Genomic DNA, 72,089 nt, shown 5'->3' with positions numbered 1-72,089 from the left:
GTTCCAACCTAGACGATTCTGTGATTCTGTGAGATGAGGCTGGCTTTTGGACTGGAGTAATATAATTTACCGCTGTATATTTGACAGCATGCTGACTGGCTCGTTGCTTTGCTCATGGTACTGCCCCTGCAGTGTGTTCACCTGCTGACCCTCGTGAGCAGAGGCTAAAGTTGGCACAAAACCTACCTACCTTTCTATAGGCCTCACTCCCAAGTTCAGTGACAGACAAGGGACGGACCAGGTCTGGTGAGCACTTGGCACTGAAGTTTGCTTGACCCTCTGTGTCTCCAAGGGCTGCACATATGTATTAGGAGGTCTTCTTCTTGGGACTTGCCTTACTGAAAGTTGGGTGAAAGGAACAATTCTTTGGGTCCTTCCTGCTGCAAAAACTGGCTTTTCTGGTCACTGCTGTCAGATGTAATCCCCACTCAGGATGCTCTGAAGGATGCTTTGGAGCAACCAAGCATGTTTGAAGCACTGAAGAGGATTTTCGCTTCCTGTTCTGGCATGAAGGTGCTGGAGATGTGAATTTCAAAGCCTTTTGGGCAATTTGAAAATCTCTGTCCTGAGATTTAGAGTGAAGATAGAATGAAAAGGTAACACGCAGGACATACAAGGAAGTCACCACTTCCTCCCAGGCAGCAGTTTCCCACAGACAAACAGGACATGTCTGCCATGCAGAAAAATGACAACAGTAAACTGCCCATGCCCGTTGGCCAGCGCTGTGTTTTGAAGAGGCAGGAAAACCGGTCACGCTGGTGCAGCTGCCCGATGAGAGCAGGTGATTACAGCACAACAGGCAGCCCTGCAAAACCACCAGGCTGATGCCAAAATCTTACAGTTGCTGTGGACCATATCTGAGTCATGTGCAGGGTCCAGAGACTTCCCTTGTGGTACATAAAATGAGCAAGGCTTTCCTCTGAGTGCTTCATTCTTCCTGGTGCAAATTGCTGTTGTGACCTCCAGGTGCAGGCACATCAATTATAAAACCACACAAATTAATGTCTGACCCTTCTAAAAAAGTACCAGCAGAGGGAACACACAGGAAACATCTTGAGCCATGAAAGAAACTCAAAGTGACTCAATCAATCAAAACCCAGGCACAGTAGGTAGACCTAACAGCGTACACTGGAGATGGCAACTGCACTGCACCATGCCCAAGGCGAGCATGTCCAAAACTGTGTACAGTTCCTAGGACATCTGCAGGGCTTGCACACACTCCCTTTGAAGATTGTGTATCTCTCTGCTGCTACTCAAGCAGTTGCTAATGAGCTTTGGGCATGCTCTGTTCCTGAAAAGGCCTAGTGGGACATCCCAACTACAACATGTGCTGCTTAGGCCAGAGGCAAAGGGATAAAGCTCAGAACCAGAACTTGAGATGCAAGTGCAGCACCGAATACACCAACAGACTTGCCAGTCTGCAGCATTGGTGACATCCAGCCACATAAGTATGACATAGCTCAGTGCAAAGTTGCTTTCCTCTCTGATGACATGAAACTAATGTCTATTCCAGAATTTTATGGGAGTGACTCCTGGTCTTGCCTAAAGAAAAATTAGAGTTAGTTTTGTTCTGAAAGATGTACATAGGAATAAGCTGCACTCAGGACTCATCTCTGGAGATTTTTATCCCACCCATAACAACACCACTTTGAGGACATTGGGCAACATGGCTTTGTCGAAAGGCAGCAGGACAAGGGTCTCACTGCAGATGGGACCATTCCCCTGCAGGAATGTCCCACTGCAGATGGGACATTCGTGTACCAAAGAAAAAATGCTATGATATGTAGAGGGAATCCTCAAAAACTGTGTATATCCCAAACCCAACCCAAGGGTTTGGTTTTCCCTGAGAAGTATTTGCACCAGCTTATGTCAGTCTTACAGCTTTCAGGATCTCAGGGTGAAACCATGCTGATCCACCTTCTTGCAGAGCATAGACACAGGAAGCAGAGATCCCTGTGCTTGACCAGACGCTGCCTTCAAGCGACAGGAGATCTTCACTGTGAGGATGGAGGAGACCTGAGTACATTTCTCAGGGGATCTGCATGCCACTTTGCTTGCTGCTGCCATACATGTTAGGCAGCCGGTTGCTGCTTGCTGATACAAGGCACCCACATCACCTCGGTCACTGACTCAGGCCTGCTGCAAGTGATAAACGAGGAGGATGGTGTGTCTTTCCAACCTCGTGTGATTCCTTCTGGCAGCCAATACAACAGAGGGATGGCTCACAGTGGCAGATATTTACTCCCCAGGTGTGGCTCTCTGAACGCCACCTCTGCCAAGGAAGGCAGATCACGGGACAGCGCAGGGTGTCCAGACAGAGTCCATAGGGCACGGGTGCACAGATGCAGGGCTCCTCGCACGTTCTTAATGGTGTCAAGGGCATGCTGGGGAAAGGTGGGGGGTATGCTGGTCTGCTTGGTTGCTGGTGACATGCCAGAGGGGGCCACGGTCCCTCAGTGGTGGTGGCTCTTGTGGGGTGCCGTGGACATTTTTTATCCCCTAACACCTGGGGATATTCTTGACAATGAAGTCATAGGACCATGTGTGATCTCGACAAACACAGTCATTCTGGGGCCAGGCTGTGCAAGCATTCAGTGCAGAAGGCATTTTGTCTTGGGAGATCTGTCATCGCTTGACAAGTGAGACGTATTTGAGTTTCTGGTGAACTTATGTTCACATAAAAGAATAAAAAAGACCTATTGGATCGTACACAGCACATAAGAACATAGTGATGACCTCACTGGCTTGGACCTAAATGTTCACCTAGGGCTAGGTGTGAGGAACCAGGTGGTCAGGCAGGATGAGTTAGAGGGGGATGAGGTGTGGGAAAGGGTGAGGTAGAGGCACCAGGGGAGATGTGCCCTGGATGCCGAGCATGAGCACACCTGAGCTGCTCAGCCTGAGGGTGCTGTGCGCTGGTGGAGCATAGGTGAGGAGCCTGCATGTGACCAGGGGTCTTCTTCAGTTTGTAGCCTCTGTGAACATTCGCTTGTTTCAAAGCACAGCCCAGCCACAGGCACAGGTATGAAAGAGTAATAGCTGCCAGGAGGCTGGGGGACCTGGGGTAACTCAGGAGCACACACGTTTTCGTTATTGCAGGGTTGGCTTGGCACAGGGAAGAAATTTATAACTGACAAAAGGTTTGCCAGAGCAGTTAAACAGAGCGGTGTAACAATAGGAATAAGCATTTCAAATATTTGATTTTGACTTGTAATTCCTTGCAGGCTGCTCCCAATTAACAAGGGGAATTTTGTCAAGCCTAAAGTAACTTTGATATGGTAGATAAACTCTCAGCTCTTGATGTTTAAATGTTCTCCCCCCTGCCTCCCTCAGCAAAAGACCATTTTTTTTTAAAGTGGCATGTGTGGACAGTAGAAAGCTTGATCAAGGGAGTGGTTCTTGTCTCTTCTGAAAGTTGCTAGATCATGAAAAGTTAACAAGGGTAGAAGTTCCTCGTGTTTTTAAAGCTACAATTTTATAAAAGCAATTTATCAATGGTAAAATCAGTCCCAACATGATGCTTCTGATATCTTAACCAGACACTTATCAAGGACAGTGCCGATATCCTGATCTCACAAATCCATCTTGGTCGAAGCTGACTGCAGTCTTATTTGCCCTGCCACTATGCTTATTGCTGTTGGCTACATGGCCTGCAGAGTTGCCACTCCAGTAGGGTATTTTGATAGACTGCACCTGTCAGCCTGATTTACAAAGGTGCTTTTGAGCACATTCATGTGTTGTGGTTGTTTGCCATAACAAGAGGACTGGATGCAAAAGGGTCTTTCCACTGCTCTGTTCTGTTCTCTGATATCCAGACTTCCAGATGAATTTGTCATTGCTGATTTAATGCCCACCAAGGATGTTGGTATCCCAGCTCATCTGGGTTTGTTTCACCTTGTAGTGCAAACTTCTGGGAAGGTCTTTTTCTTCATGTGGATAGATACCTTTACAGCAATGCCTGGGGCCTTTCTCTGTAGGGCTCAGAAGTCTCTAATCCCTAGCTACAAAAAGACAGCTGTTATAGCATCTTCTACAGGCGTAGAGCCTAAATGGGAATTCAGACATGCTTTCAGTCCTGCAGAAGTTCAGTCCTCCCTGGGCCACATGGCTGAGATGGTGAAAGGCAAAAGGCTGCTTTTCTCACTGTTGCTGGAAAATTATGGTCTTATTCTGCTCTCACTGTTGTCATTTATACACCAATGTGACTCTCCTAACTTCAGTGACACCCTGGATAGGAACAGCGTTCTTGTTAGCAAGGTGAAAACCATTTAGCTTGTGAAAACACCAGTGGGAATGTGTTGTGGTTTTACCAGCAAAATAGTCTGGAATGGTTTCCCCATGTTATGGATGGTCTCCAGACACTGTGTGATTACGGTGGCCCCAGGCCTGTTTGTTGAGTGGAAGGATGTCCCCACCCCTCCTTTATTCCCATTCTCTGTGGGATTTTCCCAGCTCATCTTCCATGATTGGGACTCTGCCCTTGCTTTTATTGAGTTGCACAAAAGCACAACAGATCACCCACACCGGTGACTCAAGGAGGGAGCGGAACAAAGAAGTCTTCACAGATGCTGTGATGCCAGTTGGGGCTCCTCAGACTGCAACGTAGCGAACACCAGTGCAATGTCTGAAGTGTGAGATGCCACAGTCCACCTTGGAACCAGCCTGTCATCCTGGATGGACGGATGGGAAATAGCAGGATGTGCTCAGCTCTCGGCAGTGCTGTTGACAGGCTGGAATAAGCTTCGGGGAGAAACTCTAGATCTCTACCAGTAACTGAGAATTTGGATCAGCACAGCAGAAGGGGCAAACAGAGACATGGATTGCTGGTATAAGGGCTTTAATATGTGTCAGGAACAACAAGTCAACACATCAAAACCTATCTTGGACCTGTTAGTGAATATTTCTAAAGAAAGGTCTCACAGAGAGGCAGACGGTCTAGAAAAGGTTCCCCCAGGCAATGCACTGCCTGAGTGCCCATGGAAGCCTGTTTTAAGGGACACTTACAGTACTAATACAGCACTGTACTCTATCAGCTGTCAGGTGACAGTGGGATAAGACATAGGAGGGGAGGGGGTCATAGGTGGGAGATTCAGAGTCACAGGCTTGCCACAAGCATTGGTGAACAGTGTCACTTTTCCAGGATTTCTAGGTTTAGTATTTGCTTTTGTGAGGGGTACACACAACTGAAGATGTATGGCATGACAGGCATGTGAATGTCTCCCTGCCAGTTATTCTCGATACCAGGTTGTGCTATATACTGCTACTGCTTTTGTCTCTTCATTCTGTGCTACAGGTTTCCATGGAAGGATTTCAAAACCTGAGAGAGAAGAGGCTGCCCTGGTTAGTCTTCCATCAAGGACATATTACGAAACACCTCTCAGGAGGATGACGGTCATGACTTTTTATCAACAGCAACAGCACTGGGCACCACTAATTCGAGGGTCCCAGCAAATTCCGTTTCCTTTGCCACTCCAAAAAACATCCTCACTTAACTCAAGCCCTGCTTTCCAGCTCTGCTGGGTTTTATTCTGCTGCTTCCAATAACACCTGCCTCCTGGAAGTCAAGACAGCTGAAGGAGTTAAAGCAAAGAGCTGGCCAGGAGAATTCAGACATGCAAGAGCTGCCTAAACACACATAGAGACGTGGTTGGCTGGCACGTGACCCACTGAACAGATCAAACAATACTGCTAGGAGCCAAAACCAATTTCTAGTACCTGCTGAAGTGTCCATATCTTCCCTGGGTCGTGTCATCCCCCCACCCCCCTTCCTTTTATAGCCAAGTCAGAGTAATATCCTCCAACGTTACTGAAGTGACACACACCTGGTTCTGAGCACATGTGCCTCACAAGGTGACAGCTGTTCATGATTAGGCAATGTTTATGCTGCTTATGTCCACGACGGCATTTAGGTCCACAGATCACTTGGTGTGAGCTCATGTGCATCCACTGAAAGCAAAGTGCCAGAGCCACAGGGGTGAAAAACAGTGCTTCATCTTGCATTGGTTATAGCTTCCCTTCCCTTCCCTTCCCTTCCCTTCCCTTCCCTTCCCTTCCCTTCCCTTCCCTTCCCTTCCCTTCCCTTCCCTTCCCTTCCCTTCCCTTCCCTTCCCTTCCCTTCCCTTCCCTTCCCTTCCCTTCCCTTCCCTTCCCTTCCCTTCCCTTCCCTTCCCTTCCCTTCCCTTCCCTTCCCTTCCCTTCCCTTCCCTTCCCTTCCCTTCCCTTCCCTTCCCTTCCCTTCCCTTCCCTTCCCTTCCCTTCCCTTCCCTTCCCTTCCCTTCCCTTCCCTTCCCTTCCCTTCCCTTCCCTTCCCTTCCCTTCCCTTCCCTTCCTCCCAATCGAAGATATGACTCACACTAAACATCGACAAAGCAGACAAACACTTAGGGCAGCTGGTTTGCAGAGGCAGCAAAATTGCCATAAGCTATTTCCTACCTTGCCAATGCCACAGCGCAAAAAACCCCACGATGTTCATTGTTGCTGAGGGTAGATTTGGGATGCTGGGATGGGCAGATATTGAGAAGTGTTGGAGAACATGTTCTTCCCCCAGACCAGATGCAGAAAGAGCAGCAAGGTGGACTCCTCTCACCCATTTGTCCCAGCAGTTTGTTCTAGGGAAACAAAATTAATTTTTCCCTACCATGCTGAGAAGCTTTGAGTTAGTTCTGTGCAGGGATCCTTACAACTCCTCATCACCCAGTTTCTGAACATCTGAGCAGCATGAGGACATATATTGTTGTAAGGGGAAAGGTGGAATGCCTTGCTGTGCTGAAGTTTGGGGTGTGTGTGTGTTATTTTTCCTTTCAGTTTTGGTTTGTATTTTTGAACGATGAAAAAGGTCCCTTGAAGAAATACCCTTACACTTGGAGTAGAAAGACATGTGGTGTCTTCTTGTAGAAGCTCATTCCATGCATGAGCCTGCATCTGTTCCAGCCAGCTGGAGGAAGATTCATCTTGCAGTTGAGATTTCCGAAATGCTGCAGAAGTCGAGCTGTCAGCCACGACGTTCATCTCAAGTGGTAGCTGGTCCTTCAGTTATCCTGGCCTTTGCAGTGTGACACCTTGAAGTTAATGCTCTGACCTTGGACTTAGCTGACTATAGTGTGGGAAGCCAGGCAAGAAAGGCAGAGATCTCAGCTGTTCTGGGAACAGCCTGTCCTGTGATGGCTCTGCACTGCAAGGAGTTCTTAACGCTTTGAAGATTTTATGTGCTGCCACATTGCATAGGTTTGATCACTACATAATCAAATCACAGCAAAAAAGAAGACAGACCAAACTCTTGCAGTCCACCCTGTTGTGAGAGCTGGCTCTGCTTCCTGCAATGCATTTGCCACTCTACATCAGTCCAATGTCACTGCACCTTTGTTCTCCAAAGGTAGTGGAAATCTTTTCAGTGGTTTTGGATAAAGCTCAGAGATAACTGAAACCTTATAGCTACCCTTTGTAGTAATTAGGAGTTGCTCCCTTTCCTTACACAGAGACAAGGTATGGTGACATTGAGAAGGAAATTCTGCTGGGGCTGAAGACCATTCTGAAAGGTGATGGGCTGCAGGGGCTAAATTCTGCCCTTAGCTGCCTGCTTTACTTGTCACTGCACATGGAAAATGGGAAAACCGCAAATTGGCCATTTGTGCATTGCTATGCCTGGCTTGCCCCTTTGGGTCTGGTTCTGGCAGTGTGATGGGTGAAACTTGGAGAAGCAGGATCAGGTTGCAGGAGGTATTTTGACAGGGGCTAGAGCTGGCTGCTGGGAGACACGGAGCAGCTCCATTTGTCTTGGCATTACTGGAGTCAACGGGATTTTGGCCATAGTCTTCAACAAGGCTAGGATTTCACTGAGCATGCCTAAGAAAGAACTGTATCATACAGTTGTGTTGTCTGCCATGACATTTACTGCTAGTGAAACCACTGTGCCCCCTGTTCCACTTGTCACCTTGTCTGTCTTCATAGTTCTTCACCTGTGGTTTTACCCCTAACCTACTGTCTTCTCCCTCTCTCTGTCTCAATCTTTTCTTCTGTTTCTTTCTGACTGCTGCTTGCTGCTCTCCTTCGCTGTCTTCTCAGCTCACTCTCTCACGTACTCTGCAAGGAATGTGCCCACAAGAGGTATTTTTACTTGGCAGTCTGAGTAAGCTTTCTGTTTTGGCCGCAGGTACTGAGATAAGCAGCCAATGGAGCTGAGATCTCCTGTGTCACGTTTTAGCTCTTTCCATCTGATAGAGAAGATGACCTCACTGGCTGACTGTGTCGGGGAGGTCTGGTTGCAAGGGCAAAGAAGTTAGAGTTAACCTTGAAAGAAGCAGCACACAATGCCTCACATATGTTTTTAGGCTGATTTGCTGTAATATAGGGGTGTCACAGGGGATTCAGGCATTACTTCAACACAGAAGGTGTGGAAAGACAAAGAGGAATCCAGATACTGGGACAGCAAAAGATTTTCCCCTAGGACTTTAGCAATAGGAAGAGGCTTCCAAAGGGGCTTCATCTGCTCCTGGGGAATATCCTCCTTGGAGCAAGTTGTTCTCTGACCAACCTTGAGGTGATATAAGGTGCTATATGGCTTTGCTCTCTTCTGTTAAAGAAAGTGGAACTGTCATGTGTCAGGGGTAGAGGTGACATGCTGTTTTGTGGCATTGTATCAACCCACAGTGGGCCCAGTATAAATCAGGATAACTCAGTCTGAGATTGCCATGGAGGGGCTGAGCCCTCAGCACAGTGGGCCATGAACAAGACACATTTGTCATCCTTCTGTACAGAAATGTAGGGAAACACTCCAGGTGCAGATGTTAAAGCCTCTTCCCTGCACTGAGATTTGAAAGGGCAACACTGGCAACCTGAGAGAACATTTTCAAGACTTTTTAAGTCTTTCAAGACTTATTTATTGCTGCAAAATCAGTGAAGAACTGAGAGGAAGTTGTGGTCTGAGCTGTCATGAAACCAGGATTCAGGCAGACCTGGGGAAAGGACTGGTCTGTATTGCTTCAGTAGATGAAGTCTCTGAAAGTCTACCCTCTTATCACACAGCACCAGATAGTATCAAAACTCTGGCTGCAAGTGTGAAAAACCACCCGGTATTCTGGAGACTTTGTTTTGCATATTATCCTACCACCCTTCGCCATCTGATGCTGGGAAGGATCTGCCCTCCTCTTCTGAGTAGAACTGTGGTGGCCAATCTATTATAGTGGCACAACAGGGGAGTGATTTGTGTGTATTGGGTAATGAAAGTCCACCTCGCTTTTTGTTAACTCGTCCGTCATGCCTTGTGCACACCCATCTGGAGACATTAGCTCACTTTCCCCTCTCGGTGTGACATGAAGGAAACCATGACGCTTTTCCAATAAGATGTGTGCGTGTGCATACACAAACCAGGCTAATTCTGATCTATGCGGGTGCTAGCTCAAGTTGTGCATCCTTGCACGTAGTAGCAATGGGGCGGATGGGGGTGTGTGCTGAGACAGCCAAACTGCTACGCTCTGACAGCTCCATTGCATGTGTTAAAATAACATCACACTGGCTTGTTGTCTCTCTTCTTCCACTCTCTCCCCTCACTCAATGAAGTCTAAAGGGAACAAGCTCCAGGTATTAAAATAGCTCCCGTCTAGCTTGTTCAGTCTATTTCAGGAGGCTGGTTCCATCTTGACACAGATAGAATACAGAGACATTGTGGAAACCACAGCCACAAGAGGCCATCGGCCAAAACTGAACGACTTCCCAGTGTATGCCAAGCAGTTCATTCCCCTCACCCCCTCCCTCCATCCCCTCTTCTGGCTTAAAATAACAGCAGGAAGCTGTTTGCCTTTGTTTTATTGGATTCTTCTGCTTGCTGTGCTAGGTCTGGTGGTGTTGAGAGGGAAAGCTGGAGCAGTTTTGCAGCATCAGGGACTCATTGATTTCTGGGCTTTTAGGTGAGACCTCCAGAAACACCAGGGAAATGAGAGCCCCACAGATATTTCTGGGATGAGTTTTCAAGGAGCAAACAATCAACTGGTGCTATTGCAGTGTTAATGCATGGATTTGCCATCTTAGACCATGGATTCGATCTCCTAGCTTGCCTTAGATTGACTAGAAAGGCAGTGGATATCTAGAAAGAGGTTAGGGCAAATGTGGTTTAGGGGTAGCTGAACTCTGATTAAGCGATCCATGGGGAAGGACTCATTCTTTGGTTTCTGTGACCCTTCTGTTGCTAAATCAGGGCTTGTGACATGAAGATGCACTGCTTAACACCAGCTGAAGTTTTGGCCCAAAATATCCCTCAGCTGATGATCTGGATAATAAGGCTGATACGAAAACACTGTGAACAAGACATAAATGCTAGCTTCCTGCCTCATCTACCTCCAATCTTCCACCCGTCTGCTTGGAGGATCAGTGCTTTCTGCATATTCTCACCCTCAGGTCTGTAGGTCTCCCTCCAGCTCCTGCTTCTCCCTGAGGTTATCCGTTTCTCCCTAGAGGACAAAAAATATCACCAGGCTTATTCCACACATGGCTCAAAAATTAATGGGTTAATTAAACCACCATCTTTCAGTCTAAACTGTACCAGAGTTGGTGAATATTTCCAAATACCTCTTTTGGATTTGGAGGTGCTCTTAACCCTTAAGGAAAAGAGTCAGATGTAAAAATATGAACTCTTAAATCTTTACAAAAATACTAGCCCTGTTTCCCCAAGATATGTCAAATGGTGGGTGTGCAAATTACAGTGGGAAACTGCAAGCATGAACTGAGCCTCGGGACCAGATGGCTCAGCACCAGAAGGGTTTGCAGGTGGCTCGGCCTTGAGGATGAACCTTGCTGTTTGGCAAGTGAGCTCCCAGGGCTTGCCCTCAACAGTAGTAAACTCCAAAGTTTAATATCATTCTGTCATGCCACAAATCTTATGACCTAAGGTCTTCTGTGTCTCATCCCAGGTATTTCACTCATTGTAAAGAGAAAATTTGTATTAGCAGTGTTCAGTGGGGACTTCTGCCTTTGTAAGCAGAAATAGTGCACAGATGCAACGTTCAACCTCAAGCAGCAAAAGTTTCTAATAACTGGTTTAAAGGCAATCAGCACTGTGTAAGTATATAAGTTATGAGGGCTCCATGTCAGAGATATAATTTATTTTACATAATAGCAAAACTGCTCTATAACTTGAGCTGGGAAAATACTACCTTTTTTCTTTTGGTGTTTGCTGCTATGCAGCAGGAAAGCAGAATAAAAATCAGGATTTCTATCTAATGAAATTGATGCTTCAGCATCTGTTTTATGACAAACATGGAATGTACATTTGAAATACAGAGGTTTTTTGAATGTAAAATTCTAAAATGTTTACATCTGTAAATTGCTTTTATTGACATTTCTGAGGGGAATGGACTATTTGTCTTTTCCAGGTGGCAATGTTCTGAGTCAGTTCATTCAGTTTACCAGAATGCTTCCTTTTGAGTCCGTTCAGTATTACAAAGAATATTTGTATGGAGGCATATGACCCACGTTGAATGGTAACCCAATTTCCTCATGTGAACCAGAAGACTGTTGTACTATGGGAAAGAAATGCAAATGTTTAGGAGAAAGTGCATTACGGTATGCAAATGCAGTTGAGAGTATTTTGGGACAGGTCAACAACATAACATATAGTCAGTCACACTGAATTATCTGATTTAAAATATACAGTTTTGATTTTCGTAGTGGAAAACTTTAAGAAAAAAAAAACCCTTGTGAAACAAAACCTGCTGGTGTTTGTAGAAAGTCTGTTACCCTCAGAAAGAGATTACAGCAAAAATTTCCTGACTAGTTATATTTTAAAGTATATAGAGTTTATCTATCTATCTATCTATCTATCTATCTGTTTTTCCACCTTTCCATCTTTCCGTCTTTCTGTATCTTGGGGTTTAATCAAGGTTTAATAATTCTGCATGTAAGAGCAGTGTGTCCTTAGACTTTGGATCAAGTCTGAAGTCACCTGCATGTGTCAAACTATAAAGTATTTGTCATGTCCCTCTCTATGCGCTAATCCACAGACGTAACACAGCAGACTATTGTCAGTAGTTGAGTAATTACCTTAATTTGAGCAAAAAGGTCAATGGGACCAAATGTTGCTGTAGCCCTGTGGTTGGGGTATTACACACCAACCCACCCACGCATGTTATTATTTGCTCAGTGCTCTTTTTTTTTTCCCTCTTTTTTTTCTGCTAGGCTTTTTTTTTTTTTTTTTTTCCCACAAACCATAAAAATAAAGATGCTGTCTCTGGCTAGAAATGTGAATGGAATAAATTGTAAGTTCCTGAAATGCTGCATGTCAAATTAGCCTGTGTAAAAATGCTTTCCACTTACATAGCTTCTAAACACTGCTAGGACAGCCTGCTCTCATCGAGCCAGACATGCAGATCCCTATTTCAGGAAACACGGCACAGGAGGCGTAACCCAGCCAGGGCAAGTCAAAGTCAATGAGGCCACCTCGATTTTCTCTAGTGGACGATCTGCTCCAACGATTTCTCCCCAGGTCCTCCCTTCCTGTCCCCACTCCACCCTATACCCAGCAGAAGCCCTCACTCCCCCATGTGTGCTCAAGGTTTTGCAAATGTGTTGCTCTTTGCTGTGCAGCAATGAGGAAAGGGGTGCCTGGATGTTGGAGGGGGAGTGCTCAGGGGTGGAGGGTGCTCAGCTGAAGGCAGGAGTCATCTTCACAATTTATAACTTGCAGTTTGGCAGCTGAGTGGGTGTTTAACCAGACCCACAGCAGAAAAATAGGTGTCTCAGGGACACCATTGCTTGGTGTTCTCAATGAGAGAGGCATTCTTTGAGGAGTCTCAGAGAAACAGGAGCTTCATAGTGAACTGCTGTGTAGGTATATGGAACAAATCTTTCTGGAGTGCTCTTTACCTAGAGTACTGGGAGGCACAACCCAGCATTTTGAGCCTAGCAGGGGAGAGAAGTCTAGGGTTGGCAGCCTGTTCACATTCACGATCAGAAGTGACAAAGAGGATGAGAGAGTCCCACCTGCGTCAGATAACACCTCTGTCTGCCAGGGTAACAACCACAACAAGATCCCTCCTAATTGCCAAGAGAGAAGATGCAGGCACCAGCCCACCCATCGCTTCCCTGCTGTACCCACCGCTTTCCTCTGGCCAGCCCCATGAGCACTGAGCACAGCACAGGCTCTGATTGCATGGACTTGAGTCTTCTCCAACACAGCCTGCTTTCTCATTAGACACTGGCTGCCACTGTGTGCTAGGATATCCCTCTCCTGAGGGTTTGATTAGCTGGTCCCCACAATGAGAGCACCTGGGCAAGCACCTGAATGCCAGTGAGACAGGAGACAAGTGGAACAGTGAACACCAGATGATCTCATTTCCAGAGGGGGAATTGGAGCACAGGCAGCTGAAATTGTTTCCTATGTGTCACAGAGGAAATGTGTGTCTCAGTGTCATACAGGGCCTCTGCAATGGGAATTACGCACCTATCTTCCCACTACCAGTCTGCTGACTTCTCCGTAAAACACTCCTCCAGCCCCTGCCTGGGACATGACACATCTCTCCTGCTTTTCTGCCTTTCTTCCCTCATCGCTTGATGTGGTGATGTTCTGTGTCTTCAGCTGTGGAAGACAAAAAAGCAGAGTCCTAGTAGTATTAGATTCCTCTTCTAAAGAAGTCTCTTTAGAAAGCCTTTTATGTGACACCAAACAGGGCTAAGGACACCTGGCAGACTGCAGCACAAGTGGGTATAGCACGCTGTCCGAGCGCGCTTGTTTTCTCAGTGGCTTGGGTGACAGCAGCAACAGCAAAGACACAGCCTTGAGGCAGCAAATGCTCGATGGAGGCCAGGTTCCTACAGTAGAAGACAGTCTCTGCTGGGGTCCTCGCCAGCATGCAAACACTGCTTTGCATACCCCAATTGGCTGGCCAAAAGCTGGCCACAGGCTGCTGCTCTCAGACCTCCTACTGTAGTGTAGGTGCAACCTAAGCCTCTGCTTTCTATACCACCCCTAGGTCTGGCTGTACTGCCCCAGCTCAGGTAGGAGATGTTTACCAAGAGTTGATCTCCACTGAAGTAATTGCTCAAATACCTGGGCAGATGTCAGATCTGGATGAGACACTCCCTGAATCTACGTGGGCAATGGGTGAGAAGTTCTTCTTGCATGGCCTTGCTTGTTACCATCTTATTATTGACAGTGGAACTGTGAATCCTTTGTTATCTTTTAAAGTAAATACTCCTCTTGGATTTAAGGCTGTGTCTTTCCTAGTATGAGGAGGCATCTGACAGCTTCCCATATGTTGTGAAACTGGCTTTTTTCCTATGTCTGCTTCCATGGTTTGAAAGGGCTAAATCTCCTCCTCCATTGCTCAGTCACGGTTGGCTGTGTCTGGCACTGGACATTTATTTACACTTGCATGAAATGAAAGGTCTTTTCCCCTATGTAGAAATGAGGGTGCAAAGCAGGATGGGAAATAGGACTCTACTTCAGAAATAAATCTGTTTACATTGACAGTTTTAACTCTTAGTGGTCACTTCTGTGTTCACCTGAGTCTGCCTGAGGTAGGGTTGTACAGAGTACAGACGGGAAAACACTGGGAAAACTGAAGAGCTCAGAAGGTGCCCACTGTGCCCACCTTAGTCCAGGGAAGAAAACCCCACAGTATCACCCTTTGCTGTTTAGTTACACTTTATAAAGATTTCGGCCACAGACTTTCTCCTTGTATGGCCCAGACAGCATTTTCTAAGCCAGGCTTGTTTTAGTGTGTGGCTTCAGTTCAATTCCTTCCCTGCACATGATTATACTTGCAATCACTTGGTATAAAGGTATGGCCATGGACAAAGGGAAAGCAGAGAGACATTCCCTGTGGACAGTCTCAGAGACTGCTTGTGGATGAGTGTTAGGTTCTGCAAAATCACAATGTGGCAACAGCAAACAGAGCAGTCACTATTTTGCAATATACTGACGTGACAGTGATCAGTAACTGGCATTCTCTTGGGCTCTCCACACTGCATTATTGTGCGAGATGTTGTTATCTCAGTGACATTCATCTGACTACACACACCCTACATGTTCACAAGCTGGCTCCAAAGAAGGAAGGGTTGGTTTATTTTAATATGTCATAGTGAATATTTCATCTCTTGTCCTAGGGGAACCTGGATGCCCTCACATGGCTTCTGCTGCCTGACAGATCACATGGATCACACAGGAGATAGCAGGGACAATATTTGATGTTGCAGTGGTTAATGCCCACAAAGTTTATGAGACTGAGATCTCTGTTTCACACTGCAAGGCAAAGGTGCACTGTCTAGATAATGCTGGTGGAGAAGTAATCCCATGCAGGGGAATCCTTCTGTGGTGACAGTGACATAAATGCCCATTGCATCATCTGTATTCAGCAGCCTAAGCAGGAATGTGGTGGGCTTTGGCTCTGGGAGTGGAGCTGGTGTAAGAGTAACTGTTTGTTGTGAGCCTGCTGTGCTGGAGGAACATGAGATGCTGCAGCACAGGACCTTGATGCTCTAGGTTGCAGAGTGTACTTTTGGTTATAGAGAGGCTTTAGACCTCATTTCGAGGCTTACTGAGCCCCTAAAACAGTCAGGAGAACATCTTCACCTCTGCAGGGCCTATTGCTCCATCCTTCCTAGGGGATGTGAACTGAGACCCCCTCAGCCTTCAGGCAGCATTGACCCCAGATCTCATTTGCGCTCTAAGCAATGGTTGGTGGAGGCAGCACCTTCATGAGCAGCCATACTTGGAAAGAAAAGCAGCAAGGGGTTGTGAAAGAGCCCCTGTAAACATTTCTTCCCAGGAAGCTGCTGCAGTCCTTGAGTAGCCCATCCAAGTCCTGGGCTCATTTCTGGAGGGAAGTGCTGCTCAGCAGGAATTAGGTGATGAGATGTTGCTACATAATAAAATGTTTTCATGGGCACACCTCAGTTGTGAGCTAAACTAGAGGCAGGATGTGGCTGGGCTGTGGACTGGGACCTAGGAGCGGAGTCTTGCTGTTGTGATCTGCATCTCCTGTGCAGCCTGAAAGGCTGGAGTACATGTTACAGTAAGCCTCAGCTCTCTTTAAAGGGAGACAGGCACTTCCAGAGGGTGTCTGATTCAGATTCAAGTTCCCTGTGGTGACATCTGTCTCACTGCACATCTGGGTGACTGACATGTTAAGTACTTTTGTTAAGTGCCTAGTATCAGATGGGTGTAATGCCTCACTGAGCAGTGATGTGGCTTGGGCTCCTAAGTCACTTGCACACTTCTGAAAATATTTTCCTTTATTGAAAAGGGATAACACTCAGAGATCAAGAGTGAGTATGCCAAACTGACAAGGTGTCAAGCGCAGGAGGGAGTGGTGTATCGTCATTAACTGTACACAGCGCACAGCACTTGATCAAAGTGATGCTGGTTTCCTTTTGTGCCTTAGAAGTGTGAAATCTATCTGGGGAAGGTGCCACTCACACTCCCTATTTCTATGTCTGTTCTGTTGGGAGTCTGCAGCAGAAGGAGTCTTGAAGAAAGAAAAAAATACTGTGCAGCGTGGTGAGAAAGTTGTTGGAACTTGCTGTTCGCTCTGTGTTATGTCCTGAACCCCCCTCTTGTGCCATCTTACCATAGTATGGGCTGCTGTGGGTAGAGGAGAACGGCTGTGAGATTAGTAGAAGGGATGGGAATCCTGCCAACTGCTGGGCTACCTAATATAGGCCCATGCTTTCAGGTTTGTGGTTCAGTTACCACTATTGGGCTTGTCTTCTGTGACTTCTTATGAAAAGCTCTCCTCTTCATCCCCCCCCACATGGTCTGTTCTTTCCCATGGCACGCTTCTCTGAGTCTTCCTCATGACAACGACCCTGTGGTCTAGGTTTTGCTGCAAAGGTGCAAGTGTACTTTAGATTGCTTGCCTTTAAGATGTAAAAATGGGTAGGGAAATGAATAAAAGCCAATTCCGTATAAGCAGGACACAACTGTTCTCTCTGGTAGAAACCATCTGAAATAGATAGCACTTTCTCAGTCACTAGCACTTGGGAGAGGCAGCAAATCTAATGGCAGTCACTAATGCCAAATGTCTGTTCCTCTTGGATGGGTGATCTGCACATGTCCGCTCAGGAGCCTGGTACATCTCCTGCCGATGGGCTGGTGGATGTGGTGCTATCTTTCCCTGTTTCTGCTGACTGAACAGTTGGGTTGCTAGACATGACTCTGCAATGGTGTATCCCAGAAGTGCTGATTTGCTAATGCAAAGACTTTTACCCCCTTTCTGGGGACAAATCTATACAGGGATATAACAATCTGGGGCTACTGATTTGACATTTCCTTCCTCAATTCAGAGGGATGGTCTCTTTACACCCATCTAAGTTTTACTGGCGTATTCCTCCTCAAGCATCTTTTTATGGCAATTTTGCCATCTGCCTGTAAAGGAGAGGATGTTGGCAGTTTTGCAGTGAGGTCCCGCCTCTCTGGTTTGTAATACAGAGTTGTACTTTGCTGTTTAGATTTACACAAAAATCATCTTCTTGACATGAAGGATGTTCAGTCTGAGAACAGGCATACGTTGAATGTACCATGGAGCATTACAGTGCACATCGATTATGCTCACAGACCAACAGATCATCAACTGTTACTATTTTTTTTATTTTCCACACATGTGACTGACCCTTGGATAGATAGGCCTGTGACTAATCTGTGCCAGGAACATCTTGATGGACTTCCTGATCTCGTGTGCTCTGTAAACTACCTGGGCTTCCTGACTGACGAGGAAGTACAGCCCTCATAAGATACAACACTCAGTGCTATTGCACTTTCTTATTTGCACCATGATTTTACCAGGCAACACCGCAAGTCCTTGCTCAATATTTTTCTTAGCCTTTATGCAGGCAAAAATCCCACTAAGTTGGTACTAGCATGACCATGTTGATAAATTTGACAGGAGGGGTATTGCTGTTGTGAGAATGCCATCTGTATATTAGGGGCAGTGACGGGTAAATTTTGCCAGCATTTTGTATTATTCTGCTTTTTTTTTTTTTTTTTTTTTTCCTTGTAGTTGCTCATAACTTTGCCAGTCACTATTTTGCTTAAAATTTTCCATGCTAGGTCTCTTGCTTCAGCATGATTAATTAACTAATAAATTAATTTTAAAAAAAAGTTTTGGCTAAAATGATTCATTGGTTTCTGGGAATAAGTTTAGGAAAATGACATTGCTTTGCCCTGTAATAATCTTTCCTTTTTTACAGTATTTTCACTGAGTACTTTGGAGGAGGGCCTTGACATTTTTCCAGGAAGGGGTCAATGTGTTACTGGTTGCTACTGTTGTTAAGAAACAATCCAGAGCTAACCAGGCTTTAAGCTCCAAAAAGCTGTGGTGTGCACCCGCTTGGCAAAGGTTTGTAAGAATTTGGCTGCTAAATTCTCCCAGGGCTCTGCCTCCATCGCCTCTGCTCCAGCCCCTCTCAGGGCTTTCACCAGCCCTGGTGTGAAGGACAGCCTGTGCTGCTGTCTCAGGTATCCCTCCTCGCTGAGCAAGGCTTTCTTTGTAGTTGCACCACTGGAGCTGAGTCTGAAGCATGTGGGAACTTGTGCTAAGTCTCTTTTTCAGGTCTTCATGGTTAGATGTGACTTCAGACGATGTAGGGAGGAGCATCCTGAGCGTTAATGTAGAAAGATAGGAGGTAGGAGGAAAGAAGAATTAGGGGGCTGGTTGGTGAAGGCTGCAGGGAGGACACTAAGAAGGGCTGGAGGAAAGAAGTCAGAAACTGATGAAAAGAGACGTGGGAAGAAAGGGAAGATCACAGACAGACTGGGAATGACAAGCAGGAGAGGACAGTGAAAATGAGGAGCTGGTGGAGGTGAGGGAGTCACAAGCAGAAAAGCAGAAAAGGTGACTGGAACAGAGCAATTAATAGTCCTAGAGCAAGAGGCTGTTCCCCAGCCTCAAGAACAGTGGGGGATGCCCGAGCTCTTCTGTCCCAGTTAGCTGGGAAAGCCAGTGGCAAAGCAGGTGCCTTGCTGGTGTCCTGGAAGGATCCTCCTGGTTACCCCTTGTCCCAGGACAGGGTCAGTGCTGCCTAAACCAGTTGTGACCAACATGCATTTCACAACCTCCTGCAGCATCTCCATGCACTGTAGACCACAGCTTCCTGAAGAGGAAGTCTACCCCCAACTGTCTAACACCAACTCACTACAGCCTCATGACATTTCTCTTGTCCTGTCCAAGTGGTCAGTGGGAGCAATTTATTCCCTTCTTCTCTGTGACAGACTTTTGCACATGCAAGGAGCAAAACTTGTCTCACATGAGTTGTGTCTCACCTGAATTCTGTCTCCCAAAGGCTAGACAACTCATCTTTTCTGGATGTGTATCTTCTAATCTTCCTTTCCCCTCTTGTTTCCCCTCATTTTCTGACATGTAGCCCTGTCTTCCCCATTGACCAGATACCATTTCAGGCTGTCCAGGAGCTGAGGAGAGAAGAGAGAGCACCTGGAGTCATCCTGCTTCTCCATCACACAAAATTTTCACTTTCAGGGAATAGTAGGACATTGTTGGCTTGCAATTAGACATGCATTACCACAGTTAGCAAGTGAACAAGCAGCATCTGAGTCACCTTAGCTCTGTGTGAGGTAATAGGAGCAGGTTAAAGTCTCTCACTCACTGGCAGGAAGGGATTGCCCTAGCAGAGACGGTGCCTCTGCTTGTTGCTGTGCTGCTTTCCAACCCCCCACTGCGGGGACACTTCATCCTCCTGCACCAGGCTGGAGGCTGACGGTGCTACCTGAGCTGCTGAGCAATGCCTGCTCAGAAAGGGAAACCACTGAGAGGTGGCAGGAAACCACCAATGGATGGCAATGGATGGCCATCCCAAAATAGGCTCAAAAAGGAGACTCTACCTGCAGCCAAAAAAGTGATTGGAGTCACCCCCTGAGGGGTTTCTAACTCTGCCCACTAACTATAGAGGTGCTATCAGGCAATCACTTTCCCAGCGTAGGGACTCCAGGTAACACGGGGTGAATCCAGATTGAGCAGAAGCCCAAACTGGTGGATGATCCAAAAGTTTGATAATCTCATCATGTTAACCTTAATCTCATTAATGTTTGTGAAGGAGCAGGTACAGTGGGAAAAGTGCCACAGTATGAAATGAGTAATTGTATGTTCAGGACAGAGCTTGGATAGACAGTGGAAAAGAAATATGGGTAAAGCAGGAGGGAATGATGAACATGTCCAGATTGCATATTATACTCTGTTCTGTATGGATGGGAAACCTCTGTGGTAAAAGTAGACTGCCTTTTTCATGTAAAGTCTGTATCATAGTGTTTGTACCTGGGAGGAGGAAAAGTAGGGTTATACAGAGAAGTCTAACTTACGCTCTTCCTAACCTAGTGGTCCTTGACTTAGCAAATTTACCTGTCTCTGAGCAGAGCTTTTTGTGCAAAAAAAAATGGGCTGAGGGAGTGCTCTCTTGTAGTGGGCTGGGACTCCCTCACACATAAGAAGTCAAAGTAGTTAGTAGCATCCTTGAGCAGGGGACCACCTGGCAGCAGAGACATGGGGTCTGCTTAGGGAGACATTGACTGTGTTTCTTTCTTCCCTCAGACCATGGAAAGAACTGCATTGGAGAGTTTTGTGGGGTGAGACCATGTGGGGAAGCAGGAGGCACAGTAGGATGCCATCTTTAATGCTGCCTTGGGGTGTGTCTGTGCTCCCTTCCAAGTCCCAGTGGTTTGGCCTCATGCAATGAAAGTCACCCTTGTGCAGTGGGCCCACAGGAGGCCTGAGTCCTGCTGATATCTAAAACTAATGCAGCCAGACTGACAGATCGGACATGTGCCTGGGACATGGGTGTGTGGGAAGGCACCAGCAGGCAGTTTCACAGCACTGATCATTAATAGAATTACTGCAGTGATACTCTTTATGGAAAATACTACTTTGAGGGGTGAGTCTACAGGGGATATGTTAGATGAAGATGCATGTGTCAGCCCAATGAGACAACTTCAGGGTCAACAGGTTCTCAGGCTATATGTCCCCAGGTGCCCAAGTCCTTATGAGGAGCCACTATATCTGGGTTCTCTCTATAAGCAAACTGGAAGGAAGCCAAGGAAATTAGTGTAGTGAATCGCTTACCAGGAAGCTGAAGATAAATATTCATGTCTGGATTCGTTTCCCATTGACTTTTTTAATTACATAAGGAAGAGATGATGTCTGCAAAAGAATTCCCCTTTTCCTCCCACAGGATATATAGAGCTTTGATGCATGTCCTTTTCAGCAACAGGAATCCTCCTGAAGTGAGTTCCTAGAAAGTCCCTGAGGAAGAGATCTTCATATTTTCTATCGCTCAGCTGCCAGCTCTGAAGAATGGGATGGCTGAGATTCCCTCTGTGCAGTGATGGAACCGAAGGCCTGTTCATCATCTGCGTGACACGTAGTCCTCTGCTCTGAACTGGCACAGGGGAGCAGAGGGTCCAGCTCTGCCATGAGGTGGCATTCACCTTTTTATTACTGTATGTGTAATTACCCCGGCACTTCTTGTATGGTTTGCAAAAAACTCTCTCTTTGTCCCTGTGTGTACAAGAATATTTTAAGTAGGAGTTTACATCAGTATTTCTGGAGACAAAACTGCCTTGCTGTCTCATGCATGGGTGGTTGTCTCCCTTCCCTACCTACTCTCAGGCATCCCACTCCTCATTCACTATTTTCACTATTTTGCTTGGGAGAGAACTGACTGTCATTTGGCATCGCATCCTTCAGATTGCAGCCCTGTTTTGTGACAAGCCCAGGTCTGCACAGACAGCTATGGGTTGCTTGTGCTTTGATGGAACGTCCAGTATTTTCAGGCTTCTGCAGACAGAAATGTGTCTGAGTGTAATATAACAGCAGCTCCCGGGTCTGAGGTCTGCAGGGTCTGTCAGGTAAAATGAAACAGAGGAACTCAAGATATCCAAAAAAGTCCTGTGGAGAGCTAGGCTGCAAGTTTGCCATGGGCAGCCACATCCTGGATGTGGTGGCCAACAGAGCATGGACCTGGCTAAGAGGAGATTCTTTGGTACATTTAGGTTTCGCTGACATATCACATGCAAATAGAACCATAGAAGTGGTCCTCAAACCCAGCTAGAGACAACCTGTCCATGTTGGGAGCAATCCTCTTCCTAGAAGGATGCTTTGCTATGTTGCACCACATCTGCTGCCTGGGTGGTGAGGAGCCTTAGCTTCTGCACCATGCTGACGCCTCCCTTACTCTCCTGCCAGCTCCATGAAAAAACTGAAATGTCAAAAACTTTTATTTCTATTAGGCATCAAATTATATAAGCACTGCCCAGTAATGCCACTTCCATTCTTCTTGTTCTCCCTCTCTTTTTCTCTTCAGCCACCTGTTCCCACTTCTCCCCTCCCTGATGTTCATGCCCTGCTATAGTCTGGCAGAGTCTTAAACAGGAAAAAGGAGATACTGTTCCTTGTTTGATCAATGCCCTCATTTTCAGTTGATATTTAGCTGCTGCAAGGTAAATTGCCTGAATCAAATTGACAGAGATATTTTCAGCTTTGGCAAAACATTCCTGCTTATTTTAATTGCTTCTAATGAGAACACTGACTGCAAAAATACTTTGCAGTGCAATTTGTGCTTGTGTGCAGGCAAATACAGGAGAGTTTCTGGTAGACATATTTGTTTGTTTTTGTCATGCACACTGTGAAGCAATATAATCCTGCTGGGGCCATCAAATAAACAATAACTTATTTTGCTCTTTCACTTCTTACTATTTTAAAAAGCAGTAAGAGTAACAAACTTCTCTCTGCCTTTGAAGGTCCTGTCTGCTGCGTTCCCAGACAGTTGGTAAATGGATTCCTGTTGCCCTTCCTAACTTAACATCCTTCCCAGCCTGATGAAAACTGGACCAGGGTCTTCTACAGGAATGGGAGAAAAATGTGGCAAATCTCTTACTGTTGCTAAGCTCACACCAGTCTTGCATGAGCAGATGGAGGAAAAAGAACTATTTTCCTGCAGCTGGCATAAAGACTGGTACTGAGGCAGTAAAGGCCAAGATTTGTCTCTGTTACCCTATTTCCTGCTGTACCATGGTCCCATAGATGGGAGTGTTACTCTTGTATGAGTATCTAGCATGTGCCTGTTACAAGATACAGAAGGTAGAGATGACTCAGCTGCATCCCAGCAGAGTCAGATAGGCAACGGGGGAGGGCTGGGAACAGCCTAAGACATCTTCAAGTAATTCATTAACAGAGCAATGGCCAGGCAGTGCAGTGAGAGATGAGGTGGAGAGAAACTCCCCTGCTAGAGGATATTTGCTGTTTCTGATGACCTCTGGGAGCACAGGTGTAGCCTTCTTCTGCTCAGCTAAGGTGTACACTGTCCCTCACCCCAGGACAAGGACGTGAGCTCTAGGGAGACCCGCAGCTATGGGGGACAGGCTTCACCTTCACTCTTTTTTCCATCAAGACACCAAGTCTTGCCACAGCCTTCCCACCACTGATGACCCCAGATAAAGCCAAAGCTCATGGGGATATCCCAGAATGGCTGGAGCAAGGGCAGCAGTGGTGATGCTCACAGCCCTCCACAAAGCCAAAGTGGGACTGCTGAAGGCAGCAAGCTCAAGCATTCTGGCACCACAGGCTTTTCCAGAGTGTCCCCCATTGACACGGAGAAAGCTGTATGATCACAGAATCATAGAATCTTAGAATGGATTGGGTTGGAAGGGACCTTAAAGATCATCTAGTTTCAACCCCCCTGCCACGGGCAGGGACACCTTCCACTAGACCAGGTTGCTCAAAGCCCCGTCCAACCTGGCCTTGAACACTGCCAAGGAGAGGGCAGCCACAACGTATCTGGGCAACCTGTTCCAGTGTCTCACCACCTTCACATTAAAGAATTTCTTCTTAATATCTAATCTGAATTTACCTCCTTTTGGTTTAAAACCATTACAGTATTATCACTGCACTCCCTGATAAAAAGTCCCTCCTCATCTTTCCTGTAGGCCCCCTTTAAGTACTGGAAAGCTGCTACAAGGTCTCCCCAGAGCCTTCTCTTCTCTGGGCTGAACAACCCCAAGTCTCTCAGCCTGTCCTCATAAGGGAGGTGCTCCAAGCCTCCCGATCCTTTTCGTGGTTCTCCTCTGGACCTGCTCGAGCAGGTCGGGGGACCCAGAGATGAACACAGTACTCCAGGTGGGGTCTCACAAGAGCAGAGTAGAGTGGGGGAATCACCCCACACTTCTCATGATGCAGCCCAGGATACAGTTGGCTTTCTGGGCTGCGAGCACACATTGCTGGCCCATAGTCAGTTTGTCATCCACCAGTGATGATGATGATCATCAGCCACACTTCTCAGAGCTGCTCCTGTGTCAACACTGAGGCTTGAGGTGGAGAGCAAAGAAAAGGTGATTGAGCCCAATGGATGGTGACAATTCAAGTCAGGAACCTCAGTCATGTAAATATATCAATAACTGCTTGTTTATATTGGCTGAAGTATTTCCCTCTCTGAATTGTGGCATTGACCCAGGATTGTGTTTTTCTCAAAACAAACACCCCACTTTCTGGGCAGATATCCCATGGCACAATGTTTTGCCGCCATGTTCTGAGCATGCTGACAATCTCATACTGTTGCTGTACCAACAGGCAATGAAATGGAGCCCTTCCCTCGGCTCTAGGGTGCCATTCCTGTCTGCTTTCCCTACTGGAGGTGTGCTTAGCATGGAGGTAGACCCTGTCCCAGCCTGCATGGGATTGCTGCCTACACAGACACTGACGCCATGGGGCAGAGCATCCCATCATCCACTGACTAGTAAAAACATACCATAAATCCTTCCAGTGCCCATGTGGTCATGCCTCCTTTCCTAGCTAACTACCGTCTAACTGAGGTGGTCAGGGGCAGCCAGAGCCTGAGGCTGAGTGGCAGTGGCCACACTTGCTGTTCCATCCCACTGGTCTTCAGCTGTTGGAGGACTAAAGTAAATACCCCATGGGCTTCTAGAAGAGGGACATTTGTTCTGCTCAAGTTCTACTTATAGTCCTACCAGATACATGCAATGTTCTGCCCCCAGCCCTACCACTCTGTGGAAGCAGTGGTCCATCTGAGAAGTCCATTCCCAGAAAGTTCACTCTCTGACTCGAGTTGATTCCCCTTCCCCATCAACACAGTGTCAGCGGGACTAGCAGTCAGAGCCATTTATGAGAACAGCACTTTTCATGGGAAGTGTGTTTTTGATTGCTGCAAGGACCATGACCAGTGTCTCTCTTTGTGAGAAGCACATGCTTTGGGAACAACTGAGACCTGACTCTTGGAAAGGTGAAAGAAACTTACTGAATCCAAAAGGCTCTCCTAGGCAGACAAGACATCAAATTCAGCTAGAGGCACTAGCTAGTCATTCAGCCCACAGTACCTGTGGTCATGGAGCAGAGAGGGCTGAACTGGGAGCGGGACAGTGCATCTGGCCCCCGTGCTGCTGAGAGGCAATGTTTACACTACAGTAGCCTTCCTGTTTGCCACTTGACCTTTCCAGCCTCATCCCTGCTCCTTTCTGGTTGACTTTTGACTGTCCTCAGTTAATCTCTTGCCATGCCCTTTCCTTTCCCCTTTCTAGCATATTTGCTATTCAGCAGGTTCACACAGCGATAAATGATTAACCAGCAGATTTGTTGGTCAGTCCCTTATTGGAATGCGGTAAAGATCTCCACTAACTTTGTACATAAGGTGTAACAGAGAGGTTGGGCTTCTGTCACAGCATCAAACAAGCCTTGGCCTGTACATTAAGTGCAAGTAATAATAATTGGAAAACATTTTAAAAAAATCTCATTGACTTAAGTAGGGAGCCAGCCAGCCCCAGGCATGCTGGTGACAGCATTATGCATATGTCACCCTCACATGGATAGCAGGGACTTCAGAGCAGCAACATTTCTCAGCAGGGAGGGCTGGGAGGAGTCACCCACACCTCCAATCCAGCCCCACATGAACCAGCTCTCTGGAAGGTCTCAGTTTGACTCGCTCAGGAGATGAGGCAGGCTTGGGCTGGCACAGCAGCTGGCTGAGCACCACTGATGTGGGAAGATGAAGCAGGTGCCATGCAGGTGAGGGACGATCTGGCAATGCAGAGAGAAGACCCTCTCCAAGTGACCTCCCCCACTTCAGAAGCAGCTGGAAAGCAGCTGGCAGGAAGTGGAAAGCACCAGGCTGCTGGTGCCATTGCACCCCAGCAGGTGAGGAAAAGCTGGGAAAAGAGAAAACTTCCCCTTGCAGGGTGCTTTCCTCCCTCTAATAAGGTAAGCTGACAAATGACTCAATTATATACTGAAGAACAATGAAATAAATGTTTACAAGGTGCCTTTTTAAATGCCAAGAGTTATAAACCAGTGAGTGGAAGAAAGCAGGACTCAAGATTCCCCGGTGCCCAATTCAGGCAGTGCTTAACTACTAGACTGTGAGGTATTGGAAGGGCTCCAGTTCCTCTTCTGGCAGCTCTCCTCCCAAATCACAAGCACAACTTTTCTTTTTCATTCAAAGAAATAAATAAATACCATCCTTAATTGTGTTCAGTGTAAGTGCCTTGAATGGAAAAGAGAAGGAAAAGGAAGAATAACAGTTTTGCATATCATGCCTGTCTTTCCAGGCTCTTCCAGGTGCTGGCAGTACCTAGGCCCTTCACTGATTACAGGCATATATAATTAATACAGCACATTATGGATTGCCTTCTTATTTGCCAGAGTGTTCACCTCTGTGCAGGACAGCACAATGCCTGAGAACCACTTATGTACTATCACCAGCCTCAGCTGTCCCATGTCCCCTGGTCAGACTCCTGGAGTTTTGCCTTAAAGAGCACAGGCACTGAGAAGAAAGGTAATTGGGGCAGGGGGATCTCTTTGCCTTTCAGTTTTCAAGCCATTACCTTTCATGTTGTCAAGTTTTTCTCATCAGCGTAGGTGTCTGGAAACTGGCTTTACATAAAAGTTAAATTGCTGCATTATAGTAGGATTTCTGGAGCTGGAGTTGGCAGGAAACCCATCTCCCTACCACCCAGATAGGGGCAAACTAGCAAGGTTCCTCCTCAGCTTCTCCGTGACACCTTTATCCGTGTCTGCAGAGGGGAGATGGCAGCAGAAAGAGATCCCCTGGGCAGTTTACCCCCTTACCCTTCTGTGCCTGGAACAGTGTGTCAGGTCATAGTCCCACCAAGTGCTCCTGGTGGTTGTGTGGGTTCTGTGATGAAATGTGTCAGAAGATGGGTGTGTGGGGTCTGTGCTGAAATGTGTCAGAAGATCAACACATTTTTCCAAAGGGGGTTCATGAGCCAGATAACTTTAGCAGGGACAGGCAGTATGAGAGGTTTAAGTATCAGCACACAAGCACCTGTAACCCAAATAATGGGGAATGACAGCACAACTCAAGAGACAAAAAAGGAAAAGAAGAGGAGATGAACATATGATCAGGCTCCTTGAATGGCTTAGAAACCCCAGAGGCTCCTTTTGGGACAGGGACTCTCCTACTCAAGCTTACCTGAGCAGCACCTTGGGGATTTGCTAACAGGGGACTATCACAGATAAACAAACAGTGAAAGATGCACATGTGCTCTGTGTGGGGTAGGGCATTTGATGCCCCTCTTTCCTGCTCCCTCTAATTCCTGGCCATGTATCAGCAGGGAAGCTTGAGAAAGTTTTACTACTGATATAGGCAGGTGATGTATGAAGGCTATTCCTTCCTCAGCCACCAAAACTCTTAGGTTAGTGCAAGAGGTTGTACCTGCTATGCCAGGGTAGCGCATGAGCTTTGAAACTATTCAGAAATTCAGGACAGCAGAGAAGCATGAGCCTTGGAGACAGAGGGGATGGCACTGGAGCTTCTGGACATGTCTGATGTTTACACTGCTACTGTACTTGCCGACTCTGAACCTAATAACTTAGACTCTGCTCACTGGCTGACTTTGTTCTAATAACTTAGGAATGATATGCAAAGAGCAGGGCACAAAGGCTGCTGCAGCTGCCCGGAGGGACCACAATGCCAGCACAGCTTTGTGGAGGAATGGGATCAGGGTAAGAACACGTAGGCGGGAGTGGGAACTTCTGCAGTTTTGAAAAGTGGGCATTAGGGTGTTCAAACACTTAATAAGTTTAAATCTTTGAGGACCCAAGACTTATTTTCAAAACCTACTGGGCCTTAGAAACCTCTTCTGCTGAAAGCCCTCCCCCTAATACGCTTCTGAAATGCAGCTTTAGGGTCCTAAGTCACTTTGTCACCCCTGGAAATGGCTTCTCTTTCATGGTTGCTTGCCTTCTCTGCGGGAAGGAAGGACTGAAAGAAAATTCTCAGATGCCCCACATACAGACCCAAGCTTTTGGTACTGTCTCTCTTTTTCCTGATTTTCTTCCCTAATGAAGGTATTCCATCAGTCCCCTTACAAGACAATATGTTTATCCTCATTTCTGGATCTCTCAGCATTAGACGTGTCTCCTAATGTGTAGATTGTAGTTGTAGGCAATAATTCTTACTCATTCTGCTGCTGCTGCAGCTTTGTGATTCGAAAAGCAGTCAAAAGCACCAGCCACATGGTTGCAGATAATTAAAGACTTTTGGAACAGTTTTACTGGCATGGCCATCTCCTTGTGCTTCTCCCACCACAAACTGTAGATCTTCCCTGCCTCCCTTTCCTATGCTTGGGTGAGCTGGTTTGGCTTTGCACGTGATGAAGCACCAAGCAAAAATAACTGCATACTTTTTGCATGGCAGAGGTTCCTTCTATCAGGGTGACTCAGCAGGACAGCCATGCATTCCTATGCAATGTCCTGGAACAGACCACCTCTTCTTTAGACTGTGTTGGGTTTGGGGTGGGCCTTGGGCCTCTGGAGCAAGGTTGGTGCCAGAGAACAGCTTATCCTTAAGTACATTTCCATGATAGGATTCGGCTGCGAAAGAACAAACACCAGTGAATTCAAGGTGATAGAGCTGATTTTCAGGCGAGGTAAATCAGAGAACTGGGAACCTGAAATTGAGCATAAGTTCTGCACAGATAGAGATTTCATCATCTCAGAAATAGCCCTGGCAAAGCCCCAATAGACAGTGTAGCTAAGTTATTCTGTGGCTTTTATGTTCTTTCATGTGGCTCCTGGATAGCTAAAGCCTAACCACAATTATAGTCATTTTATTTTAAGGAATCACACAATGGCATGGCCATCTACTCAGACATTTTGGGTGGCCCCTAAGAGGGACATATTGGTGGCATTTTCGGTCATTGGCATTGCGGGATGGCAAGTTTCCTGCAGAACTATTGAGTGCAAAGCCAATACTTTTTTTAAATGCTTATAGTCAAACCTCTGTCTTCTTTTTTTTAATAAACTTTCTATATTCATTATTTATATCCTTTTGCAGATGCAAGGGCAATGTTTTGAGGTCCTGGAGGCTAGACAGCATTTGGGATGCAGGAGCATTTGTTAAAAGCATATCTGGAGGGTGTTTGGGAAAATGGGGAGTTAGTTTTTCGGAATTGCTCTCCAATGGCGCCAGTCTGACTGTTTGCAACATTTAACCCAGTTTTGTAAATCTGACAGCCCTCTGGCCAGTGTTACGTGTTCTGCCACAAAGTTTTGCGAAACATCCTCTGTCTCTTATCGAAACAACAGCAGGGTAGAGTTCTGCTTGTGGTAAAAGTTCACAAAACTGAACCAGCCAAACAAAAAAAAAAAGTAGTTAGGGACAGATCATCACCTGAATTTTTAGTGAAGCTACGCTAATTTGCACCACCTGAGGATATTGTGCTTTGGTAGTAATGTCATTCTGCAGATTTCCCTAGCCCACTAACTTCAGTGCTGACTTCAGGGGATGTGCCCCCTCACCACACTCTGATGAACTGAAGAGCTGATGATCTCCCATCTGTCTTGTTGTGGCCATCAGGGCGCTGCTGTGTACCTAATGACTAGCCAACTCTTAGTGGCTCAGCCTGAGCTCTCCTGCTTACAGACCTCCCTGTGGGTTTTTTTTAACCATCTCTCAACTTGCGAGACCAATTTCTTCAACATGTGTTTGCACACATTGGCAGATGTCCTCCTAACCACTGGTTAGGTCACTGACATAGATGTGAACATGATAAGCCGTAAACACCCATGTCCCAGTTTCTCTTTCCCCTTGATCTTAGAGTGATCTGAGTTTCATTTCCAGTAGGTGTCATGGTGAGATGTGAAGAAAAAAGACAACAGAGGTGAAACTTGGCTGTTATTCATAGGGACAGCTCACGTGTGAGTTATGCACCATCAGAGACAAACTGCTCTTGAGACCAATACGCCAACTCTTTTATCATCCAACCACTCTGACCTTCCTGATTTTCCCCCTCCCAGCCTCAGTCCCCATGCTGTGATTTGTGCCCTTTCTCCATTGTGTCTATCTGTTCTTTGGGACAGGTTTGTACAGATGATGCAGAGTTTATTACAATAAAGGCTTAATCTTCACCACATGTTTGCAAAGTCCTCATGAAAAATAATAAATATCATGTTAATAAACATGGGAGGATCTAGAGATAGAGATGTCTTTGCAGTGTATAAGCCTGCCCTCGAGAGGAGGGTCGTGGTTATGAAAGAAGTCATACTCTCCATTGTCAGGTCCCTCACTGACACCCCTCCTTTATCGCACTGCTTGCTTGAGGTTCCCCAGTGCTCCAGGAAGACAGCTTCCTTAGAGTTCCCACACTACATCCTTTCTCCGTGAACCAACCTCTAAAGAAGTGTCAGACCATAATCTGACAGGGAAGCTGAGGGCCCTGGATGTTTCAGGCTTACCCAACCATGGCTCATGTTTGCAGTGCACAAGCATGCCCTTGATGCCCTTGGGCAGAGGAAGGCTGGGCCCTCCATGAGCAATCCCGTTCCTGTTAACTGGTTTCTGCTTCCCCACACAACTGTAGTATTTGTGCAGGATAACAGGTGATGCTCCCTGGCTAAATCTAGAAGTCTGTCTTAGCAAAGCCCAGAGGCTTTTAATGAGCAAGAGAAGCACAGATTTTTTGGTTTTTTTTCCAGCAAAGCCAGCTGCTTTCTTGGTGGCTGGAGCTGCCAGTTTGCCTTTGCCTTTGTATGAAGTGCTTCAGAGGGTTTTGTGGATGGGGCCACATCAGAGACAGGTCTCCTGCAGAGGTGGTCTCAGAGGCCCTCTGTGGCGTGCTGGGACTTTGAGATGGACCTGTGTTCTGTATTAAGCTCATGAAAAGTAGACAGAGGATTTAAATAGCATTTATTCAATTTCTTTGTGGGTGTTTTTTCTTGAAATAAAGCCCTTTTCTCTGTTGTTTTATTGGAAACACACCCACAGCAGGGTGTCTGAAATCAGGCAGGGCTGTGCTTGGCAGGCGCCCATGGGGAAGCAGTGTGCAGTTCAGCAGGGTTGCATTCTGTGGTTCTCCATCCTCCCTTTGACTAGTCCATGTCTCACATTCACCAGGTACCAAATGACATTTGGACCCCCCTGGCTAACTCTGCCCCTCTCTGTCATGCCAGCTGCCATGAGATGGGTGTAGGTCTAATCCCACCCTCTAACCATGTGCTAACAGGTCACTCCAGATCACCATCCCCTCAAGCTTCTTTGGACACATTAAATTTCCACTGAGCAGGATTCACTGAAGTGGTCTCCCTCTCTGCAGGGCCACAGGAGGTGCCAAGTTACTGTAAAACAAAACAATGCCTGAGGTAGTGCTCATAACCAGAGGGTCCTGATCTGAGTGAGATCAGTCCTTCTCACACTGGGTTTTAGATATATAAAAGATATATATATTAAAAAGGCAATCCGTGCCATCTGTGTGAACAGCTGATGGGAAATCTTGTGACTTCTAAATGGTATACTTCTGTAATATCTAGTTATATGTAGTAGGGAAATACAGAGAACTGATGCAGTGTCCAGTCACATCCCATCCTTCCCCTGCTCCATGGAGAAACTTTGGAGGTTCCTCTCCTTTCATTCCTGTACCTTGGTCTTTGCAAGTGGTCTAGTGACTTAAAGCTGTCAGTGGGAGAGGGACTCAATTCTGTTAGGATGTCGTGCATCTGCCTACAGACAAGGAACCACTCTTCTCTTGCTGCATGAGGAGCTGAAAGCATGCGCTCATCTAGCATGATCATCCCTTGAAAATTCAGTTTGTGTCAAATAGCAAACCTCAGAATAAACCAGCATTGGCAAGACCCCTGAACGATGATAGATGGCATTCTTTTGCCATGCAAACAACAAGACAGCAGCAGCCAAAAGCCATCAAGTCTCTGCTGAATCATTGATGCATGTCATTCAGGCTTAACACGGTGTCTGAAGCAACACAAGTTGGGACTTTAGAACTAGTACAGGAACCGTCTCTGTATGTCAGCACAACAGATGGCCCACTAGCTCCATACCTCTAATTCAGGTGGTGAATGCAATGCAGTTGAATAATGTTCTGCAGGACATCAACAAGGGGATGGATGCAAAAGTTGTTTTTGTTCTTTAAGGCAGTCAGCGCAGACCCGAGGTCCAGAAATGACAATGGGGAGCTTTGCAGCAGTTTAATTCTGTGGACACTGGTTGGAAATGTAGGCGCTCTTCCTTTTATGAATGGGAAGAACTGGAGCAGGATGTGGGACGCTGGAACTTCAGTGCTTTTGTGCAATGATATGGAGCTGTGCAGCTCCTGCTGTGATGAATTAGCACCAAGTAGCTAGCTGCTGTTCTGGGAAATTATTCAGATGTACTGAGGTGTAAACAATCTCCTCCTGAAGGAGGAGCCCAAAAAGAAGCTAGGTGTCTAGTCCTGTTGTTCCCTCAGAATTAGGACTGGTCCATACAGGCATCTGAAAGCAAACTGAGGGTGGCTCAATTGAGATAAGGCATTTGTAAGGCTTATTAGAAAGGCGAGCATTAGAGGGACACAGCAAGCACTGTCTGTTGTGGATACCTGTCTGGCTCCTGCATAAAGAGGTGTATTTATTTAGATATGTTAATATCCATTGCTGTAGGGAAAGCAACCAAATCTGAATGCTCAGTCATTACCTGCTGCAGGGAAAGGGTACATGCAAGAGGGATTTGAAGGGGGTTCTTGCTGCCAAGGAAAGATGAAAGGATTTTAGAAAGAGAGGTTGTGAAAACAAGTAGTACTGGAGAGCTTATCCATGCATAAATGAGATGGAGCCTGAAGTGATGGAGAGTACCCATTGCTTCCTTAAAAACAGAAGGACAAAACAAAAAGAGTGGCTGAACAGGATGTAATGCAGAAAACAAGATCTTGCAAAAACTGATAGCAGTCAGAAAAGGAAGGGAAAATGTCAATGTACGCAAATCAACTTTGATTTGATGCTCACCCCAATGTCCTGCTACAGAGGGATAAGCTTGCAATCCTCCCCCCCTCCCCATCCCCAAATGGAGCATGCTCCCAGCTCTCTGGGTCCATGCCAGACTGTGAAGTTGACTTTCAAAGGCAAAGCTGACGCGGAGACATTTGACAGGACTCATGCGTCTAAATCACGTGGATGCTTTTGTAAACATTACTTCTGGGTGTACTTAATATCTCCACTATTAATCGGGTTGCGGGGAGTTAAAAGCCCATTAATGGCATTAACAAATTCTATTTAACTGGGCTGAATTGCAAATGCAAGTTTAGGCAGAGAACAAATACAATGTGACTTTGGAGGAGCAGAAAGCCAGCCAAAAAAAAACCCATTTCATCTTGAAAAAAACCCGCAAAACAAACATCTATTAATCAACCCAAAATACACAGCCTATGAGAAGGGAGGAAAAACCTTGGCAGATGTCATATTGAAAGAACTTGCGAGTGTGTTGGTTAAAGACATATGTGGGGCTCAACAAATGGAAGGTGATAGGTGGGCCAATACATGGAGCAGATTTGATAAGATCTTGGCATGCAGTGTGACCACAAGGACGCTCAGTGGAGTTTGGTCTTGCTGGTACAAGGAGCACACAAAACAGGGCCACAAAGTTATGATCTTGCTCTGAAATCAGTGGCCTACCAAATGAGGGAGGTGGTGATAACCTGGATGGTCTTCAAAGCAAAGCAATAGCAGGCATGGAGGGTCTGGAGAAATCATCCAATCTTGTTTGAGTTTTTGAAGAGTGTAGTGGGAGAGCGACCCAAACCTGCTTAGTTTGGCTATATATTGACTGGCTGTGTTTGTAGGGGCATGTTAATACCTGTTCACACTTACTGGTTTCTGAGCAGTCAGGAGAATGAGTCTTCAAAATGGTGCTTGCTTGTATGTAAATGTATTAAAAGGGCAGGAAATTGGGTTAAGGGAGAATGTAACCTGGATATTGTGGAAAAAAATTAAACAGTGAAATGCTCAAGAATATTAATATCTCCCCAAGCTCTTTGCCTGGAGCTTTCAAACTAGGTAGTGACATGTATCCCATGCCATATTCTATACTGTCACAGAGGACAAATAGATAACCAAGTAATTACTTTCTATATGTGTTATCTGCATAGTATTTCAGCTAGATGGACACTTATTTTTATATTGTCAGTGTCCTTATTAACTCTTAATAATGACATTAAAAAAACACTGAGGTTGGAAACATGAAACATGAAATGCTCAGAAATAAGTAATTCTAAAGTCATGATTTCTCTTCATGTCTTAATTCAAACTTCTGCCTCATGCTGCAGTCACAGGATCATCACTGGGTAGGGCAGATAATCACTGTGCTCACTGAGTAACTGCTCAGAATTTCTTTTTATCCTCATCACTTGACCTCAGACCTTATTTACTAAACATCACTTAAGCTCTGCCTAGAACTCAAACTGATTACATTTCCTCATGGGATTTCCTGTGACACTTTCACTCTATTTCTGAGCAGTTCACAAACATGAACAGATTTCCCCTTACCACAGCCCTTATGAAAAGAGGAAGGAGCTAGTAGCACTTCCATTTTACCAAAGTGGAACAAGGATAAAGACATTAGAGTTGGGACCACTGACTCTAGCTGTTCACTTTACAGCTATACAAGTTTGCCTTTTCAGGATTTTTCTGTTCGTGTGTGTGCTGTATATGTTTAGATGTTGGCATGTTACTAAAATCTGCAGAGTATTTACTCTCCAAGTAACTATTGTGAAAGACAAAGTTGCAGATATATAACAAAACCAATTGTTTTCTGTGAATGTGAGAGCTGGGCACTTACTGAGAGAAAAAAACAAGAAAGAGAAAAATAGAAAGTGTTGAGAGGACCAGGGAGGAGAGCATGGAGGAAGAATGGTGTGTGGACAAGAAAGTCTAATATTGTGGAAGTTTTGTGAAAAACAAAACAAGCCTTGAGAACCTTTTTGGGCAGGACATGGAGCTGAGATGGCAGAAGAAAGGTGAGTTAAGCAGCCCCTAGAATATCCTTGTTAGCCGGTTTTGATACTAAAGCCACCCAAAGGGAATCACTGGTAAGTCTATGATAACCTGCTATGAACAACCTCTAGGGGCAAAATGCATACTTGGCTGAAGAGTGGGAGTGCAGGGCAGGGAATTTCTAAGAGTGGCCAGGATTTCTGGAACCTTTAGCACCACGGACTCCCATAATTTCATGTTGAAGGCACAGCTCCCAGCAACTTTGCTTGCAATGCAGAATGCTCAGCACTTTTGCCAGTCTGGCCCCAGGTGTCCGTAGCTTGGCAAACAGAACAGGAGGTAGTGGCCAACTTAGAAAATGCTTATTTAAGTGACTTGCCAGTAGCACACAAGGACTCAGTGGTAGGAGCAGGGCTAGGCAGTGTTCAGCTGCATTAATGACCAGATCATCTCTTCTCCACCTCCAATCCCATTCCTCATTTCCTACACACCCCTCCGGCTTGGCAATAAAGGATGCAGGGGTCCTGTGGGAAAAACCCAACAAAACGCTACGTGATCATATAATTAAAGGCTGTACTATAACATGCAGGCACAAAGGAGATGAATTAATGCTGTATGGAAAGCCTCCGGACCAGCATTTCCTCACTCAGCTGTGCAGTCATAATGTTCCTTTAACATAGTTCTCCATGTGCTATTGCATAGGCTTATGGGGCCGGGGAAGGGAACCACAACAAAGTCTCATAGCTTTCTCTCTTACCCCTTAGAGAGTGTGCAGTATGGAGATGGGCTGACCCTGGCACAGGTCACCAGGGAATAGGGTGCTGGAGATCTGCAGACCTCTGCCACCTGAGGTGAGAGAAGGGTAGCAGCCCATCGGGCCTGCAGACTGCAGGGACAGGAGCATGCTGGGCTTGGTGTCGAAGCCTGGGCATCCAAAGGACATTGAGGTGTACAGGTGCACTCTCCAAAGGACAACTTTCTATGGCTTTAATGCTCCTGCTCTATCACATAGATCCTGAGTGATGTATCCTCATGTACCGTGGTACTCCCTGCCTCCACCTTGCTCCTTCTCTCACTCGTACGCTGTCTCCTCTCAGCTGTGGCTGGTGCCTCATGGTTTTTTTTCATTCCTACACCCCAACTCCTTCTAGTTTGTGTTTCCACTTATCTCTGCCTTCGAAAGCAAAGTGGGAACAGTCCTCTCACAGCTAGGGGTCTCAGCAGAAGTGGTGGCAGAGGCAATCCTGCTTGATCCTCATGTCCCCATGTAGGGACAAGTGTATGCACCTAAATCTCCTGGACGGTGGCACACAGGAGCTGGAAGAGATGGGACACAAACCCAGGAGAGATATCCAGGAAACCTTCAGGGAAAACAAATGCTTGGCTTGCCTCTTCTGCAAACAAAATGCAAATGTTGGCTTTTGTGAGGCTTATAAAGTGGCCAAATGGGTACATTTTAATGGCTGCCAGGAGCACATCCTTGATACGAGGGCAGTCCTGTACTTGGGTGCTTGCTCTGAGGCATGGGAGTCACAGACCAGTAAGAATGTTTCACCATGAGGGAAACAATGCATTTTTCTTCTCCTTGTTCTCAGAAACAGCCGCATCACTTAAGCAGAAACGCAAAAACAAATGAACAAAACAAATTCAGCTTGAGGCAGACACCCAGCATGGGGAATTGCAAGCCAGATGGTTAGTGTGACAAAGTTATAAGTAACTCAAAACAGCCTTTTAATAAGAAGTATTAGGCAACTTCAGCATTAGGTGGTACCACCTCTACTGAAACTCCATCTCCCTTTTTCTCTTTTTAAAGATTACTTTTCTAAATTCAGCACACCAGCAAATTTGCTGTAGAAGCACTGTGAGGGCACAAGAAAAGTCCCATGGTGTAGCTGTTGCTGTTACATCACGAATGTGTCAAAGGACAGCAGACGCCTTTCCACCACTCATCCTGCTGCTGGGTCCTGCTCCTTTCTCCTCGTCTTGGCCCAGTCCCCTGGGCCCACTGTCTTCTCACCCATCCCGCGGATGGTCTCTCAGTGCCTGTCTCTTCCCCCTTGTGGCAGCTGCCCACTCAGCCTCCTGAGCTGCCTCCTCCTTGCCTGTGTCACTGCTGGCTCTGGCAGCATCAGCTTGGAGCCCACACTAATAAGCCCGGCAAAGCTCCTTACCTTGGCTCCCTGCCTCCCCTTCCCCTTCCCTCTGCTGTCAGTGTGCCTCACTGGTCTTTTGCAGAAACCTCTGTCTTCCTAATCTACTGTAAAACAAAAGGCAGGGGGCCAAAATCTCAGCTCCTGATGATTGCTGCTGCTCTGTTGACTTTCTCGTAAACTGAGCCTGGGTTATCAGTCTACTGACTTTAGTGGGATGACACTGATTCACATCACCCAAGGATGAGACCTGCTTTTGTCAGTGGACTGATGCCAGTTTGCGCCAGCAGAAAATCTGTCTTCTTGGCTTAGGTTTCAGTGAGGCTGGGCTGATCGGTGTTGGAGGGTGAGCCAACCCCTGACTCCAAATGAATGCAGAAATAGCTAGACAGCTATGTATGCCCTCCTCATCTGCTTCACCTGCTTTCTGCTTCCTTCATCCCAGAAGCACGTGCACATACAGGGAGTAAGCATGTACATGAATTTTCAGTTGTTGTGTGCGCTAATGCTTGCTCTATTTCATTCTTGGAGGATTCCCCTGTCTCAGGAGATGCAGCACATGATGCTTTTACTGTGTTTGCATGAGCTGTTCCTGCTTGTTCCACATCATCAGGTTATGTGCTGACAAGCGGAGCATATGCTCTCAACAGCATGTCTGCTGCGACTAAATCATATCCTGGGTCATCAATTCAAGGCTCACAGTGTGCTTTTCCAGTTTCAGAGGGAAATGTTGTCTGCTTGTGTTGTTTATAACCCATGGGAGACTTGGGCAAATCAGGACAACCACGTGCAAGACCTAGCATTGTTTTCTTAAGCTGTGCGTGCATTTGCTTTCCTACCTCCATTGCTCTCTGCACATACTACAAGCATCTATTCAGTCGTGCAACACGTTGGGTGAAGTAGAGCTCCTGCGTCACCACTTGAAGCATCTGTGTAGAACTTGGTTGCTTTTAATAGGCCCCCAAAAATGCAACCTAGATTAATATCAGTACATACTACAAATGGTTAAACTTTCTGTTTTGTCACTCTGCCTTGGCAGCATTTGGGAGGTCATTTCACACAGGTTGTGAAAATCTTGTTATGAACTTATGGACACAACATGTATGAGAGCCAGAACTTTAAATTTATCATTTTAAGGTCAGCATCTGTAATAATTAGGAGATTTTTTTTCTTTCCCTTTCTTCTTTGTTTTTTTTTTTTAAATTGAAATTTCATTTTGTTTAATTGAAACCTTTCCCCACTTACAACTTTAGTAAGCGCATGCTGAAATAATTCCTGATACTCAGTGACAGCTCTGTCCCAGACAATTATACCATCAGCAGACACTTCAATTTTTACAGGGTTTGTGGCATCTGTGCAGTGAAATGTTTGGGAACCCACCCAATAAATGTATTGAAGGTGTTCAACCCTGGGCTTTCCATGCCAAAGGAGGTCTGAAAAACCTTATCAGTCTATCTAATCTGCTGAAGAATTTGGCTTCCATCGAGTCAATATTTCAGTCCAAGTGGAAATTTTCTCTTTGCGTGTTCCTGTTCCAGGGGCCATTTAAAGCTGAATCAACTATGCTCTCCTCCATAAAGGAGCAAGCTTACTTGCATCCCCTTCTGTTTTGCAAATACTGCCACTTACTGTCATGCAATATCTCCACGGCCTTCCACTGCAAGGCTGGAGGAATGTTTTGGATTGTCTGGATCCAAGTTTCCATGACATCTCATCTTCACTTGGATTTCAGAAGTGCTTTGCCATGACTGAAGTTTCACTCTTCCAGATGCTATCCAAAAGCGTAATGAGAGACCATCTCGACTCCCATTACATTACAGATCAACAAAGAAAAATTAATTATTTTGTTTCTGTTTCTTTGAAAGGAGCAAGTGTTGGCTCACTGTCTCCTGTGTTATCCTGTAACTATAAAGTCATCTTTCCACCCTGTTTCATTGAGCTTACTTTACCAGAAAACTGTTCTTTCTTTCTTTAAGTCAATCAGCATCAGCATTTCATGGCTCAGGGTTGTCACAAAGGTCATTCACTCTTTTTTTTTTTTTTTTTCTTTCTTTCTGTAAAAACAAGATTAAAAGGCAAAGCATGACTGCAGACATCACACCCACCCTACTGGAGGACCCTCTGTTTTCTACTTGCAGCTCAATGCACAGCTTGCAATCATTACAAAACGATGGGGTATCTTCTGGGTGATTGTTAGAGGGAATTACATTCTGGCAGCCTGTGAAAGGCATGTGGATGCTCTGATATTTGATATTCTTTTCCCTTCTGTTTGCTCTGGCCATTTCCCTTCTGTTTGCAGGGCATTTCTTTCTTTACAACAGTGTTTGTGCCTGTACCCTACTGAATTCCCAGACTAAGATCATCTCTTGTAGTTGTTGGAACTCCTGGTGGAAGCTAATGGAGTTACTGCAGACTGACACTGTTGTTACTACAAACAACTTTTGAGTCAAAACCTTGTCCTGTGTAGCCTCCATATCTCAAAGTGACCTTCTTTTTCTTTTTTTCTTCTTCTTTTGTTTCACTAGTTTATGGGACAAGATTCCCAATGGATGTAAATAACTGTGACTTCACCAAAGTCAGTGGATGTAGATCGGTTTATACCATTCAAAAGTCTAATATAAGGTCTTCAGAGAAGAAATCTGTCACATATTGAAGTCAAAACACTGCTTTTTTGAAGTCTGTAAAATTCCTCTTTGTTTCTTTTTATGTGTTTTATTTTCCTCTCCTCTCCTCTCCTCTCCTCTCCTCTCCTCTCCTCTCCTCTCCTCTCCTCTCCTCTCCTCTCCTCTCCTCTCCTCTCCTCTCCTCTCCTCTCCTCTCCTCTCCTCTCCTCTCCTCTCCTCTCCTCTCCTCTCCTCTCCTCTCCTCTCCTCTCCTCTCCTCTCCTCTCCTCTCCTCTCCTCTCCTCTCCTCTCCTCTCCTCTCCTCTCCTCTCCTCTCCTCTCCTCTCCCTCATAGTGCAATTTGCCAGCTTAATAATTTCCTAAACCTTCCTGTGTCACTGCTAGGTTTCAGAGCCACTGTGGAGCTTCCTGTCATGGTTATGCCGGTCTGATGACAGCTATTTAAACTGTGTGGCTTCTTGCTCCATACCATCCAACAGGCTCATCACCTGAAAAACAATTTTTCACTCTGCAACATTGTGCACAGTATCCTTAGTTTCAATGAAAAACTGATTTGGGGATGACTCATTTGGGAGAAGAGACATAAATGATATGTTCCTTCAGTTAGGCTGACCACTCCTCCCCTTTCCTGAGCCCAGGCAAACCCAAAAGGACTCTGGGGCTGCAGAGTCTGCCTCTCCAGCAGGTCCCTCTTCACCTCTCTGGTTGTGCTTGCATCGATGTGCGTGTGGGTGTGGATGCACCGTGGAGAAGCAGAAAGACTGTCAGGACTAAAACAAAGTGGCCCACTGTGTTAATAAGTTTCTTTACTCTCTCGCCCCGCATGTGACAGATCTGTCCATTCCTGTCGGAAATGGACATATGGTCAGGGCACAGAGGCTCTGCGTGGAAGGGGGTGCAGAGAGATGCCTCACAGGGAAAGGTACCTCTGGGATTTACTGAAACTTTCATGAGATGCTCATTTTTTATACTCCCAGCCCACACAGTGAGTGAAAAACATCCTTTTCAGGGGAACAGTATGAAGATAAATGAACAAAATGCTACACAGCATGGAAATGAATCGTCACCCTCATGTTGAGCCTCTCCTACTGCCTCCTGCACACAGCAAGCTGAGGAGGTAGAAAGATAAACTGGTGTTAAAGGTAGCACAGAGGAGTTCGTATTGCCTCCTACCACTACCTATTTACCATTCTCTGAATCAACATCCCCCTTCCTTGGCTCCAAAATTAAGCCACAACTTTAAACTCGGAATGTTTAAAGAAACAAGGCAGGGAAATAAGTGTCTGGGCCATTCTTCAAAAGCCTCCTGTAAACACTGGGTGACCCATTCCTTGTTCCTTTCCTAACCTGGCTGAACTCTGGAAGCAAGCAATAAACAGCAAAGGTTAATTAAATCCATTTCTAAGTTTAACACCCCTGGCTCCCCACCCTGTCCTAACCAGACTTTGGGGGCTGTGTGTTATGGGCAAATATAACCTGGCTTAAATTCCAAAACATGATTTCAAGCTTCCTTTAGAGACAAAGAAAACTGATTTCTATATGCTGAAATGAGTCATTCAAGACAGGGAACCTAATTAGGGTTGCAGCAGCAGCTAATTTCCCCACCAAAAAGAAATTTTGTGCACTAAAGAATGAAGTGCTAGTTCCGGGCAGCAGCACCAGGCACTCAGTGTAATTATAATTTATATGGCACTCATTGCTGTAGTAGTTAAGTGCTTGACAAGAACCAAGGGATTTACTCTGAGGTAGGGAAAAGTTTTCTTCTCTTTTACAACTAGGGAACCAGAGATTAAATGACCTGCCCCAGACTACTCAGTGGATTTGGCCAAGGTGAGTTCTGGTCTCCCTAAATCCCTCACTAATGCTTTCAGCAGGAGCTTCAGACCTTGCTTGTGCCCTCACCTCTTCCCTGCCTGCAGCCTTGAGAAATTTTGATCCTCCTTTTGAGTAGGGCAGTGAAGGGAAGGAACAGCCTTCCCCTCTGAAGCAGGGCCTGGTCTCCTCAGATTAAACCCCAGATTATTAGAGTAACCAAATTCCCAACAAGACCTAGGAAAATATTTCCCATATTTCAGAATGTGAAGGGCTCAGCCTCCAGCCCTCCAAGGATGCCAGGCTGATTTAGGTGTATTGCAACCCTTTTCTGCAGAACTCACACCTGACCCACACTTGTTACCATTCAGATGCATCACCAGGATGCCAGGTACCCAAGCAAGATTAGATTTGAATACACCTGACTTGTAGAACTACATCACAGGCTGCCTTCTCTCCTTTTTTGGCTCTCCAATAATTTTATAATTCAAAGTTTCTCTACAAGTCCAAGAGGAACATTAGTTCTTGCAAAAGAAGCAGCAGCATACAGCTGGGTTATATTTGGGAGTGGGTTAGAAATGCTGTTTTGCCTGAATGAAAATCTCTTCTTTAGGGAAGCAAAAGCCAGGCTGCAAACCTACAGAAGTCTTTTCTTTCTGAAACCAAGACACCTGGGGTCTATGCTGGGATGCCAGTACCGTCCAGAATTTCTTCAAGGCTGGCAGAGGCTGCAGAGTTTGCCACTGGCCCTGAACTACATTTTGAGCCAAGTGGGAAAAGGTCAGATCTGTTTAGCAGTGGGGCTAAAGTGCCTGTGAATCCAGCCTCAGGGCCTCAGTCACTCACACCAGTGAGGGAGAGGGGAGAGGCTGGTGGTAGGGCTGGGGGCTTGATTCCAGCAGCTCTGGTCTAGCTGAGGAATGTGTGACTGCTTGATGTGTTGGCGTAGCACTGGGGCTCCTGTCAGCCAAACAGCTTAGCGCTGCCTGGGATTTTCCTCTGGGCCCCAAATCCTCCCTCTGTCTTGGGGGCTTTGTTCAGTTTTGGAGGTCAGCCTAGAGCAGCTATGTACAGTTTCACTTTTGCCATCAGAGGATATCTGTGTTGCAGGAAGCACTTACAATAACTCTGTAAACATGAATGAACATGCTTCCCTGATAATGTCAAGCGAAAAATCCCATATTTTTCTCTTCCTTAATGAGCAATTCTTGCCCTTCAGTGTCTCTGACCTGGAGCACATCTTATTACTGTCGGGTGACAGTGCTGTAATCCCATTCTTATACTTGATTTATGAAGGCAGGGCCTGGGGCTGCACAGGGTCAAGGCCCCGTTATGCTAGACACTGTACGGGCTCTTAATGAGGGAGACAGTCTGTACCTCCGAGAGGATGGAAAAAAAGTGGGAGTGGAAATGAAGGCATGGCAGCCGAACCTGAAAAGGAGATGATGTCTATTGAATCCTGGAGTAACAGCCCAGCTGCTGGCTTTGTTGTCCCTATAAATATTCCTAACTTTCCAGCAGCTCTGCTGTGGTTCTAGCTCTGGCGCCAAAGGAGCCTAGCATTTTGCAGTTGTTTCACCTAATGGGTCAAGCAGCAGTTACTGGATGCACAGACACAATAGTGGATTTAAGCGACACATATGAACTTGATTATGGTTTCCCAGGGGGAGAGAACGACGTCTTCTGCTGTGCTTCAGGCATCATTCAGGGGATGCTATTTTCCGGCTCCTCAGGTTGGGAGTGCCTGTGTGAATATAACCACAGTGACGCACAGACCCAAAAGATGGATGGGTCCAGCAATTAAATAGAAAAATCTGCTTAATTAAATTTAAAAAAAAAGTATGCCTTATTAATGACCTCAGGACAGATGCTGATGAGCTCTGCATGGTGCCCCAAAGGTTAACACCAGCTGCCTCTTACAGCACTCACGTGGACAGGAAAGCGGGGCAGAGAGCACAGCACGACTTTCACATTTAATGGGATCTCCCTCCTCTCCAAGAGGAACAACACAAAGCAAATGGACTGTCCAGTGTTGGCTGCAGCTCCTGTGTGGTCTGTGAGTGCAATGACCTGTGGATCCCATAAGGACTCCTACTCGAGGGGTGATTTCTGCAAAGTATTTCAGTGGAGATGAGAGCGGCCATATGAGTGTTGGTGGGGAGCAGCACCTCAGCTGCCTCCTGCCACGCGGGACCTGTCAGGGCAACATTGATCTGCAAGTATTTCTTGCTAAACTGTGGGGACTGTGGTGCAGAGGAGATAGGATTAATTGCCCATCTCCAAACAAGAGCCAGAGATTGCTGTCATTCCTGTGCACCTTGCCAAGAGCCACCCTAACCCCCACTCAAACCCCTTGGAAAATCTGCCCTGTGCTCTAACAACAGTGCAGTACAGATGACCCATACCAGTCTTTTCCTTTCCTGACCAGCCTGCCTCACATCTCTGTTATCTAGGTTTTGTCTACAGCAGCTACCTGGGATGGACAAACCCTCTTCCAATAGCTTTTTTCTGTATCTTCTTCACACATCCATCACCAACAACAGAATTTGGGAGAACTTTGGCTTGACCACGCAGAAGCCTGTCTGTTCCCTGCTCTGAAAGAAGACTAGATTTTGGGAAGAGGAAAGGACAGAGTGAGGAAGGAATAACAAGTCCTCTTTCACCCCATGATGTGCAGACGTGTTTTCTGCTTGCTTCCTTATTCTAAGCTCTCCCACTTCACTCCTTTCCCAGGTCCTTAATAAATCCAATAAATGTCAGGTCCAATCTCACTTAATGAAATGTACACCTATTAAATGAATGAAGTGGAAAAATGGCCCACCCTGACTCCCTGCCTTGAAACCAAGCTGCAACACATGCTTTTTACCATGCAATCAGTATTTTTACCAGGTCCTAGGAAATTTCCAGTAAAATAAACAAACTTTAAAATCCTACGAGATTCCCAGCTTGCTTCAAGGAGGAACCCTGAGATGTTATTCAATCCTTGGAGCCATTTGTCTCACGTGTGATCCCAAACACTAACCAAAGGCAACATAATATGATAGGTATTTACAACATATCCATTATCTTATCAGAGCTTCAGGTACAGCTGTAAATAGCCTGTTCCAGCTGGGCAATCTGCTGAGTTAAATGGGTTCTACTTTTAGAAGCAGGAACTGGAGAACATGGTCCATTTAAGCTCAGATTCACTTGCACCCAAGCGATAGAAACTCAAACAGCACACCTGAGCCGCAGAGAAGGTCCATATTCTGTGAAACATGTCTCCCTCCATCTGATGCAAAAGGCTGGGCTCACAAAGACCATGCTGCTTGTATGGGTGCTTTGTTGAGAGAGTTCTGTTAGCAGCTCACCAAGTGTAGAGAACTGCTGTTTCCTGGATGGGAGGTAATTTTGCACAGTCAGCCAAAGACAAAAAGAAATGCAAGACTGAGGGTGGAAAGGAAAGAGACCACACTGGAAGCTGTGAGAAGAAAGGGGCGGGGCATAGAGCTGGTGGATGGGGGAAAGAGGAAAACATGAAAAACAAGACCAGAGAAAGTGTAATTGTTAGGGAAAAAACCTTTTCCACTGCTTCCCAGGCTATGAGCAGTCTGAATGGGACATGGTGTTTACTCTTTGCATGCTGCCACACACAGTGTACCAGGTGAGAATGGCTGGTCTTCCATTCCAGGACCCCTGGCAGCAGCATCTCTCTTGTACAGTGTCAGAAGTAAACAAATCTATTAAACCTAGATTCAGTCTGTAGGCTTAAAAAGAGCGTGGTGAAGAGTCAGAAGAATTGGGCTTCACTGAATCTGAGCATTCCTAGGAGTAAATGGTATTTCAAAGAAACAGAAGTAAGAAGGCGCTATCTGTGAGGCATGATAAATTAGCAGCCCGTTCCAGCATGATGGAGATTACTCTCCAGTCCTTCATAAACATCCCAGAAGCAACTGTACAAGAGACCTCCTGTCAGGAGATGCTGTTGACCACTTTTGTTGGCTTGCTGTCTAAAACTAAACCTTGTTCATTAATGGCTGTTTGGCAGCTGATCTGAGAGTGGGTGATTCATGGTGACTGACCACAAGAGGAGGTTACTGCTAGAAGTGGGCTTGAGTTGACAAGTAGCACCAGAGATTTGGGAATCTAGTGAAACCAGCACTTGGAAGTGTTAACAAACAGTGAGCCAGTGGTAGTGAATGTACTTAAAGATGCATACCAGGGCACAAAAAACAGTGCCAGGGTAAGCAGAAAGCAGAGGACAGATTAGTTTGCAATAAACATGGAAGCAATTGCAACAGAAAACAATGAGTCCAACAAAGGAGATTTAGTTACAAACTTTCAATAAAAGCAGCCCATTTAACAAAAGCATGCTGCTTTTGGCAAAGGGCAAAGACATACAAAACCAAAGTGCGTTTATGCACATATGGTAGAGAGGACAAAGACTTGGAACTGATAGGTTTGATGATGAGACAAAAACTGCGGTTCTTCAGGTTTCCATTCACATGTACACAGCCAGGCTGGAGAGGAGGCTGCTTTGTGACATTGGGATAAGGTGGATGCCCTCAGATTCTGAAACACTGTCAGTACCAGAGGAGACTTTCTACTTTTATAATTAAGACAAAATGGCAATGCACTCATATGCAGTCACACAGGACACAAAGAGTCCATGTTGCCAAGCTACATGGGACGTTTAACAGAAGGGCAGATGCTAATCAGGACATGGAGAGTGGAGGAAGCCTAAGTCACACAAGTATCTGGGTTGAATCAAAGTTTAGAAATGCAGATCTATAACTTGTTCATTGAACAGATGCAGCATCTCTTTTTAAAGAGCTGGTGGGTGGCCTTTAATGCTTTGAAATGGATTAGAACCAACATAAATATACTCACTGATGGGAAGACCCAAGTGGCTGACAAACTGTGCAAGAATTGTCCCACAAGGACAGAGAGAGATGGTAAAGTTTACCTTAATTTCAGGTATTCCTGAGTGAATAGATGACAGCTGGGCAAAGTGAAACCTGCAAAAAACAAATCAAACATCTCCTCCCCAGTCTGAGATGATCAGGGTACTGTCTGAATTTGATGATGGGTTGAAAACAGCCCATAGCTGGATGCGGTGATCTAATGTCTAGCAAGTAGCTGAGGAAAGGGAATGGCAGAGAACCTCAATGAGAAATGCAGGCAGAGGTGCTCCTCAGGGAGGAGTTAGCATCTCACAAAGTAAGATTATTGTGCAAAGGGAGGAAGCAAAGATCTTTCTGGAAGGGAAAATGGGTCACCTTTGAAATGCAGGCATGTAGGAGGAAGGCATTTTAGGAGGACAGGTGCCATAGGAGGTAACATTTTGCTGGTCATTTTGCTTCTTATGTAAGATAAAATGGCACCACTGCAGGGACAAATGGCTGTTGTACTGTGTGGCAATGTCACTTAAGTAGTCAGTGCCTGCTGCCCACAGCAGACACTTGGGATTTAAGTTCACAGTTGCTGGTGAATGGGCTGCATTGAGGACACCAGTTTTCCATGACGCTCCTTAATAAGGGGTACAAAGCTGGATCCCTCCCATGATGCATATTCTGAGTGAAGGCTTTTCCCTCGGCAATGGTTTCCGTTGGCAGCTCGTGCCTCTAAGGTCAGCCACAGAGCAGGGTGAGAGGTCAGATGAGGAAAACAGGAGAGCAAGCTGTCATATTTCACCTCCCTTGTCCCCTTCCTGGGGCTGACAAGGTCATTGCCTGTCCTCAGCCCTGCAGCCTAGGGCCAACCTTAAGCTTGTCCCTAGAGAGAGGGTTTGAGGGGCTCCTTGGAGGCTGCAAGGATTAAACAGGGCAGTGCAGGGCATGGGGCGGGACTGACAAGAATATACGGCTGTCGGAACAGTGTCTGAGTGAGCGTATTTTGGGGGTGATGGTATGGCCTTGATCTAGAGTTGTGTCTGGAGTGGGAGGACCTCTTGCTTCTCTCTGACAGATGGAAGATGGTCTGTGCACGCAGGGAGAGGCACAAAGGTAATTTGCAAAGGGTGGCCAAAGCATGAAAAGGGAACTGTGTGGTGGAGCCAGGATGACGTGTGCCTAAATAGCAGACGTCAGCATGTAACACAGTCAGGTCCTTCACGGGGTAACACAGGGAGCTCTTTTAAACACACATACATGCACGCACAGAAAGAACAATTTACGGTTGTGTCAGACGCACGTCTGGGCTTCTCATTAAAATTAATGAGGTAACGTCTCCGAGGCATTCTGAAACGGATGCTGCCCAGAGAGTGCGGGAAAGACCTCTATCACTTTGAAATAGCTGCTTAGCAAAATCAATTGCAATTTTTACTTTCCACAACCGTGCATTAAACTTATACCAAGAGTATCAGCTACTATCTAAATTTACATGCAAGTGACCTTTCTTCAGACACTTTTGTTACCATGACCAAGGTTCAACGGCCAGACTCACATTGAAATATATATATAATGTGATCTGTCTAGGAGAGGTACTGGTCTGCTCCTTTTTCTTATCATTTATGGATTTATATGGAGATGGGGACTTGATCGCCAGTAATACTTTTTATCTTTTCTTTTGTTTACAGAAGCAAAGAAGTGAGGGAAAACATGTAACAGCAGAATGGTGTGCAACTTCTCATCCCAAGGACTACCTGCACCCTAGAACTGAACCCACGAGACCTGTCTTCCTAGTCGTCTGTTGTCTGCAAATAGGTGTGAAACTTCCAGCCAAATGGCTGTTCTACTTCCTCCCCTCCTTTTTCTTCAACCAGTGGCTGGTCTATGAAGAAAAGAGCAACTTATTTAATGCAGAAAATCTGTAGTGCAGGCCTTTATTAATTGGCTAAAACTAATAACTCTTCCATGGCAACTAAAATGGGTGATCAATACAAATCCATGTGACAAAATATTTTTTCCATTTTTTATTTAAAATATTTGTTTTTTTGTTGCAGTGCCTTATGTCAAAGTTGCAGAGTTGATCACCCAGTTAGGAGATGCCAAGTGTGAGGAATGTCTCTGCCTTGTGCTCAAGAGACATTCTGCTGCTCTCTGATTACATGAGCACATACTATATTTTGGTATGACCTCTGCCTCCTTCAGCACAGAGGGCTAGCTGATCTGAGAAGGATTTGGGCTATGGAGAAGGAAGCTGCTCTGGGTCAGCTGCCCTGAGTGCCACCAACATCACTGGTGTGTCTGTCATGGCAGGAGCAGTGAGGAGTGTCTGAGGCAGAGAGATGCTGTGCTGGAGAAACAGATGCTGTGCTCCCTGTCCAGGAAGAAGTAGAGTCCACTCAAAATTTCTTTGTTTGTCACTCACTGTGTGCTGTGTTTTTTCCTGTAGACAGTATTTGTGGCAGTGCTGAGCATGCACACCTGGAGGGGAAATCAGTGGGAGCTGCACACTGAATGTCTAAAATGCTGTAAGCTTGGCAACAGCTTTGGGAAATTAAGCCCTGAGGGTCTTCATTTTGGCACCCACAATTATCGGGAAACTTCTGGCAACTTTGATCTCTCTTTTATTATGGGGCAGCACCATCCCCTCTCCCATGCATGCTATGAAGAAATATGCATTAATTTTTTGAAGATCTCTGACTTGAGGGTAAGACCACGAGGAAATTCAGTAATGATGTTTACAGGGCTGCTTGTGGAAAACAGGCCTGCAGGCCACGCACCGGGTAAGGAGGTCAAATAGCTGAGCTGAATAACCACGCGTACAGTTAAAGCAGTGGAAGCCCTATGGAAAAAAGAGTATGTGTTCATGAAATTAAGTGACGTATGGTACCATATGCTCAAGGTTGTGAATGTAGATGGTAGAGGCAACATGAAGTCTTTAGACCCCAACTTTTGACTGGCAGGCTTCACTGGATGCATGCTTGTTTACTGTAGTTGTTTGTATGCAAACTCTAAGCGGACACAGTGCAGATGTCCAGTGCTGGAAAGACAATTGCCTTTCCCACCAGCTGAATATCTTCCCCATGTCTCCTCCCTATCTCATGTGCTACATGATTTATTGTTACTTAAATCACAGAAAAAATAAATGTCTTCATAATGAAAGCCCTTAATCAAGATGCCCTGTTCTGTATTTAATAATTGGTCCTAATCTTCCTTGTGCCTGCCGATTGACTTGTTGGCTACTTGCTGTTTTATTCCTTGCATCTCAACCTCTCTGTTTTACTGCACAAAAGAAACACATTCTGAAATTTATACTGACTTTTCCAATTCTTGTATTTCAGGAAATGGAAGATGCTAGTCTCTCTCTTTCTGCGTATTTTCAAAGACATCACAGAGCCTCTTCAACATGATATATCAGTAATCTCATTTAAGATGGAGAATTATCTTGCAATATGTATCGTCAGTATATTTGAGTTTCATTTTCTATCAAACAGTTTGATAAAATTAAACTGGACCTGCTTTCTGCAAGTGTCCTGGATATTTTCCATTCCTGTTGTAATTGTAACATCTATTTACTGTACATTAAAAAAAAGTCAAGGGAGAAGTCTCTGCTACCCCCTGTAGTCTGAATGTCACTGGACCTTGTCTTGTTTCTCCAAGCTTATGAAGAGTTTAATAGTATCAGACACATGGGAGCCTACAGTCATTTTATTAATACTCATAAAAATACAATAATGCTTGAAAAAAAGAAGCATTTCCCGATTTCCTAACCCAAGTCAGTACAAATAAAATCGCTAGATAATAGGAAAGATGAAAAGCTAAAAGTGGTCCATCTTCCCAACTTAAGTCAGCCAGTTCTTGTCCTGGCTCTGGTCCTTGCAGCACCAGGGGGTTTGTGGCTCCTTCTGTTGCCATTGCTTTTGTTCTTGTGTGAGCAGCTGGTCAAATTCTCTGTACCTACCTGCCCTCTGTCAAACCTATTCTTCCTCCTTCACTGGCCGGTGTTTTCCTCAGTTTCTTCTTCAGGTGTCCTTCACACTCCTCATCCAAAGATCTGTCTATCAAACAGTCTTGATGCATACATCTGTAAATCTCGTGTTGTCTATAGAGCACCTTCCTTCCTTTCCCATCAGACCCATGTGTTGGTTATATGAATTTCTAGCTGACAGCTCTCCACTTCCATGAGCTGTGAAAGGTGGTATTTCATGGCAGCAGCCATGGTGTTGTGTCAGGTTTGATGATAACATTATCCCCATGGCAGCTCATGATGTCATCCTAATTGTCACTGAACGTCTTTGGGTCTTCTCACTGCTGCTGTCTTCATCTCCTCTTCTCTATCTTTCAGGTAAATAGAACACCCTTCTCCCATTCTTCCTCAATCCATCCTCTGGGCTCAATGGTTCCCTGTCTGTCAGCTGTGACCAAAATCAGGAGGTGTCCATCCACAGTCTCTGACCATCTTACAGCACTGATGCCCACCTGCTACAACAAGACCACATGACGTGCAAGTGACAGGGTGTCCTCAGACTCCGTGTGCAGCTGCTGGTGAGCACGTGGGATTGCTAGCCTACCTTGGATATGGACTTGCTCTTCAGAAGCAATCTTCAAACGAGGAATTACCAGCATTGCTGCATGGCTTCTGCTGAAGCCTGGTGAGATGCTGAGTACAGCTACCCTGGCCACAGTCATCCCTCAACCCTGCTGCCTGCTTTGGGTCTGGGCTTGCTTGTTCTGCTCCCTCTCTTCTATCCTCAGAGATATCCCCTAGCACAGAGTGCTGGGTTGCCCTGGCCTATTTGGTCTGATGGAAAAATCAGTCCTCTTGTTTTCAGAGCCAGAGGGAGGAAGGAGGAAAGATGAGTGGACCAGTGTTTCATTCCTGTGCAGATGAGTTTAAGAGAAACCCTCAGGCCCTTTCTGCAGAGTGGCAGACCTGTGCCTCGGCAGCAGCCCAGGACCCATGCCTGATTATTTCCTGTTTGAATAAGTGCTCTGGCATAAGGGTGTGGATGCTGGCAAGACATCTGGGGAAGGCTCTTGGATACATCAGCAGCCCAGATTCCCAGGGAGAAAAAGCGTGTAGACTGTTGTGTGGCAGAGCCGCAGGCTACAAAGACTGCTTGTGGCTTTGAGTCCAAGGCAAACAGACCCTAAAAAGCATTCTGGCTGATGTGTCCACATTGCCAGGCCAGCCCCACTGGTAGGGGAGCCAAAGAAGAGAAATCATGTCCGGTTGTATTGTCACTGCCCTTGCCATGGTACCCAGGCACCTCGTGCCTTCGGAGGTAGAGGACTGCAGGGAGCATGGGGAACAAACACTGCTTGCCCCGAGGAAAAGACGATTTGCCTGTCAGCCAGCTCCTGCTAGTGTGCTCCTGTGGCTCCAGTTCCATAAGCAATCCACTGTCCACACTCTGCTCATACTAGGGCTCAAACGCTGTTAGACTGCCCACCACCCCTCTCCTCGCTCCCAGGAGAAGGTGTTAGTGGGAGTGATGATGACATGCTGTGTCTGGAAATACTTGTCCAGCCGCACCACAGCTCTGTTTCCTAGTGGTGGGTGCTAGGAAGCAGTGCATGCCACAGGGACCTATCAATCTGCTCAGCTGTTTCTGGGATGACCTGCACAAGTGCACACACAGTGGTCAGTAGAGATCATGAGACACCCTCTGGACTGAGACACCCTGTCAGAACAATGAAACACACTAAGGTTAGTGACTTTCTCAAGCGAGCAGCTGGGAGACATCCAAGGAATGCAATGGGAATATGACTCTGCTGGGATGCTGCCAGCAACTTAGGATCACATGCCTACATGATGCTTAATATGCCATGCAGTGCCTCTGGGCATCTGATGCCAAGCAAGGCCTTCAACCCGGGGGCTGGCTGCTGTACAGTGAAGCATTTGGAGTGGGGAGACAGAGTCTAGCAAACAGACGCTAAGGGACTGGGGCTAGCTGCCCTGGCCTCATTCTCTCCTCCATCTCCTCTTTCCAAGGATTTCCTGCTGTGCCTTGCCTGTGGGTTCCTCTGTGCACCATGGCAAGGTCCTCTGTGCACCCTGGCAAGGTCCTCCATGAAGCTGTGGGGTCAGCTCTGGCCTTTAAACATCTCGCAGGACTGCTGGTGATTGTGCCCACTGACTACTGTCTTCTTTGTCTCAGAGCATTTTAATTGAGTTATGGATCTCTCAGGGAGGTAATGTGATCATGGAGCTAGAGCTAAGTCACTGTGGGTATGTATTGGAAGAAATCCTTCTGCCTTGCTAGCTGCTTTGGGGCTGAACTGACTTGTTCTGCTTCCTTTCCCCCAACTCTCAAGAGGGATTTTCTCTACAGAGCATCTGGGCTATTATCAGCTTTGTTAAAGTCATCTTACCTGAGGCTGACAGCACCCTCTTCCGTCCCTCCAGCAGCTCCTTTTATATTGTCAAAAGGCAATGGGTGTATTATCAGGCAACAGTTTTGCTAAATCATGAAATTACCTCAACTTAAATGCATGTCTCTAGTGCTTGAAGCTTCAGAACAAAGTTTAATACTTTGAGCTTGATGTGCCTGAAAGTTTGATATCAGCATCAGAACAAAAAAAAGTCTTCCCTTCCAAACATGTTTTTGAAATCTCGTAATTTCTGTCCAGACTTATGTTTTTGAGGGCCTGAGCTGTGTTTTTTGGATGTTTGTGGGTGGCAGGTGCATAGATTCTCAGGAAAGATGTCTCAATAGACAGAGGATAACCTTCTCCATTATGTGATTGTCCTGGAAAATGCGTGTAAACATAGAATGTCACTTAGTACAGGGTAGGAGGAGAAGTTGCTTCTTTTTGTTAGGCTGTGAATGACAGGTTGTTCTTCCGACATCTCCAAGACATTCAGGAGTATGAAACTCTGCTCTCTAATAAATGCAGAGACAGGATGTACCTAGAGAAATGCCTCTAGTGGAGGCTTTTGGTCTGGTCACTGTAATTTTATTTTTTTTAAGTAATGTCAAGGCATTAAAACATAACATGAGCCAAAAAAGATTTGCTAGCTGTCTTGGATCAGGGACTACTGTTCCAGACTCTTTTTATGCAGGTCTCAGCACCTGCTGAGGGGTCCAAACTCCTAAAATTCCTTTCACAGCAATAATACAAATAAGAAACCCTGCCTAACAAGCTGAGAATATAATATCCAGAAAAGCTAGTGGTCACAGGAAAGACATTGGTGGCAAAAACATTGCTATAGTGAAGAAGGATTAGAGCAGCAAGTTTTATAAGATCGTAGGCATGTTGTAGATGTCTTTCTAGATCTGTGGTAAGGAAAGCCTGCAAAGTAGAGATTAATTACTGCAGAAAGAGTTAAATAAGCCCCGCCAGAGGCAACAGAGAAGGAGAAAACCGTGACAAAGTATTGTTGTTAGCTTCGACAGTCAACATGTCATAAAAAGGGTGAAGTATTTGTAAAATTCTGAATGACAGAAGTCCATAAGGTGTGTCATTTTAAAATAGACACAGGAGAGCAAACAGAGCCCTGTACAATGTTAACAGAGTTCACGGAAAGTAAATGGAGTAAAATCTCATTGCACAATAGAAGTGTATCCAGAGTGCGCAGTTCTGTCAGCCGGCCAGCAGTGTGAGATTTGGGTATGTTACAGACAAAGAAGCTGTGCCCTATAGACATTTGTACTGTAGATGCTGCTGCTGTGTGGATAGCCAGCTCTAAAATCAGGTAAGGACTGGGCACAATTAAAGGAACAGAAGAAAATGGGCTTGACAAAACCCTTATTGTAACAGACCACAGGCAAGTTTTCTCAGGTCCAGGGGGATTATTGCATTCAGCTGCAAAAGAACATCCATGCATTAATACCTAGAAAAGCTCCCCTGATGGTCCCGGCTGGACTGTGGAGTGAAACAGAGCTTAGGCAACAGGGAGAAATCAGAAAAACTCCAGAGACTTGGGAAATTATGGAAAGGCATTTTTCCCAAAGGACTTCAAGAGAATTGAGCCTTTGCTTAAATCTGAGATAGTTAAATACAATAACATCATGGCACTGTATCCCCATGGTGCAGCTCCTGTGAAGCCAGCCCAGCAGGCAGATCCTCAGCTGGGTACAGTTGTGTTTGCTTGAGTGATGCGAGTGCTTCTCTGCATGGGGTCACAATGAAGCTCTGGGAGGGACATGCCAGCTCACAGATCCCATCTGTCCAAAACTGGGTACCTCCTATTGCTAAAATTATAATCTGGCTGCTAGTGAAGAAGCCCTGTGAATAAGCAAGTATTTGGTTATCTCCTTCAGGCTGTTCACTCCTTGCATTTGGCAGGACCTTGTGCGTTGTTTTGGATGCACACTTTCTCCCTTTTGGCAAGTTTTGCTGTGAACTCAAGAGGAAAGCAGGAAAGCCGTTCTCAGATTCTGTTTAGAAGCATTTTTAAAGGCCAGGATAAACTGCTAGAGGGGAAAATCTGTCAGAATGTTGATTTTAAGAAAATCAGTTGATGTCAAAATTCAATGCAAGAGGACAGATACTTTGATGTTGGTAAACCAATTCTTGGTCCTTAGATGGACAGAACTACAGGAATACAAAGAATTATTATTAAACCAAACACTGAGTTATTCAGAGGCATAAAACAATGAATTATAAAGGGGGAGGCCTCAAACCTTCCTTGCAATAGTACCCCAGTGCATCACTTTTTATGCAGGGGGAAGGCTGATGCCGTTCACATGAGTGTTCCTGAGCTCTCAGGCTATTTATCCCAAATGCTGAATTTACAAGTCACTTTCCAATGAAAAGAATAGGACCTGTATGAGGCTCCTTAGATGACAAAACAAACCAAAGAGGAAAGAAAAAGAAGAAAGAGATCAGTCCTCTGACTTCTTTATCCCATTCTGCTTTAGGATGTGTGCCATGGTCTTTAAAAGGACGTGGCAAACTTCTATGCACCTCTGGGGTGTCTTAGCACTCCTGTGCATCTGCTGGGATTCTCACAAAGGTGAAATAATGCCAGTAGCCCCCTTCACCACCTTCTGCCCCTTCCTTCTACCCCGTACTTCTGCTAGATATCTCCCCTTTGAACGCAGGAGTAACAGGGAGTCTACACCCAGATCCTCAGTTGAAATCCAGGAAAATCCACGCACCAGTGTCACCCTCGGGTTTGTGAATTGGTGGGGTCCCATTGTGTCACTGACACCTCACAGCTCCCTGGGAGCTTTTCCAGGAGGTTCCTGACAGAGCCCAGAAGACCTGCCACCAAAAAACACTTCCCAGCCTACACCAGAGGTAAATGTAGTTTTTTTCCTGCTTGCACTGTGGTGTTCACAGTGCAATTTACAAGCCCCTCTGAGCTATTAGTAGTGCAGTTGATAAGCCAAGAAACATTACAGAAGCTGCCCCCTGCATATGTGATTTATGTTCCTTGCTAAATATAAAGCTCCCAAGGCTCGGCACATCAATATTTTGGAAGGGAGCACATGGAAATATTTGATGTACTGGAGAGAACAGATCTCTGTGGCCAGTCACTCACACTTGCCCTTTTGTGAGCAATCTGTCTTTCCCTGCAGCAGACACTGGAATTTGGGCACAACAGCTGGAGTTTCAGTATCTCTGCATGCTTTATTCGTGAAGGAGCCTGGGTCTGAGCCACAGATGCAACTGTAACATCAGCATTGCAAGAGTCTCTCTGAGCTCTGAGGGACTGTGTGGAACACATACCTCCCGCCCCGGACCTCACGCTCCACACTGCAGCCTCAATGGCATTTCGGTAGAGTGCATTGGGCAACAAGTTGTGCTACAGGGACTCCACATCTTCTCCTGGTTGTGCACTGGGATGGTGCCTGCTTAGCTGAGAGGCTAGTGTTCCTAGTGTGGGCTCCTTGGGCTGCATCTCTGTAAAAGTAGTAATCATCACCACTCGAGCCCAATAATTGCCAGTCTTCTTATAATGACGTAAGACTGGGACATGGAACAGTGAAATGTACCAGTTCAGAGAAAGGAAGAATGACCAGTGAATAACTGCTGATGAGAAAAGACTACTTGGATTGTGCAGGGCAAGCAGAGCATCCAATGTGTACACACGTTTTGTGTGCTGTAGGCTTATATCACCAGCTGCTGTAAAACATTTTAGTTCTGATGCAGTCAGTGGATTTTTTCCAGCTGAGAATCTGGTCTTGGATGGAGCCATGCCAGATCTACATCACCCTGGATGTGGATCTAACAAGCAAGTTTCAGATCTACCACAGAGGTATCCAGTATTTTGGATAAATCTCTCAATGCAGTGCTCGTTTTATCAGCCTACGATATCTTGTTTTTGTCAGAGGAGGAATGTAGAAGAGGAAAGGCATGTGGCATTTTTAGTGTATATGAGGTCTATCTGTGTGACAAATGTCCTCTGACCTGTCAGATGGTCAGGCTGAGGCACATTTTAGGAACCTGAGGCACATTTTAGGAACCTCAGTGGAACAAAGTAGAGTGCACTGTGGAAAACACACAAAATCTCTCAGAATTAGAAAAAAAAATCCAAACAGCAACCCTTTTTACAAACTCTTTCACAGTTCCCTTTTGTGCATTCTTTAGCATCTAACATTTATTTTGGAGTGGGGCAGAGAGGTGGATTGGCTGCTTGCCTGCCTTCTGGGGTGGAGAGCTTTGCATAAAAGAAAGAGAAAGAGAACATCAAAACCAGATTGAGGGGAGAACAAAGTCACCTCTTTGCAGAATAAGCTTACGTTTTTGTGCAAGTTCAGGATATAATGGTTATTTTCCAGCTATTACTATTCTGAATTTGTCCTGCTGAATAGCCTAGTGGAGTGGCCACAACAGAGTAAGAATGCATATGCTTGTTGTGATAGAAGGAAGATTGAATTTTAACATGAAATGGGAAATAAAAGGTGTGTGTAGTTAGTCCAGTTGTATGTAAACTCCTGGGTACTGGTTTCCTTACATAATACGGTGTATGAATCACTGCTTCCCAAAACACAGGTCTGAGCTAGCAATTCAAACCTATTGTTCTAGCTGATCAAATTTCTCTGATATATTTGATTCTGAAGCATACCTGTGTGTCTTTGAGATAAGGGCTGGTTCTGCAACCATCCCGGCAGGAGAAAGTCAGATTGCAGCCTGGAATGCCAGCCCTGGGAAGGGGGAACCTCACCAGAGTGTAATAGTGTAATAGGAGTGTAATAGCGTCTTTCTGGTCATCAAGCCTACCATTCAAAGCCAGACAAATGTTGCCTTCTCCAGTAGGAACACATGTAGTCTGTGCACCACCAGACATAAAACAGTATGATTATGGGACACCTCCTAACATCCTGAAAATAGTCCTTTTGAAAAGGACCTGTAACTAATGTAAAAAAAGACCAAAAACCACAAGCACAAAGTACAAGAAAGTAAGACTGGTGTAAGCTGTGGCTCATTCTGTATTTTCTTGCACTAGCAAGGGACTTGTTAAGTAAAACTCCAGTAATACTCAACCTTTCTCCTGGAGAGTTGTACAAAATCCCTGCAGTGAGCCTTCACTGGAAGAGCTCTTAGGGACACCTGTTTGTTGAGTAGGAAGCACAAGGCTAGACAATCAATTAGCAGAGCTCTAAACTTCCAAATAAAATGCCCAGCTTCCTCACATCATGCCTATAGCCTGCATTTTGGCCTGGGTATTTGTTGCTCTACAATTTGATGAAGCTCACAATTCCCCTTTCCCAGACAGCAATCTGCCAGCCAAAGCAGGTACAACTGTCTCAAAAATGTCAAACAGAAAATTGTACTATGGGCAATGTCAAACTGTTTTGTTTATACGGCCATTTCTCCTTCTAGTCACTATCACCAAACAAAAATATGCCCTCTTCAAAGCCATCATGAGTTGACATTGCTTTCCAGATCATGAGAAACAGCCAGGCAGCTACATTCTTCTCCCTTCAACAAAAAAATGCAGCAGAAGGAGACCCCTTCCAAAGCTAAGTGGCATAGAGAGACTCATAGGTTTTTCCAGGTCAGAAGGGGATCATTTAGTTTTAACTCACACATACCACAAGCTACTGAGCAACCTTGAATTTTCAATTGGTTGGATACAGAGGAGCTTTTAGAAAACAGACAGCCTTGCCTGAAAGATTTTCCATGACAGAGAATTCATCATAACACTCAGTGCATTGCTCCAGTAGCTAGTTGACTGCTTCATTGTTTTTAGTGTGCCTCTTTCTTTGCCAGATACAAGATCTTGCTTTGTCTTCACAGGCTTTTCAGTCTAGTGGATAATTGTCAAATTTCTCTTCCCCTAAAGATATTGATCAAAACATCCCTTTCTTTTTTTGTGGAGCTCACAATAAGTGTCAACTCAATGTCTAAGTGTGGGATTCATCTAGCCTAACCAGCTACCTAAAACTACACCTCTGGTCTGAGCCAGTTTTCTGGCCTCTCTCTAAGCTTTGGAGAAGTATAGGCTTTTTTAGAGGACAATTTATCATGCTTAGCACATATGTCACACCTCTCTAAGGATGGATAAGTCTTTATAATTAATGGAATTATATTTTCTTTCAAGCCATCAATGAAAATGTTCAGTAGCAGAACTGATCAGTCTAGAGCTGATGTCTGGGGGAATTCTTCAGGAAATAGGTGAGAATCAGCTCCCCATTTAGAATGACACTTGAAACCCTACCTATTAGTTGACTGTTAATCATTTCAAGGGTGCCTTGTATTACATATTTCCTTAATAAAAATATTGTGTGATACCAAGCCAAATGCATCACAAAAGCTTAGGTAAATCACATCAACACTTCCTTCCACTGACTGAGTCTGTAAATCTCCTAAATCTGAGATTACAGTCTAACCTGACACAGATTCCTTTCATGGCCCTGTGGGTGAGCAACAAGTGAAGGTGCTCCTTTCAGGATATTGTCTTCCGAGGCCTGAATATGCCACCTTTACCTTTTGAATAAAGACTAATGGTGTTCAAAACCTCTGTGCAAAGCATACCTCTGTGTACTTACATCTATTATATATCTCTGAAAAGATGAACTGTGGCCTCAAGTCAGTCACACGCTTCTGATTACAGAAGATAGCATTTTTAAGGAACTGGAATGTCTTGGTCATCTGGTCCTTAGGCCAAAGGTTTCTCAGCTGCAGGATCTTCTTCTGAGAGGGCAATAAAGCCTCCTGAGACACAGTCCCCAGAAGTCCAGTGAGTGTCCAACTAGGGGAAGCTCAACTGGGGAGATTCACTATTAGAAACTTCTTTCTCCTATCCAGTATATAGTATATTTGGTTCTTCTTTGCTTATCTTATTTCTCCCATGAGTCAGTATGGGATTTTTTTTTGTGAATTTATGGTGATTTGGACCTTGGATGCACTATTCCAAAACCAGTTAATAGTTTGGAGGCAGCTGGGTCTGGCAGTCCACATATCACCAACTCACAATTTCACATCTTGTTAGCCTTGCCTTGAGCCCAGGCAGGACTGTGCTGTTAGGTTGAAGAATAATGTCCAGACAAGCATCTGGCCTTGATCTGAAGACATCAAGAGACGAGACAGAGAATCCAGCACCTGCACTGGCTGTTTAGTAGCTAAGCACTTGCACTGTAATCCAATTTATCTGACTCCAGCTTTCAGTTGTAGATCCTTGATCTTCCTTTCCTTCTGGCTTATAGAGGCCTCATGTCTTTAAATCTTCTCTCATTCTGGCTTTAGATAGGCAAAACAAATAGAGCTCTATAAGAAAGATACTGGTAAACTGGCAAGAGTCCAGCAGAGGACCACTAAAATAGCTGGCAGCCAGGACATATATGGTGTGTAAGGAGAGGTTGAGGGAACTGGGATTGCTCAGGCTGGAGAAGTGAAGGCTAAGGGCCTGCTGCTTGCTGTTTTCCACTGCCTAATGGGTAGTGGAGACAGACTTCTCATGGAAGGTGACTATGGAAGAATAAGAAGCAATGGTCGCAGGTTGCAGCAAGGGCATTTTCTGACTGGACGTAAAGTCTTCATGGCCAGAGATTTTAAAAACTCAGGCAGACAAGACCTTGAGCAGCCTGTTAGCTTTTAATTTGGTCCTGTTTTGAGTGGCCTGAAGCAGTCCCTTGCAGCCTAGGGTTTTTTTCTTTTCTAAGTCACACTCTATGAGAAAATTTTCTACATCCATAGAGACTTCTATGTGGCTCTTTTATGAGTACCCTCCGTCAAAGTTCAAACATCTTCTAAAAACTGCAAGTAGAACTGACTGCAGCATTCTGGCATTTTTTCAGCAATGCCATGGAAAGGTCACCTTCTTCTAGGAGCCTTTTTATATCTCAAGGGATTATATTAGCCCTAAGAGAGCCCTAGACTTGGTACGTTCAGTTGCCCTCTTCTCCCTCTTAATTGTTTTCAGAATTGTCCCTTCCCAGAATGTCATACCCAGGCTGTATGAATGGCTTGCATTCCCTGTTCCTAGATGCATATATCAGCATTTGCTTCATTAAACATGTTTTGTTTGAAGGGCCTAATTTATCAAGTGATACAGTCAGGCAGTGTGATTGCCATGCCTCAACATTGTTTACCCATCTGCCAATCTTTGTGTCATCAACAAATGATTACCAGTGGTAATTTCAAGCTTCCAGCTCATTGATGAAGATGTTGACTAGCACAGAGCCTACTACCACTCTCACCAGCAACACATCCTCCTTCAGCAAGAACTCTCTGTTGACAGCTGCTTTAAATCTGTCAGTCACTTTGTTCTTCATGCCATTTCACCTGCACTTTCCTGATGTTTGGTTATGCTAATTTGTAATCAGACTGTTATGCAGTGCTAAGGGAGACACTTCAAGGACTATCACGTAGCAGTTGAGTAGTGACTTTACTGGCCATTCCTGTAAACTCATCAAAAGAGAGCTATTATATTTATTCAATGAGACATACTTTCCACAATGCCATGTTATGGGAATTAATTGCTTTTTTTTTGGTCCTTTTATTCTTTATCAGTTGAGTCCCCTGTCAGTTTTTCCATTTTGCTTGGACTGGGGTTTGGGTAAGTGATCTACAGTTACCTTGCTCATCCAGCTTGCCCTGTTTGAACTGGCATCGTGCTAATGTTCCTTCCGTTTTCTGGAATCTCCCATTTCACAAGACGCTTTCAAAATGAATCCCAACAGGCCTCAGCTAACAATTTTATGATTCCTGAATGCAGATTGTTTGGGTCTGCTGGTTTAGAAATGCTTTGTCTTTAATAGACGCTTAACTTCCAGAGATGTTTAACACCAAAGCAGGAATATTTACTCAATGGCTTCTGCCTCTTCATGTTATCATTCCTGTTTTTACTATCTTTATCCAGTAATGAGCCTGAGTTATTACTGCAGTTTCCTTTGTTATGAATATCCTTTAGAAAATGTCCTTCTAGTTGCCTTGGGTCCTATTGGCCACGTATTTTCCTCTAAATACTCCTGCCATTAAAAACCTTCAGTTTCAAAACTCTGAAGTTTCAAAAATCTATTCTTTTCTCATCTGTTTACTGAAAAGTCTTTTCTAAAATTTCTTATTACTACTCTCAACTTTACCACAAGGCTTTTGTCTAATGTTGTGCTACTTCTTTTTTGTAGGTTTGCAGCTATTCACCATCTAGTACAATTTTCCTGGACATTCCTACTTTCATTCACATTTTTTCCTGTCTCAATTTTTCCTCACAAGCAGGTTAATTCCCGATTTTCTTTGGGTTTGAGAAATTAGCTCTTTTGAAGTCCCAGGGCACATATAACTGTTAGGGACAGCACTCTCTTTGCCCATATTGAATATAATCAGGTCATCCTCACTGTTCCCTTGACAACCATCAACTCTCAGCCCAGTAATTAATTCATCTTTGTCAGAATGAAGTCCAGAAGAGTTACCACATGATGGCTCCTTGTGTTAGAAAACAGCCTATAGTTTTCTCCAAATCAGGATGCTTTCTCAGCGGCTGGCTGGAGCTTCCAGTGCATGGAAGTCCCCTGTAACACCGTCTTTCTTTCCATGCATTTTTCATGAAGGCTGTGGAGTAATTCTTATTCTATCGTCTGATTTTATGGCATGATTCACACGGTCCATGTTCACCGACTCTATCTTTCCTAAGCAGGTTATAACCAGTTATTTTAACATTCCGATCATGCAAATTGAAACCAGCAGATTTGAGTAATGCTGATTATATCACATTTCTTCTCACTAATGAGAATTTCCAATTCCTCTTGCCTGCTACCCAGATGCCTAATGGCTACATAAAAGAAAATGGAAAACGTCTTCTCTTCACATTCTTTGTCGCACAATTAAATCATTTTGCAACATGCCAAGCTTGTTTGTAGTTCCTTAACCCACAGTTCTTGTGTTGTGTAATGCTTGATTGCTGCTAGACTCAGACTAGGAAGATTAGTTCTCCCTCCTTACCAGCAATATGCCTGTCATTCTGTTTATACAGGGGATGTGACCTAGTGCCCTGCAAAACCCAGACCTTCAACATTACCTCTGTCAGCTAACCAGTAGTTAGGTCATCCTTGTGTTCTGTCACTGACAGGGCTAAAGAGATTGTCAGTTGGTTATCTGAACCTTGCTCTTCTTCAGCTCCTTTCCAAGGGTCCCTCAAATCTTCTCCTCTATCTTTGTGGCTCCACATGATGTTGAATCAGGAATTTCCCCATTTATAGACTCCAATAAGACTTTCTAGAAGAATGCACAATCCAGTACTTATTGTGCAGTTATCCCTGTTATTTTCTCCATGGATATGACTTTCTACCCCATTTTCTTCATGCCAATGTCCTCATCCATTTCCCAATTAGATTTCCTTGGTGAGTTCAAGAATCCCTCTTAGTTCATTTCACAGAGTTACCATCAGCATGTCTCTGAATAAGTTTCTGACTATTATTTTTTTCTGCTTGACATTCTTTCTTCTAACCAGCCTCGGGTTCATGGAACTTGTCCTAAATATCCACATGCAGTACTTCATGCCATCCACATGTAGTACTGAGTTTGGATTTAATTTGCGTAAACATAGCAAGTACAGTCAAATCCTGATTATTTGGATGTAAGCAACTACTAATCTGGTCGCTGATCAGTTCCTCTTCTCTGTCAAGACCAAGTCACGTATGAAATTACTGCATAAAGGGTGCAACTCTTTCTGACTTTAGAGACTGTCATTTGTAGTTCTGAACAGTGCGTGGATATCTGTGTATTAAGACTAGCACCCTATGTCACTCTGATTGAGTACCCCAAAGCATTTACTGGGATCATTGGTTACTGTTACAAGAACCTCACATCTCAAAAGAAACTTTGGGTAAGTTCATTTTCAGGTAAGTGGCTCCAATTGCCTTTAAGGAGGTGTAATTGCCAGAGTGCAGTAGAGCCAGGCTGTGCTCAAAGCAGTTCTCTCTGGTCTGGCTGGAGTGTTTGTTTAAAATCTGAGTTGTTTCCTGAACCATTTGTTAAAAGCTGTATCATCACACTCTTCATAGAGCTGCTGCTTCTCCTGGGAGCTGTAGTGTCCATGCCCAGTTTGACTTAATGGTGATCTCTCCTTTCTACCTACCCGGCACCAGACATGGGACTCAATCCACAGGGAAAGGGGCTGAGTACCTGCTGGATCCCTTTGCTCTCAGCCAGAGGGGTTGGTTTCTTTTCTCCATCTCCCTTCATTCTCTGACCCAGATTCAGATGTCCCCAGACCAAGTAGAGGGAAAATCCCTGCCCTCAGCCCCACTCCATCCTTGAAGTAAACCATTAGGTGGCTTGGAGTGGCCACTGCCTGTCTCGAGGAGGCATAGGAGGATAGTTCAGAGCTTTCTTTGAGGTCTCAGCACAAGAGACTTGTCTTCTGTGGGGCAGCTTTGCTATCCATAGTGGAGCAAAGCCAGTGAGGTTCATGGTGCACACACATTACTTTTTTGCACCTTCTCCTTGCAGAATGTAATCCATCCATGTCATGGGAATGTAGTAAATCATGCTAATAATGGATCACTAAAACAGATGAGGAAGATCTTGACACAGAATCTCAGCTCATGCATTTAAATTATTGTGACACGAAGGACCCATTCATACACCCTCGGATGGTGGCAGCAAGATCACAGCACGAGGTAATTTTCTTTGTTCCCATTCTGGCTCTCCTGTCCAGAATGTAACATGACAGTAACTCCCTTATGTCAGAAAATCCTTTCTGGAGATTTTCTTTCACTGTCCTGCTGAATTAGTGTCATCTGAAGATGTGATCTGAAGGTCTGATTTGAAAAAAAGAAGAGATTTGAAGTCGAGTTTGTTTCAATGGGGCATTTGCTGGTGAATCTAGAGGTCATGTAAGACTGGGTTAACAAATGTGGAGTGAGACTATGGAAATGTAATTGAACTTTCAAGACTCAAATAGGTCTTCCAGGACATTGTCTTCAAGCTGCAACATATGTGCACAGTGACCGTAGAAGGACCTGGATCCTGGCTGTTGATAAATGGCATTATTTTATTTATTTATTTATTTTCTGCCTGTTGCAACATTGGCCAGGGAAACCTGCCCCACCAGTTATGCCATTCCAATTCTCCCATTCATTTCTGGCTTCCAGCTGCACTATAAAGTCAATAGTAGTCAATGAAACAATAATGGGAGAGGAGGACCAGGATTAGAGACAGAGCCCATCTCTCAGCAGTAGACATGTGACTCCAAAGCTAAGTGTTGGCTTATAATTATTATTAACAAAAGGAACCTGGGAAGGAAATGTGATCTTCCCTTTGTGTGGTGTGCATGGTATACTCTTGAATATGCTTCCTGGGAAAAAGAAATAACCCTCTGCACAGTGGGGAAAGGCAGGGTCTTCCTGCCGAACCTGTGGTTTCATCTGTCTGGTTTCTGGATGACTGCATTACATTATGGAAAGTTTCTTGCAGTTTCTAAGTCCTTTTGTGAAGATCAGAAATGTAAGCTGGGTGAAGAAAAATAAATAAAAATTGTTACCATTATCCTTTCCCCAACCTCACAGTTTGCTCTAGCAAGGATGTGATTTATGAGAAATTCCCTGGCTTTATTGTGGAAAGTATCAAATGGAAGTCTATAGCCATTTTCCTCAGCATGGCTTAAGATGGTATAGCTGGAAGTTGACTGAACTGAAATCCCAGGGTATATTCTGCCAGAACTGAAGTGGCCTAAAAATACACACAGTGTTTTCCTGATGTCCTCCACACCCACCAGTACAGCATTAATGTGCTGGTCATGGCACAAGATGCTGCATACAGCAGTCTGTGAGGAAAAAAAGTCAAATATTAGGGTTATTTTTTAAATGTGAGATCTGCTTCAGTGCAGTTTGAGTACTCTAAATGATCTGTGGTGGGAGGGGTTTTGCAACAGACCTGTGAAACCACCTTTTTCTCAGGTACCACTACATTTGACCAGATGAGTCATTCCTGTACACTTGAATGTCTGGGGTGAGGCTTTTTTGCAAAGAATCTTTTCTACTCTCATCAAAACCCTTCAGGGCAAGGATTAACTTTTGTTCTGCTGTGTTTGTACAGCACCACGCACAATCTTGCATGGTCCTATCTATATAGCACAACCCTTCGAAGTCCTCTGAAGGGCTGATGCTCCTGGTCACAGCTGAGTGTGGAGCTTGTGTTTCCTTAGATGTTTCTGACAGAACTGCTAATTTATGGATCTGAGGTCAGATATGGATGTCCTAAAAGCTATGCACTGCGTTAAAACACCACCTCATTCTGGGCAGTAGCTTTTGTACCTAAGGTTTGCACAAATCTGCATGGCCACATGGTTCTTTGGTGGGGCCTAAGTGTTTTTTGGCAGCTGATGCCTGCACCCAGGAGGTTTAGTCTTCCACCTTCCTCGCAGATGAGGAAGTGTTGATGGAAAGCACATGGGGGATATCTCCCATTTGCCACAAAGACCACTTTCTCCACCATACTCTTCATGGGATGCTTACCATGGGCCAAAGTTTTCAGGAGCAGGACATTAAGCAGAGAAAAAAGTGATCTAGGAGTACATTAAAAACTTGAGAGGTGTCCTTGTTAAATGATGTCTGGGGCTATGCTGTTTGATGGGATGGTAGTTACTGGGCATGCAAAAGTCCCTTTCAAAGGTAAATCTTCCTGAGAGAAACACAGAGTAATTGCAAAAGTTATCAGCAGAGACATAAGCATGGAAATATGCATAAAGATGGGACTGAAAGTGGTATATAGGTAGAAGACAGAAAATATCAGATGAAGGGGTTAGCAGGTTTTTGGTTAAATGCTCAGTTTAGTGGAAATAAGAAGGAAAAGTCTTCTGCTTTTCCTCTTAGTATGCTATCCCCATGGACTATATTTGTCATCTAGGACTTGAACAGCAGAGAAAAAATTTGCATTGCAGTAAAAATAAACTGGCTTTTTTGTTATTGACTATTTTTATCAAATGTTTAAAATGAAGCATTGCAAAAAAATGAAAATCATACCCATTCTTTTGCCAATTTCAATACAGATAGAGATGGGCTGAACTATTTTTAACAAAAATAAATACCCCTCTTTGAGGTCTTCCTCTGAATTTCATACCAGGACCCTTTGTGTTCCCTGGCGTGAGTGTTTGATCCAAAAATACACAAAGATCTGCCAAACCACTAACTACAACCGAGACAAAGTTGAGTAAAAATGGAGCCAAAAAAAGTTGTGTGTGTGGCTTTTCTTGAGAGGTTAGATCATTTTTATGTTTTTGAAATATGTAAATATATAGATATATATATTTATAAATGGCTTAATGTTACTTTTCAGGGGAAACTGCACAGGTAAAAAGAAAGGTATGGAGGAGACCAATAAAAAGGCATGGGAGAGAGGTTAGGGGATGGACAATGGGGTAAGGAAGTTAAACTCAGCTGTTCCATCTTCAAACTGAGAAAAAGTGACGGTTTTGTGATTCTTGGTGGAATTATCCTGTAAAACCCCATGACACAATATGCGAGCAAACCACAAATTTTTGAGAATTATTAAAAGGAGCTGACAGTTCTGGTGCTGATGTGAACTGCAAGACTTGATACGGGAAGGACTGAAAAATTATGTATTGGGAGGGGTATAAACCCTATGGCATCTTACCTAGCTGTTCCTAAACCATCTTGATCATAAGGCGGTTTGCAAGAGTGTATCCACCTGGCAAAAATTCAATTGTGGAAGTAAGGCTTTCAAGCAGAAATGGGGCTGCAGGCTGTGAAGAGAAGCTGAAACTTGGGAATGGGTACTCCTAATGCTGGAAGTAGGAAGGCATTGCTCAGCAGCTGAGGCTGCTGCATTTGGTTCTGTCCCCAGCTGGAAAAAAAAGGAGGATGGCCAAGGAGTACTACAGCTCTGAGGAATTATGACTGCTATATACTACCAACACATTTTACTTCTGGGAGTGCTCCCAAAAGGAGAATCACAAAACTTTCATGGAGAGTGGGCTATGGGCAGAAATGGGGTGTTACCTTGAGTGACAGCAAAGCCCACCTGTGAACTATGTAGCCATGTGGATGTAAGCCCAGTATCCAGGATGAAATACATTTTAAATTGCATACATGTCTTTTGGCATGCACATACTTGACTGTTAGTTATCTGACTTTTAGTTATCTGGCATGGAATAAGTGACAGCAATCTTTCTTCTTTGTGGCACACCAGAAGGTCCTGAAAGGCACCAGAAGAGGTGACTGCCTGCCAGATGACATTTCCAGAGTGTCATTCTTTTACCTAAATATCACTTTTTACTTAAAATGAGAGTTTTGTGTTATTTTCCCTCTCAATGACCCAAATACTGCTTTGTGGCACAGTTTGGACCTGACACTCTGTGGACTATATTCTCCCACACAGTTTCAATGGTGCCTAGTCCTAGTCCTTATTCAGCCAGAAAACAGCTAGAGTAAGACTCTTTCACATGAAAGTAACACAAAGATGTTTTACTGGTCATAACAAGGAGAGCTTTTAAGTACAAAAACTTTGTGTTATGTACATAATTTGAACAGTCTTTCACTCGGATTTGGGGTCCTGTCTTCTGTTTGCATTTGAAAGTGTATCCTGACTCAAACATATTCAGCTAGAGCATTTCAAATAGGAAAAAAAAAATCAAGATGGGGAGGGAGGCTTATTTTCTGGTACAGCATGAACTCCAGCTTTATCTGAATGAAACAAGCCAGCGATTAAATTTAGTCCCTCAAAAGGATGGTGAATATCAAACATTTCTGCAAGGTTTGGATAAGCCTCATTTGTTTGGACTCTTATCTGTTCTGCATGCAAAAATAATTTTCTCTCCACAAACAGAAATGTTCCCAAACCCGGTCCCTCTTTACCAAACCTAAGTGTTAGACCTAGAGACAGCGGGCCTTCCCCAGCCTCTCCTTTTCCTCCGCAAGGCTTCCCTATCAGACCTGAAATCTGAGCTCTCCCAGGCTTCCTGTTTTCCACAGTTGCATTCCCACTTTCATGGTATTTTCTGAAGCATACCCCACCACAGCTGGTGTAGTTGCTACTTGGGAAAATATTATTTTCCTATTCTGCTGCTGGATCCCCAGAAAAGCTCTGCAAAGACACCTTAACCTGCACAGAGAACTCTTCTGTGAAGTCTGCCATGGTCAGTCAGTCCTCCAAATACAGTTATCAAGGCAAGAGACTCAGTCTTCAAAGCCTGGGAAGTGTTTGATATTCCAGAAGAAAGCGATTTCAAATTGTTCCACAACTCCCATGTCCAATGGGGAAAAAAATGTAACACAGGGGAAAGGAAAAAATGTTCCTTGTCTGTCCTGTGCCCCTGCTTACAACTAGCTTAATCCTGAAACAGATTTCACTCTGTGTTGTCACCGTAGTGGGCAACATCTATTTTCGTAATCAAATTTTTCCCCACACCTGAAAAAAACCCAAAAATCTTTAATGAAAATTGGTGTTTTAATCTGAATTTAAAAACGCTTGCAGAAACTGTCTGCTTTGGTATGTAATGTTTTGGGTTTCTTCTGCTTTTCAAAGGCTGTCTTTTCAGGACAAGAGACCTAATGGGACACTGGTGGATCGCAGGCCCATGGATGCGCTGACAAACAGTGGCCTTTAGCAAACCCTGACACCTTTGCCTACAAATAAATACTTTATTATTGGGCCCTTGCTAGCAGATGATGGCAGGAATGGTAGAACCCTGGGATTATTTTACAAGGGCCAGATCCCTCTGGCCTAGCTTTTGCACCTTTCCTCTAAACTGGGCTTCCAAATCCACAATGGGAAAAAAGACACTTTCTGGTGTTGACTCCTCCTACTCCAATCTCTGGTCAATGGATGATGCAGACTTGAGGGAGCTCCTGAAAAAACCTAGGACAGTGAAGGACATAGGAGTGCTACAAGATAAAGCGTGTGTGGTGAAGATGTGGGGTGCTCCTGGATAAACACCGATCAAAGAATATGACTCTGGATTGTGGTTTCCACCTCTGGCTGCTGAGGCTGCTGTGTCTGGGCTTAGGTGTTTGCATCTCTCTCCTCTCTCTGGCCCTGTCTTCACGTCTGGCTCTTCCTCCCTTTGTTTACTCACCTGTGAGATATATTGTCTCAAGGCCAGACTGCCCGCTTCCTAGAGCAGGCAGCACTGCATGGATTATGTGTTAGTACAATGATGTGCTAATCCTTGTTTGGGGTAGCTGCACACGAATGCAGGGCTAATTATAATCCTCTCCTTCTACTGCCGAACACAATGACTGGCACCCTGACAACAGGTTGATTGGTGTGTTGAGTTTTGTAATAAAAACAAAACAAAAAAACCCAGGGGTGAACAAGGACATGGCAGGTGATGCCCTGGGCAAGCAGCAAGCACCTTGGGGCAGTCCTGTCCCCTTGTTCCCTCCCCTCTGCCACCCTACCCCAGCCCACAACCACCACCACCTCGCCCTTTGGTTAGACTGCTGGAGCAGGAGAACAGGAAGGTGAAGGATAAGTGGCATCTCACCACTTGAGAAGACCACAAGTGGGCAGCCAGGAAGGATGCAGTGAGGACTTCTGTTCTCCCTCCTGCTTCCACCCCACCTCCTGTCCCTTCCAATCACTGAGGGGTTGCCTGAGTGCTGTCTGGGGTCTCATTTCTGATGTGGGTGTGGAAAGAGGACAGTTCAGTTCAAACAGTGCAGACATGATGTTCACCTGCCCTTCTGCTTTCTTACATCCCCAGGGGAGTAACTGACTGGGTGATAGGATCATCTGTACTGCAGCTAGGCGTTGCAGGTCTGTTGTGGATGGAGACACATGTGAGATTAAGTACGGAGAAGTCAATGACCACTGCTTCATTCTGGCTGAGAGAGGGAGAGGAGACTGAGGTCCAGGGAACCAGGGATGGAGAAAATATTGTTCCATTTAGGGCACAAAATGGAGCTTTCAGACATCAGCTCTGAGTTTTTACATATTGCATTCGCATGGTTTGGCCCATCACTGTGGCAAGGGCTTCCCTGATTCAGTCTGTGCCCCATGACACAGCCAATCTGTCCTCTGGTGAATGTTGTGTGGAAAGGTCCCATCATGTAGGTGACAATTTCAGAGGGAGTCTGTGGGGAACAGACAATGACATTGTTCTGTCTTGGCCCGCCTGGGAGCCGCTCTGCTGCACAGGTACTGTATATAACATATGGGATGTTAATTCAATTTTCATGTACATTTTGGAGGAGCTGAATGTGGCCTTTGTCTAATGCTTTGGCTCACAAGGGCTTTTTCATAAGAAATTCTATTTAAATGAAATAGAAAACTTTCTGATAGTTACCAAACACCACGAGACAATGGCAGGCTATATCTGTTCATCAGCAGCAGCCATTCATTTATCCTAGGAAGGAATTTCTTGGTGATAATCCTGAGTGAAGGCTTGCTTGTTCGCATGACTGGATGAGATCCAGCATCGATAGCACCTTGCTGAACCCTTTGGAGTGTCAAGCTGAAATTACAACAGAGACATAACGAAGCTGGGGAAGCACTAACAAATAATCCGATCGCAGTTGCACCATAAGCATCTTCCCATATGAGGATATCAAGAAAAAGAACAGATGGGCAAAACACAGATATGACTCCAGTGAGAGGTACAGCAAAGACCAAAACATGTAACTTTGGAAGGGAGGAATGGGAATTTCTTAGAAGGTATAATGGGAAACAACGAGCTGGTGGAAAGTGCTTGTGGTAAGAGTGGGGTGCAGGAGGGCTGCTCCACAGCAAACCAAGGGCAGAAGGAACCTGAGAGCCTACCTAGTGCTGCCAGGCCCTGCGGTTTGGGCTCACCTCCCCTGAACAGGTGTGTGCATCACCTCCTCTTGAACATGCCATATGGCCTTCCCAGGCACCCTGGGAAGCATTCCCCAGTCTCTAACCTGGGTCTTCTTTGCTCTACTTAAGCTCATTAATTATTATCCTGCTCCTGGAGATGTGACAATTAGCTTATTAGGGGATGTTTTGCCTGCATACAAACCAATGGTCACAGCCATCCTCAGGAGAGAGGAGGGTGGCTCCATGCAGCCATCTCGGTGCCAGATGGAATCCAGGTTTCAGGTGAAATTCTGC

This window comes from Strix aluco, chromosome 3 (assembly GCF_031877795.1).
Source record: "Strix aluco isolate bStrAlu1 chromosome 3, bStrAlu1.hap1, whole genome shotgun sequence".
Classification (NCBI taxonomy): Eukaryota; Metazoa; Chordata; class Aves; order Strigiformes; family Strigidae; genus Strix; species Strix aluco.
The sequence above is the reverse complement of the archived record's forward strand: the minus strand, read 5'-3'. Positions refer to the sequence as shown.